The sequence below is a fragment of the Equus przewalskii genome, chromosome X (assembly GCF_037783145.1).
Source record: "Equus przewalskii isolate Varuska chromosome X, EquPr2, whole genome shotgun sequence".
Lineage (NCBI taxonomy): Eukaryota > Metazoa > Chordata > Mammalia > Perissodactyla > Equidae > Equus > Equus przewalskii.
In genome coordinates, this window is record NC_091863.1 from 32,307,384 (window position 1) to 32,378,868 (window position 71,485).

General features: G+C 49.4%; 1 long non-coding RNA gene across 3 annotated transcripts; it reads left to right on the forward strand.

Annotated features, from left to right (window-relative positions):
- The first annotated feature begins 23,234 nt into the window (after positions 1-23,234).
- LOC139080987 (uncharacterized) lies at positions 23,235-45,700 on the forward strand. Of its 3 annotated transcripts, none has more exons than XR_011535902.1 (3): positions 23,235-23,371; positions 23,700-23,868; positions 39,669-40,162. It is a non-coding gene; the product is annotated as an uncharacterized lncRNA (long non-coding RNA). The 3 variants fall into 3 exon arrangements; XR_011535903.1 differs by lacking the exon at positions 23,235-23,371 and adding an exon at positions 44,281-45,700 and having other exon boundaries at positions 23,490-23,868; positions 39,669-39,770; XR_011535901.1 differs by lacking the exon at positions 23,235-23,371 and having other exon boundaries at positions 23,490-23,868.
- Positions 45,701-71,485: the final 25,785 nt, after the last annotated feature.

Here is a 71,485-nt window from a genome sequence, read left to right on the forward strand (position 1 = left end):
GTGTAATGAAAAAGGAGAGGGCTCAGGACATGAGAAGAGTGCGGTCACGCCTTGCATCGGGTTCAAGGGTCTTCAGTCACTCAGCAAGATCACACAGGGTCAAAATCCCTCACAGAGGCAAGGTGTTGGAGAGCGGCTCCTGATCTCTCTATAAATTTGACACAGCCACCGTCCCTGCACTGTTGGAATAGATCACTCTTTCTTTCATGGGTCACCAGATAAGGCAGAAAGTCTCTCCAAGTGAAGATGCTCCATGCTATGTGAGCATGTTATATGAAAAAAAAAAGTCAATTTTCATATTAAAGTCATACTTAGTGGAAGGAGACTGTTACATTAGAAGACAGAAATGCTGGAAGCAAAGATGACCAAGGGACCCTCCCCGCCACATCCCAGGCAATCAGTGTGGAGCCACCCTCGCCGCTTAAATTGTTCTCCCCCTTTCTCACACATACGCACAGAGCCACGGTTTAATTCGCTTCAGTAAAATGTGTTTGTTGTGTGATTCCACTGCATTTACACAAAGCCCTTTTATCAGGCGTGGAAGGTTGTAGAAGACGCTAGAGAAGGCAGGCCCGGCCTTTGAGAAACTCTCAGTTTAGGTGAGATGAGCCTAAGAACTCAGGACTTGGAACAATCCCAGGGTTACCTAGTGGTGAACAGTACGTTTTGCTCTACACATACAAGCGCATTGAAGAATCTCATAGGAGGCAAAAGACTATGACCCATTTGAGAGATGGAATTAGGAGGACGTGAGTGCACATCTGGTTCGTGAAAGAAAAAGAAAATTGACAGCAACAGAAAGGAGTGAAAAGGGTGCTTCAGGCAAAGGGAACAACATGAGCAAAGACAGAGATTTAAAATGATTGCAGCGTATTAGAACACAATTAATGTATCAATTAGGATTGTGTTCAGTTGCAAGCAAGAAAATATCCAGTAGTAATAGCTTAAATAAATAGGAGTTAGTTTCATATAACAAGTAATATACAAGTTGAAAGTTGCTGGTGTTGATTCAGTCACTCAAAGATGTCAGAAGATAGTATTTTTGCACTTTCCTAGCCTTTCCCTCATGCTAGTCCCAAAATGGCTACTTAGTTCCAGCCATCACATCTGTATCTGCATTCAAGGTGGAAGAAAGAGGGAGAGTGATGCTGGCTATTTTGGTTTGGGTTGCTTCAAAAGTAGACCTGAAACAAAGACTTGGGTGTACATAGTTTATTTGGCAACTGATCCCTGGAAGCAGAAGAGGCTTAAGCAAGGAGAGTGAAAGAGGAAAGGAAAAAAAGCAAAATAAAGGTGTGCTAAAGAGGTTGCTGCCATGGGCAACAGGGGCTCAGTTCCACCTGGACCTCCAGAGAAGTGTACACAATGCCTCCCAGAATTGTACCCCTGAAGGACAGATGTCTGGAGCCTCTACCCACCAGGCTCCGTCCCCCATTGGTTGAGGGTTCACCCCAAGGTCATGAACCCCACACCTCCAGGCTTTGCCTGTGTGCCGGCCCAGTAAGCTTACATGGTGTCGGAGAAACCCTGGAGCAGAAAGCATGGAAGATGCACAGCACACACTTGAAGTTGGATGTTGTCTGTGCAAAACGAGTCCAAATAATACAAAACTGTCCACTCCAGCTGCGGCTGAAATCAGAGGTGGGCTGAGGGCATGTGACATGGGGTGTCACGGTCGTCTGCCACACCAGCAGCCATCCTGGTGTCTTATTGGCCAGGACTGCATCACTTGGCCGCTGCCAGCTGAAAGAGAGGCTGGGAAGTGAGGATCTTAGCTTTTCCAGCCACTAGAGCAGAGCAGGAGGAGAAGAAAAAGATTGGAAAGGCTATGGATGAAATGAAACATCGTAAGATTTCACATCCTCCCAGGCCAAGCTAAATAGATCAGCCACTCTGATCGCACCGTTGTATACGTGAGAAAGGAGCCACGTCCCGGGTCGGGTGAGTGCCTTGCCTGGCCCAGTCCTGTAGTTGGGGGAGCTGGGGTTTGAACCGAGCCTTCCAGCTTTGGAGACCTTTCCACTCTCTCCATAAGAACCCTCTCAGGCTGCAGAAGAATGTCTGGCCTGGAAAGCTGTTTAAATAAAAGAAAGCAAAGCAAAGCAAAAAGCTTCTGCACAACTGAGGTGGGGTCTGTTGTCACAAGACCTGGAACAATAAGCCCAGGCATTTGGACTTGCTCTGAGGGACAATGGGGAGCCACTGTAGAATCTTAAACAGGAGCGTGGCAATTTGAGTTGCTTGTAGGTAGGTATTATATAAATACAAGGGGTTATTTCTCTGTTGATTACGGCTGCTGATTCAGCCAAGGGGAAATGGAGTTCTGGACAGGCTTGCACCTCCAGCCGTGACTGCAGGTGCTGTGGCGGGGCGGGGTGGGGGGGGCGGGCAGGCTGCTGTCTGACATTCTCAAAAGGCCCCTGCTCTCCTGAGAGCGGCTTGATGCTTATTGCTAATAACAAGGCTGGCAGCCGGCTGCGGCTTTCACTCAAAATTCTCCAGCTTTCAGTAATCAAAGCCAGGCCTGGGTTGTTCCCTGGCCCTAGACTGCGAAAGGAATTTCCTTTATTTTTGAACCTGGAGAGAATAAAGAGAAGTACAAGTTGTTTTATAAGACAAGTGGGGCAGCAATTTGAAATAGGCATTTAGGCATCTCTTAGGGATTAACATCAGGACTCATTTAAGGGCTTGGAGTGTTAATAAGGATGAGATGTAGTTATTTTTCCCTGGGTTCTTTTTAGGAATCCCTGGGCAACGTTCTGGAATTGATCTACACTGGTTCAAATTTCACACATCCCCCCATTTTCCATGCTGACTCTCCCACCCCTCTTTTGACTGAGTTGTACCTCCTATTAACTTGGAGAAAATGCCCCATCCAGGGTGCACAACCGGGCGTAATTGGTACCCAGAAATACTGTTCATCGGGTTGAGGCAGTTCTGCAAACACAATGACCCTATTTACCTAGGGAATCTGGTTTGAAAATTGGACATTAAGTTACACTTCTAATTGAAATGAATTTGACAGTTTCAGAACAGTCCCCAGCGATGCCAGCCCGCATCATAAAAACCACCAGACGCAAATTGGCACCACTCAGCCTTGGCTCAAACAGGCTAGGGAGTAAAAGAAGATGTAAACTGAATTTGTGGTTGTTTTGATCTTCAGATAGACAGGCTGGGGGGAGCTTCCAGAGAATTCTTGGGTCAGATTACACCATTTTCCTGAGAGTCTCGGAGGCAGTGTGGGATGGTAGGAAAGCACTGGGCTAACAGTCTGCTCTTGTCCCTGCCAGTAATTGATGTTATGTGCTTTGGTAAGTCATTAGATCTTTCCTTGCCTCAGTTTCCTCATCTGCAAAATGGGAAGATTAGCACCACCGTGGCTCATGGGTTGGTGTTGACCTCAGGCAATGACAGCTGAATGGTTTGCCCAATGGACTGAGACAGCCCCAGAACCCAGGGTGGCTGACTGATGGACCAGTGTGCACTTTCCACTCCACCAGCTGACATCCAAAGGGCAAGCTGCTTGTCCTCCCATGAAACTTGGCTGTGAGGTTAGATGAGCTCAAAGCAAAGGAGGGTGACACGACAAGGAGGGAACTCACGGTGGACAGTGACTTCCATCACTAAGAGGCCTTGAGCCACCTCATTGTCCACACCAGCTCCTTCTGTATCTCAGGCACATCGACTTAAGTGGCAATACACATGTATTCCGTACCTACCATGAGAGATGCCAGCTCTGGAATGCATACTTTATGCCAGGCATCCTGCTAGGAGATTTATACTTACCAATTAGAATCGTCTCTCCAACCACGTCAGGGTGATTTTAATAGTCCCACTTTACAGATAAGAAGAGTGAGGCACAGCAAGGTCACACGGCTTAGCCCGGGTTGCACAGCTAGTACATTATTGAGTAGAAATGGTACATGCCAAAACCTGTCTTCCCACTCTACTGTATTTTCAATCACTATTCTAAGGAGAAAAGGTAAAAATGAATAAGACCCAGTCCCAGCTTTTAAGAAGTTCATAGTTTAGTGATTACATGCACAGAAATACATGTGTACAAGCAAAGTAAAGGTCCGAGAGGTAGCAGACACTATTACTTTTAGGAAAGGGAAATGGAGCGAGAAAGGGAGAGGAAGGGAGTGTATTTGTCAGCTCTTGCTGCCATCACAAACAACCCCAAACCTCCGTGGCTTAATTCTTACATCTCTGGGAGTTGGCTGATCTGGCCTCGACTCCACTAGGAAGCTTTGCTTCAGGCTGGGTTCAAGCTGCTGGTCAAGGGCCAGTGAGGGGGCAACTATGTCCTGGGGGAAGCTCTTCTTGTGGCAATGACAGAGACACAGAGGGAAAGCACAACCACACCAGCACATTTCAAGGTGCTGCTCGCTTCATTTCCGCTAACCTCTCATTGGCTGAAGCAGGTCACATGGCCCAGCCCGAAAGTCAAAGGGCAGAGCAAAGGGTAGGGAGGGATACAGAAGGGGTGAAGAACCAGTTCCGGCCATCTAATCTACTCCCAGAGAGCTTCAGTTTTTACAGCAAAATATCTGCATTATTAATTTTCCAATGATAAGCATGGATTATTTTTTAATATAAAATCCCAATTTAAAAAATACTACAAGGCAAAAATCCTTCCAGGAAGATTAGAATGGACATTCCCTGCGGGGACACAGCCCAAGATGACATTTCTCATCCCGTTTCCCATACCCCAATAAAAACACAATTTCAAACACACACACACACACTGCAATCTAGTGGTTGCTGTAGCCTGAGCGTGTCCCCAGTGCTCTGGGGGCCCACCGGAGAGGCATTGGTCATTCATTCGTTCCACAAAGATCTGCTTAGTATTACTGCATGCCCAGGCATCAAAGACAGAGACCCAAACCGGACGGGTTGCTGCCATCGTGTAACTCAAAAGTCTAGTAATGAAAACAGACTCTGAGCAAGTATAACCAGGATGAATTATTGAAGGAGGGGTGGCGGAAGCTATGGAAATAAATAAGAGGACAACGTGATTTAGACGGGGGTTCTGGCAAAGACTCCCAGGGGTTGTGCCCCAATATCCTTTCCTTTAAAAACAGTCAAACTCCCAAACTTTAACTGACCACATGGGTACTTGGGATAAAGAGAACGTTTCCTAGCCTTCCTTACAGCTGGCTGTGACCGCTAAGTTTTGGCCAACAGATGTAAATGGACATGGCATACACAACTTCTAGAAAATGCCCTTAAAGGGAGGAGGCATGCTCCTCTTCGCTTCCTCACCCTTCCTGCTGGCTAGACTATGAATGTGATAACTGGAACCAGAGCAGCCATCTTGGACAATAAAGTGACCTTGAGAATGGAGACCACTCAAGATGAAACAAGATACAAGGAGCCTGAGTCCCTGAGGATTTCTTGGAGGAAAATGGCCAACCCTACCCTGCACTGCCTACCTCTGGGTATTTGCGTGAGTGAGAAATACACCTCTATGTTGTTTAAATCGCTGTTATGTTGGGCTTCTGTTACTTGCAGCTGAAACTTATCCTAACAGATAAAGGGGTTCAGGGGCAGGCCTCCTTGCAAAAGTGAGATTAATCTGATAATGAGTAATGACTGGACAAAGGGTGTGGGTTAATCTGCTCCAAACAGAGAGAACAGCATATGCAAAGGCCCAGAGGTTGGAGAAGATGGGAGTTTAGGGCAAGCGTGGGAGGGAAACAGCCAAAGATTGCCATCGTGAGCTTTCAGTTACCCATACATCTGTTCCCTCCTCCCCTCCTCCCCACTTTCTCCTTCCTCCCTCTCTGCCTTCTTCCCTTGTTTGTGTTCTTTTTCCCTCCCTCCCTTTCTTCCTCCATCTTTTCCTCCCTTCCCCCTCTCCCTCTCTGCCTTCCTACCTCCCTTCTTCCTTACTTTTTTGACAAATACTTGTTGAGCACCTACTATGTGGCAGGCGTCGTACTATGCACTGGGCACACCCCCTTGTGGAACTGACAGTCTGTGGGAAGGATGGATATGAACTGGAGAGGAGGGAGCCGAGGGGAAGAGCACGTGTTGACTTTCTGCAGCAGACATGGAGAAGCGCTGTTCAGATCCCCCTTCAAGAAAGGACTCGATGCCCAACTCCAAGAATTGCAGTTAGCTGACGGCCTCCAGCTGTTGGCTTCCTCGAGGTCGGCCTCAATATAGAACTGGGGTCATGTGCTTCCCGGGGCGGCCCCCAGCCAACAGCCGAGGAAGGCGGGGACACTCGGGGCTGGCCGTTTCAGCCCTTGGAGGGGCTCCTCTGATGGGTACCCTTTTCAGCTCTGCGTGGCCACCCACCAGCTCCCCCGCCCAATCCTGCTCCCGCCCTTCTCCTCTCATGGGCGCTCCTCCCAATAAACCCTTGGCTCGCCTGACTCCATCTCAGCGCCTGCTTCCCGGACAACCTAAGCTTCAAAAGACCTAAAAGCAGGTGAGAGCTTGTCACATGCATTAGAGGAACTGAAGGAATACCTGGATGCGTGTGTCTGGAGCACAGAGAGTGAAGGGACAGTGGTTGGTGATGAACCACGGGCTAGAACACCATGCGTGACTTGTAAGGAGCTGAGACATTATCCTAAGTGCATTGGGAAGACTTCGAAAGGATTTTAAAAATTCATGCTAACTTCTGCGTGGGTCGGAGGGGCCAGAATCCCAGTTACGAGAAACTGCAGTCAATCGAGGGGAGAGATGAAGGGCTTGCACTAGTGTGGTGGCCACAGGAGTGGAGAGCAGCGGGCAGATTCTAGATGTCCTGGGCGTTTGTGGAAGGAGAATCAGCAGTTCTTAGTGATGGATTCGGTCTTGGAGGGAGGAGGGTGATGAAAAGGGAGGTATCGAGGGGGGACCACGGGGTGGAGGGATCTGTCCTTTGCTGAGATGGTGAGTATCGGTGGGAAAGTAACAGGTTGGAGGGGCCTCAAGAGCCCAGTTGCGGAAGTGGGGCCATGGAGACTGTTGGATATACAGGTCTGGAGTCAGAGAGTGGTCCGGCCGTGAGAGACACATTTGCAAGTCGTCATCGTGCTGAGGGGATTGGAAGCCCTGGCTGTTGACCAAGAGGTGTCAGGAACGGTCCCCTTCCCTCCAGGCTGGCTAGGATGTCTTCTTTCTCCTCTGCTCGCAAAAGCTTCTAAAACTTTATGTCCTTCCAGGGAGTCCTCGCAGGAGGAAAGGACAAAGTGGGCTCCGGGTCTGCCCAGCCCTGCCCCTTCTGCCTTAGGAACTTCAAGGCCTTTACACTCCCTAGCCCCAGCCCCAGCCTAGCCCTTCGAGCAAAGTACCCTTGTCTGATGAGCCTTTCCAGTCATTGCTGTGCCCCTCACCATTACAGGCAAGAGCCCCTATGCTGGGGATCAGCCGCTGGAGAGAAGGAAGGCTGCCCCGGCACAACCCGGGGACTCAGGAAGGCTTTCCTTCCCCCTGTCTGGCTCTCAGACGCTGCCCATAAAACACTCTGCCTGCTAATATCTAGACCGCACGTCGCAGATATGCAGTAAAAGTGTGTTGAATGTATGAGGTCATTTTATCATTTATTTGCCCGATCAGCGTGTCTGTCATAAAACCCATCTCTTCGATTTTACCTTTCAGAATAGATGAAAACAAGCTGGCCGTTATTTCCCAGGCAAGTACTTGTCAAGTGAAAGTTCCTCCTCGGGAAGCTGCTTGGCACGGAGGGGAAAGCGTGGGCAGAGACACGCATCTCTCTCATCCCCACACCACACGCCTCACAACTAAGTTGTTCTGGGAAATGAGCGACGCCCTCAGCCCCACAAGGCGTTTGCCTTCACAGGGAGGTGACGGGCTTATACACCATTCACCCCACCCCAGCCTGAGTCATCTTTGTTGAATGGAATAATCCCAGTTCCCTCATTTTTCCTTAGACATGACATTGTGCAGCAGAACATTCGACGCCTGGAGGCCTTGGGAACTGGCATTGGTTCACAGATAACAGCCCACTAGTGTCGCTTGTGGGGAATTTCCTTGCCCCTGTTGTGTCACGTGGGGTGGGGGTGACTGCGCATTCCCTGTGGAAGCCGATGAGGGCTCTCCTTCACTAGTCTGATCCATTAACGGGCAGTCAGTTGACCTAATCTTCTGGAAGGACCTGGAATAGTGAGCAGAAAGACACAAAGCCAGGACGGGGCTTGGGGGAGATTCATTTGCCCCAGGAGAGGTGCCCTGTGCTGACTGTAGTGCCTGTGACCCAGCTGGGCTCCTGGCCAGGGTTCCCGCCTTCCATCCTTGATCTAAGCTCCCGAGATCACCCCATACCATCCCCTTTTGCCCAAGGTAGCCAAGACTCCATTTTTGTCACTTGTGACCACCAAATTTTGAACTGATACAGGCAGTTTCTGAAAGGGGCCCTTATTTTATCATGAATATCCAGCATTGCTGAAGAGGAAGGATTAATTAGTGCAAACCCTCTTACCGCACCTATCTTTGGGGCGGTCCACAGAGGATTCATCCCTGAGCCATTAATGAATTTTGCAACTGTCACAAAACAATGCAAATAAGTAAGACCCACATCTGCTGAACACCATCATGAGGTCAAACTGTGTGTAAATAAATGCTTGCTTCAAGGAGAGGGTAAATCCTAAGGTGAGGAGTGACAGGGCTTTGTTTGCATAAACCCAGCAAGGTATTATGGGTAGGATATTAATTAAATTATGCTCCTGGGCCTCGCAGAGCCCCAGCTCAACGGCTTCAGCTTGTTGACAAACCGAACGCAGAGCCCCCGGAGAGAGCACTAACATTTTGATGAACAGGTTTGTTGGGGGTAATGTTTCCTAACTAGCATTTTAATATCGTTTTTGGCGCTTTATCTGAGCAACCAGGAAAGACGGTCAGATAAAATAGAGGCGCAAACATCAGATGTCCAGATGATGACGCTTCCATCTCATTTTGGTCCACTGGAGTTGCCTCCTGGGAAGAATCTTTCACTACCCTCACCCTGCCCCAGGCCTTCCTGCATTCCCTCCCCCCCCCACCCCCCCCCACACCCCCCCCCCCCCGTCTTACCCGCCCCTCCCCGTGCACACACAGCTGGGAGAACATCTCGGAATCGTGCTGAAGCTGCCTCAGGTTTAAATGAAGATTTAGTGATTGTGATGGTCCGCCTAAGACCCCTTCCATCTGTCCTTCTGTTCTTCCTCGCTTTGGGAAGAAATTAACCTGACGGTAGGTACTGTACTGTCCTGTCTTCACGGAAAGGGCTTTTGTTTTAAGGATGAAATAAAAGAACCCATCTCAGCTAGAGTGGAAGGTTGGTCATTGAAAGACTCTCTGCGACCACCAGATGTGACCACTCTCTGAGAGACGCTGACCAGCTACGTTCAAGCTCCTTCTAATGACTAATGACCCCCTCGCACCCATCCCAACCATTCCCATCTTCATTTGTACTACATGGCCTCTTTCAGCTCAAAATTTCATACTTTGTTTGAGGATTATAAAGCCTCTTTTATCTGAGAATATGCAAACAAATATGAACTAATCAATGTCCCCACTATCCCCCTGGGAGTGTGTGATCGTCCTATGACCCACCGACTTCCCTGGCATTCCCTGACTTAGGCTGATGTCCAGTATCAAAGGTGTCCCTGCTTGGCCCCTTCCCTCCCCTCACCACCCCCAGTCAGCCGTTGTCAACCCCGTTTCCTCCAAAATACATCAAGAATCTGTCTACTTCACACCATCTCTGCTGCTCCCAGCTGGCTTCTTACCTTGACAACAAAACCAGACCCCCACTTCTTCTCTTGCCCCCTCCAATCTATTACCCAATTCTCTACCCAGCAAGTCTAGGGAGATTTCTAAGACACAAGTCTGGAAACGTCACTTCTTGCTTAAAGCCCTGCAATGACCCCTTCACCGCAAACCCCTCCCTGCTCTCCTCATCCTCCCCAACATTGATCTTTTGGTTTCTCAAACACGCCAAGACCTCCCCTGTCTCAAAGCCTTTGCACACATTGTTCCCTCTGCCAATATTTGGACCCGGAAGTGTCCAGTATGGCTGATCTCTTCCACAAACTTAAGTCTAAAGAATTATTCTAAGTCTCTGAGTTTCAGGGTGCTTTGTTAGGAAGCATTATTGTGGCAACAGCTAACTGATACAGCAACCATTCTCCTTTCTTCTAATAAGAACACATGGAGTCTATTTTGGAGGTCGTTCCTCCCCCAGTCTCCATCCTCATGATTCTAGTGGGAATGATGCCACCCCCAGCTCCAGACATGGCCGATCAGAGCATTCTATCCCTCTTGCCAGAGGGACTGGGTCAGACTCAGTGCACGACCCAAGCTAGGTCAATGAGATATACTTCTGGAAATTTCCCCAGAAATAATTAGAAGGAAAAAAGTTTCTAGGGGCCGGCCTCATGGCCGAGTGGTTAAGTTCACGCTCTCCACTTCAGCGGCCTGGGGTTTGCCAGTTCAGATCCTAGGTGTGGACCTACACACTGCCCATCAAGCCATGTTGTGGCAGCATCCCACATGGAAGAACTAGAATGACCTACAACTAGGATAGACAACTATGTACTGGGGCTTTGGGGAGAAAAATGAAAGGAGGAAGATTGGCCACAGATGTTAGCTTGGGGCCAATCTTCCTCACCAAAAAAAAAAAAAGTTTCTAACAGAGTTTTTGAGCTCCTAAGTGAGAAGACTATAGCTGCCACCAGGAAAAAGGAGCTTGCCTGAAAATCAGAAGGAAAGAGCTGAAAGGAAAGGCACAGAAATCTGGTGACATTGAGTGCCTGGATCCAGCTATTCCTGATGATCTACCCCTGGACTTCCCAATTTCATAAGCCTATGCATTCTTCTTTCTTAAACCATTTTGATGCGGTTTTCAAATCCCTCATGAATTCAAAACTCCTGTCTTGTCCGAGTTCCTGCTTGCGTCTAGCTCAGCCCTGACACTGCACCTCGTCTTCAACCATGTCTCCCCTGACCAGCTCCTTGCCTTAACTTCCCCCTTATTTCTCTGGTCCTTCTCAGTCTGTGGCCTTATCTTTAGGGCCAGCCCTCCCCCTTCCCTCTTTCTAGAAATCAAGTAAGAGGCAACAGCTCCTTTCAGAAAATAGGAGTGGAGTGTCATCCCAGGGTCCCAACCACTCCACAGTTCTCCCGTGAGCATCAAGGCAAGGAGAAGACTGGCGGGGCTAATGACGTGATCTAGGCATGGTAGAGAAAAGTGGGACAGGTGCTCTGACCTACTGCTTTGAAACTCTTTTGGTTGCAAGATGTACAGAAAGAATTCAAGTCCCAAGCGATCCCTGGATAAACTGTGCAGTGTATGGACTGCTGAATGTCTGACCCGTTTACATCAATGTTGTTGTCTTTAGGTCAGCTCAGCACAGAGTTTCTAACAAGCGCTGTTTTCCAACATGGCCCAGGGTTCGTGTTGTGAATCAAGCACCGTTAATCTATTTTCATCAAGTAAAAGGTGTGATGAGAAAGCAATAATCCTGCAAATATTTTAAGCAGAATAAGTAAATGAATGAGCGCTTTTTTTTAGAAAGTAAGAAAGTAAATAAATAAACACAAGCATTCAAGTGACTGGTTTCCTTTCAGAGAAGTCAGCGATGGGAGCTCTGTACCCATTGTGATGATGCTGCCATCGCTCTCAACATTTCTACAAGTCCTACTTTGAAAGACAACCCTCTCTGGGTTGTATAAACTCTAGTATGGGCTTATTGAGGCGTGATATTAGTTTTGGATTTTTAAAAATTTTCCTTTTCATCCTTCCCTTTCTTAGTGTTTGAGGACGGAGGATACCTGATCTTTGGAACAGAGTAATTCATGTTGGTAGGCGTCATTTAAGCCCCCAGAGATTGCTTTTGACCTTCCAGAAGTTGAGGCTAGCCCATCTGGCGTTCTTCTGCTAGTGCCTTAGTCAGCTGGGGCTGCTATAACAGAATACCATGGACGGGGAGACTTCTAGACAACAGACGTGTCTTTCTCGGTTCTGGAGGCTGGAGATCCAAGATCAAGGCACCGGCAGTGTCTGGTGAGGACCTGCTTCCTGGTTCACAGACCTGTGTCCTCACATGGTGGAAGGGGTGAGGGCGCTCTCTGGGGCCTGCTTTATGGAGGGCATTAATCTCTTTCCTGAGCTCTCCACTCTCATGACCTAGTCACCTCCCAAAGGCCCCACCTCTAAATACCACCAAATTGGCAGGTAGGTTTCAACATGTGAATTTTGGGAGGACACATTCAGTCTATAACAGCTCAATATCACCCGCATTCTTAAATCTTACTAATGTAAAATCATTCTATGTTTTTAATGACCAGTTTCTCAAGTCACTATCTGACTTGATATAAAAAGCTCTTCCTTCTAAACCAGTAGCGATACAAGAGGTATATAGGAAAGATTTCCTCTGTGGCTCTATGCCATTCTCTCCAAATAGTTCCACACATTTAAAATCTCCCTATCAAACACTGATGCAGGCACCATTCCTTTTAGGCAGGCGGCACACTGCTAATGATCTCTATCTGCCCTGGCCAATATGGTAACCACTAGCCACCTGTGACTATTCAAATCTGAACTCAAATGAATTAAAATTAAATACAATCTAAAATTCACTTCCTCAGTCTCACTGGCCACGTTTTAAGTGCTCAATAGCCACATGTGGCTACTGGCTGCTGCATTGGACAGCACAGATAGAGAATGTTTCTATCGTCACAGAAAGTTCTGTTGGACAGGGTTGAGAGGGAAAGAGCACAGTCTGGCCCTGCCATTTAGTAAATGGCCTTGGGCAAGTTTCTTCACCTCTCTGAGCTTCCTTCTCCTTTTCTGTAAAATGGGGATAATCGTAGCTGCCTCACAGTGATTTTTTCATGTGCGAGAGCTGAGGGAGACGAAGTGTGTAGGAATGCTGAGCACACGTCAGCACTCTGGTTCTCATGTGAAGGCAATGGCTAGGCTCCCCCAAAGGGAGCTGGCTCCTCAACACTCAACGCCGAGAACTATTCCAGCTCTTCTTCCCACCAGACTCCTTCCCCTATTTCCTACCCGTCTGTTGTCCCCATAGCTGTTGGGACTGTGCTGTTCTTGCCTGTTTTTCCAGGACAGGTTCCCTAGTCCTCTCTGTCTGTGGCACTTGGCTCAGGTGTTCTGTTAGCAACATCCAGCCCCAGTCCTGGGCTTTCAACTGTTTCTATTACGTCTCCCTAACCCTCCATCCACTCCAACTCAGTATTGTTGGCCTTTCTCAGCTCCCAGGAAACTCAGCCACCCCTCCCATGGGTGACAGGCCCGATCTCAGTTCTTGATGGTGCCGCAGACACCTTGAGGTGTGGTCGTGACACCCATTCAGCCCCTGGGTCAAGTAGCAGCATCCTTCCCCGATAAAGTCCCCAGACTGACTCTCAGTTGTCCTCTGCAGTCTCATTAGGGCCTGTGGAACTTATGACCACCTTACACAGCACCAGGGAGCTGAGAATGGCTCCACATGCTAGCTCAGTTTCATTTTTCTCTCTGTCCGCCTGTGGCAGACTGTATTTTTCAAAGACAGCGGCACCAGCATATCCCATCCAACATGCCTTCTTACAATGTGAAGTTCACACTCATTCTTCAAGAAATGGGGCCTGTGTTCCCTCCCCTTGAATTCAGGCAGACCAATGATTACAGCAGAAGTGATGCTATATGACTTCTGAGGTTGTAAAAAGATAATATCACTTCTACCTGGTCTTATTGGGATGTTCAGCCTTGGAACCCAGCCATCACATGGTGAGGAAGCCCAGGTCTCACGGAAAGGCCACAGGTAGGGGTGACATCCCCACTGAGCTCCCAGCAGACAGCCAGTAGCAAGTGCCAGATGTGTGAGTGAGTGGGCCTTCGTATGATTCCAGGCCCCAGTCTTCGAGCTGTCCCAGCTACTACCTTGTGGAGCAGAGAAAAGCTGTCCCCACCAAGGCCTGCCCAGATTGCAGATTTGTAAGCAACATTGATGTCATTATTTCAAGCCACTTCACTGGTGGGTGTTTTCTGTCGCATAGCAGTAGGTAATCAGCAAGCGATCTGATCAGACTGCACTGCCATTTTGACTCTGCTGCTCCACACGTGGTTATGACCAGGTGCCCTGGGGCTGCTCTGCCTGGCAGTCTTCAGGCCTGAGTTCCAAATGGGGAACAGGAAAGTCCCACTGCTGCTGATATCCTCCTTAACTCCTAGGATCGCAGCCTAGAATGGGGAAATAAGAGTCCAACCATATGCTTTTCCTCCCTCTCTCTCTCTTCCCTTTCCCGTTCTCCATCCAGGCTGGGAGGGGCAGATGCTTCTCTTCCTGTCTGTATGGAACTTCCCTCGTAACAAAACCTCTTCCTTCCCAAGAAGGTATATGCCTATCCCCTTCCTCGGGGCCATGATGGCAGACGGGGTGCTGGAAGAGACGCTGCTGTACCCATAAAAAAGGCCCAAAAATATTTAACCTGCCACACAAGAATCTACTTAAGTTATTGACCTTGTCACAGAGTCACAATGTGATAGGCACCATCAAAGGAGGAGAACACACCATGGAGGGCAGAGGAGAAGGACCATCCCTGTGTGATTTTATGTGTGAGGGCTTCCGGATGTTACTGATACACTGTATAACAACAGAGTACCCGTATAGAAGCCGAGACGCAGAAAATGCCTTAATCTTATTGCCCGACTAAGATGTATTTCTAATAGTCTCTCCACATGCACAGGGAATACTTTCTTCCCTTTTCATTCCACTTCCATATGTCGAATTCTCTTTACCTGCAGGAAGCCCAGATATGTGGAGGCTCCTTCCTTGAATAAAATCTGCAATCATTTTAGCTTTCCTGACAACAAGTCCATCCTCACAGTGAGTTGTCCTTTCACATTTATAAGGATGTGAATTTATCCAGAAGCAACCGCATTTGCATAGCCTCATTCATGTTCTATAGCATTATAATTGCTAATAACGCTATGTTTTAGAATTGGCAGAAAGCTTTAACATCAGTGTAGTAGATGCTTATTGCTGTGTCTGCCCGGTCCTTCTTCTCTTAAATATTGTCCACGTCATGCACAAAGTTTGCTTCCAACACACTCGGCAGCCATGTTTTTTGCACATGACTCCACTTTCCTGACTACGACTGACTTGCCCAGGAGCAAACACATGATAAAAACCCATCTGAATTCTCTCTCTTCAAAATATAGAATGTATGGAGACATTAAGAAACCGGAGGTTAGTTGTTGAATTGCATTAATGACAGAGTTCTGGTGGGAAGTAATGTGAGAGAGGAGGCAGCGAGTTCTGATGTCCATGCCATTGCAGGGAAATCAATGTGTGGCCCTCAATAGCTCCCCAAAGTGTTCGTGTGGCTTCTCCTCTCCCATGATCCACACTGATGATAGATATGATGATCATTAAGTCCATGGGTTGGCAAATGGCCTGACTTAGTTTGGGTTCCCCACAAGCAGATCCTGAGGCAGGGTTCTGAACGTAAGCGGTTTATTAGGGAAAGACAAATAAGGGAATGAAGAAGTAAGTATATTAGTGAGGGTTCTTCAGAGAAATGGACCCAACAGGCTGTGTGTATGTATGTGTGTGTGTGTGTGTAGTGAGAGAGAGAGAGAGATTTATTTTAAAGAATTGGCTTACACAATTTTGGGAGCTGGCAAGTCTGAAATCTGCAGGGCAGGCTGGCAGGAGACACAGAGAATTGATGTCACACGTTGAGTCTGGAGGCAGTGGAGGCAAAATTCCTTATTGCTCTGGGGGAGGTCAGTCCTTCTTTGTCTTAAGGCCTTCAAGTGATTGCAGGCCCACTCACGCTATGGAGCGTACTCTGCTTTGCTCAAAGTCTGCAGATTTAAATATTAATCACATTTAAAAAATACCTTCCTAGCAACACCTAGACTAGTGTTTGACCAAAAACTGGGTACCGTCACCTAGCCAAGCTGACACATAAAATTATCACCGGAAGTGAGACGAAGAAGGGAAGGCAGCCAGTAAAGGGCACGTTATCAATCCAGTTATAACTACAAATAACTGGAGCATAATTCCACTAGGGAACTCTGGGAGACAATGTAGAAAATACATCTTGGGGGCCAGCCCTGTGGCCGAGTGGTTAAGTTCATGTGCTCCGCTTCGGCGGCCCAGGGTTTCACTGGTTCAGATCCTAGGTGTGGACATGGCACCACTCATCAGGCCATGTTGAGGCAGTGTCCCACGTGCCACAACTAGAAGGACCCACAACTAAAATATACAGCTATGTACTGGGGGAATGTGGGGAGAAAAAGCAAAAAAAGGAAAAAAAGAAGAAGACTGGCAACAGTTGTTAGCTCAGGTGCCAATCTTTAAAAAAAAAAAAAAGAAAATACATCTTAGAGTTATTGCAGCATGCAGCTGGGAACTAGTCTGAAATGCATGCACAGGGGATAGGTAAATGCTAAGGGGATATAGGTGGAGTACCCATGGCATCTGCTACATTATCATAATCCTGGAGAGAAATGGTCTTTGGGGCTCTAGAGGATCATTAGAGAGATCAGAATCCCTCTCCATCATTCAACTGAAGATGTGTTACTCTGCACGCAACTTCTTCCATCCTAAGATCTCACAGGCCTGTTGACAAGTACACTTCAGGAGGAGAGACAGCATGAAAGATGAATAGTTGTCCCTGGCTATGCAGAGATCCCCTTGACCCACACTCAATGACTTTTTCTGAGCTCATTCAAAATGTAAATGGAGAGAATAGAATTGTGCCCAACACTGCAAAATGCCTACCCATGATCCATTTTTTCCTTCTGATGCTCGTAGAATCCCAATTTTGTTTGGGGTGATGATGTACATAGTTAAACAGCTTACTCCCAGACTCCCTTGCAGCTATGCACAAGCAAGTAACCCAGTGTGGGCCAAAGTGATATAAGTGGAAATTACTGAGTAGGACTCAGAGGAATTTGTTGATTGTTTTTCAAGGTGAAAGACTCAGCAGGAGTGAGCCCTTTGACCTGTGTTCTTGTTCTTCTCCTGTCATCCTGACTGACGTATGGTCACAATGTTGGAAGGCAGAGCAGCCATCTTGTAGCTATGTGAGAGCAGCAGAACAAGAAGCAAGAAGCGGTCTATAACCATGATGATTTCCTGGAGCAAATGCACCAGGCCTAGGCTGCCTATTTCAAAACTTCTTATCACAGAAGAAAAATAAAGGCCTTTGTGCTTAAGCCATTGGAGTCTGGTTTCTGTTCCATGTAGCCACATGCAATCTAGACCGATGGGAAGTACCAGAAAGAACGCACAGCTAATTAGCTGCAATTATTATTCCACTTACTTGTGTATATCCCCTGCTAGAATGTAAGCTTCATGAAGGTGATAATTGTGTTTATTGGTTTGCTACTGTATCCCCGATACTGAGTACTGTAGAGACCCAACAAGTCATTGTTGAATGAAGGGATAAGTGAACAAAGAATGATCTTCACGTCCGACTGCTCCATATGCATTGTTTTATTTCCCCAACAAGATTATTCCTCAAGTGCTGATACCCAGACTTCCTTGGTGTCCCCCAAAGCACACATCACAAAGGCAAAGCGTAACTGGATAAAAGAATGATTGGTGGTTGTGGGTTTGAATCCCAGCGCAGTCAGTTACAAGCTGAGTGGCCTTCAGCAAGTCATTTACCCTTTCTGAGCCTGGTTTCCTCTCTGTAAAATGAGGAGAACACCTACCTCACAGGGTGGTTGTGGAGATTCTGAACAACGTCTATGTCTTAGATTGGGTGTGGCTAGTTTATTTGGGAGGTGAGCTCAGGGAGAAAGAGTGAGGCAGCAGAGAGAGAGAAACAGGGGAAGGAGGAAAAGTCACAGTAAAAAGGGATTACAGAGTCCTGTAATGTAGGCAACTGGGGGCTTGATTCCACCAGGACCTCTGAGAAACATAGAATGCCTCCTAGAATTGTCTGCCACAAACACAGGAGGCTGAGGTCTTTTTCTTCATTAGTTGAGTTGAGCATTCCCCCCAATAGAATTATCTCCCCCACATTTCTGGGCTTTGTTTCCAGGTTGAGCAGGTTCCCATGCCTTTACAAAGGCCATGAAGCAGAAAAACTAAAGATGCACACTGCGTGCTTGAGATAAGACACTATTTCAGCGTGAGTCTGAACTCATACGGACTGATCCATCTGCACTGGGGCAGATAGCAGATGTTAGGGGCACCCCAAGCATCAACTGCATTGTGTCAAGAGCCTGCCCCTTTATAACCATCCAAATGGCCCTCATTAGAAAGGTGAGTCCATCCAGTGTTGATGAAGATGTGGGGAGAGGGGCACTCTCATGCACGGCTGGTGGGCATGTAAACTGCAGCAGCTTTTCTGAAAAGCAATCTGATTTTGGCTTAGTGAAATTTAGCTGGCACATGTGCTGTGATCTAGTGACCCTCCTCCTGGGTGTAAAGCCCAGGGGAATTGTCCCATGCACAGGTCCAGAAGGACATCTTTATAAGGATGCTCACTATTGAGCTCTTGTTGGCAACAACTTGGAGGAGAGTTGGACACAACCTGGGTGTCTATCCTTAGGGGACTGGATAAGAAAAATAAAGTGGATGTACAGTGTGAAATACCATGAAGCCGTAAGAAGCAACACACAAAACTGATATACGGCAACATTGATAGCTCTTCCTGACATCGTGTTGAGTGAAAAAAGGTAAGAAAATGAATGAGATTTATAACACAATATCAGTCATGTAAACTGAAAACCCACTCGCAAAAAGGTGTTACCTATTTTACATGGGTCCATGCATATATAAAGGACACACACCAAGCAGACAAAGGGGATGCCTATGTGGGGGAGGGGAAGAAAAGTGAGGATTGGAGATGATGGGGGAAGGCGGAGGGAATAAGACAAGCAGGGCCTTACATGGCCTGGGTTTCCTTACGTGCTACGAACTGAGGATGATTAACCACCTCCCTCTACCTAAAGGCCTAAATAGATTTTTTTTTAAGTAAATAAAGTGCCTGGAACACAGTAGGTGTTCAATAAACGGTTGCTAAGACTGTGGCTACAGGGACAATTGAGCAATTTGCCACAAAGACAAAAGCCTGACATCTCCCCTAGAAACTAGAAGGCAGAGAGGAACGGCTTTCTCCACCCCATGTCTCATATCTGGGGGGGAGGGGCGGGGCGGTTAATATCAGGTCACTGGACCCCCAAGGCAGTCTGTCAATTTGGATGGGAAAAAATGATATATATTTTTACACTAACCTGTGACTGTCATTTAGCAAGTCCACAGTTGCATTAGTAGTATCTATGAGTTTATCACCAAGAGGAATCACAGATATTTTTATATCCTACTGTAGTCGTTGCAGATATCTTGAAATATCCTCAGCACTACTTGGAAATTATGGTAGTTATTACACCTGCCACTAGATCATATTTAATGCATTAGTAAATGTGCATTTATCACATATCTGGGTTTTTCTTAATTTTGTAACTGTATCTCAACATAATTGGTTTCCCTCTGATTTTCTATGTTTTGCTTTATGTGACTAAAGCTATTATTCTGAGAAAAGGTCTGTAGGCTTTGCTAGATGTCACAGGGGCCCATGGCATAGCAAAGGTTGAGACTCCCTCAATGGGTTTTGTCATCATCTCCTTCAGTTAGAGGATTTGTGAGAAATCCACAAATAGGACTTTCCATTGCACTGTCCTCCCTGGGCAAGAATGAGTTAAATGGTGGTCATCCAGCTGGCGTGGTGGCTGCTGCCTCTCAACCCTAGGGGGGTGGGGAGGAGAGGAGCAGAGAGGAGGAAGCACGAGGGAGGAAAAAAGGAAAAAGAAAGAAATGGGAAGATAATTTCCCTGGCTTCTTCACATCACTGAATTGAACTTTGCTTTTAATAAAAGTATTATTAAATAGAAATGGCGTGCTCATTATTTTGCATTTAGGTGATATTCAGAGACACGGTCCCAGTAATTATTTTCACTAGGCAATGCCGACACGTTCTAGTTTTTTTTTTTTTAAAAGATTGGCACCTGAGCTAACATCTGTAACCCATCTTTTTTTTCCCTCCTTCTCCCCAAAGCCCCCCAGTATATAGCTGTATATTCCGGTTGTAGGTCCTTCCAGTTGTGGCATGTGGGATGCCACCTCAACATGGCTTGATGAGCGATGCCATGTCCGCACCAAGGATCCGAACCAGCAAAACCCTGGGCTGCCGAAGCGGAGCGCGCAAACTTAACCACTCGGCCCCGGGGCCAGCCCCCGTTCTGGTTTTCCGAATGCAGTTGAACCAGCATCTCCCCTTCCAGGCATAGACTTGCCCCAGGCTATGGAGAGGCATAGACAGTCTCTACTGTCTTCGTCCCCTTGCTGCCCTGGAACCAACAGGCACCCTTAACTAGGCCCAGAGGTTTTGCACTGGTCCTGGGGTACCTCGTTCTGACATGGAGAAATATCCCACCTCCATCACTGTGACGTTTGCGTTGGAAGGCACCCCAGAGAGAGGCGCTCTGTTCTTTGTACGCCTCACAGCTCTGCAGACCCAGGTTTACTTTAGGTTCTCCTCAAGGCAGACCCTGACACAGGATTCAAGTGCAAGTGGCTTATTGAGGAAGCCCTGGTAGAGACAAGGGGCGGCAAGACAATTCCAGAAGCGAGGGCAGCCAACAATGGGTATGTTATTAATCCAGCCACCACAGTGGACAAGTGGATCTCCATATCCCGGGGAAATTCTGGGAAAGGTGCAGACCATGCACCTCAGTGCCACCCTACCCAAGGCACAAGGGAGCCAGGGCATTTATACACTAACCCCCAGAGTCATTGGTTCAGGACTGCTCCCAGGTGCTGTCACTTCTTCAGCACTTCCACCTTGCACAAGCAAAGCGGCCTTTTGCAGTTTTGAAAAAAGTCTCGGGCACAGAGCTGCTGACACTGGCTTTGGGGTTGAAGGGAGCCCGCTGAATCGGGAAGGTGGGTGGGGAAATGGTGGGCGACCAATAGTATCTGCTGCAGGCGCAGTGCTTGCAAGCAATCTGCTGGTCCTTGCGGTGACAGTCTCTCCACCTCTCCGGCTCCATTTCCCCATCTCTGCAAAAGGCAAGCGTCTCTCCAAAGGTTGCAAACTCGTGGCCTGCAACCACATGAGGTTCGCAGGTGTGTTTTGTTTGGCCCACGTGACTTTTTTAAAATTTTAGAATTGCACCAACTTAAAATGAGGAGGTTTCGGGGCTGGCCCAGTGGTCGAGTGGTTAAGTTTGCGTGCTCCACTGTAGGCGGCCCAGTGTTTCGTCGGTTCAAATCCTGGGCGCGGACATGGCACTGCTCATCAAACCATGCTGAGGCAGCGTCCCACGTGCCACAACTAGAAGGACCCACAACGAAGAATATACAACTATGTACTGGAGGGCTTTGGGGAGAAAAAAGGAAAAAATAAAATCTTTAAAAAAAAAATGAGGAGGTTTCACCTGAAAACATGACTTTTTATTTTCTCTAGAAAAATCTAGTTGGCAACACTAGAACCCCAAACTGGATGATCCAACACTATTTAGCTCTGGGAATCTGCTTTCCCCTTTTCCGCCCAAAGCCAAATGGTTTAAGGGAAAACTTTTGCAGCTTGCCAGCAAATTCTCTCCTATCGCCTTTTTGGAAATTGTTTTTTGTCTGTTTTGTTCTGGTTTTTGTAGAAGACAATGCAACTTCTCTGCCTTTTTACATAGTTAGGGGTGGGGAATCAAGTTAACATCCCAGGTAGCCTCAGCCTGCCCGGCCAGGGTTTAGAACCAGGATGTTTTAGCATCAGCTGGCAGGCCCGCTGCTCACAGGGAAGGCCCCGCCATCTGTCCCCAGAGATGGGGAGGGGGCCGTCTTTCTCCCTCCACACCTGCCCTCAAACTCGGGCCCAGGAACATTTTATATTCCAAGAACAGCTCTGGTCTGTGCCAAATATAGGACCCCAAATGCCTCTGCTCTTTCCCACATCCTCCTTCAGCTCCTTGCTCTGAGATGAGTCAGATGTCTCCAGCTCAAAGAATCTCTCCTCGGCTGTTGGGTTCCAGCCAAGCCCCAGAGGCCACCAACTGTGCCCATCAACAGAAGTGGAAGTCGAGGGCTCTCAGCCAGTCGCTTCGCTGCCCTGGGAGTCAGCAGCTGATGACACAGGCTGGCCCCTGATTGCCAATCTAGATGGTGCTTTAAAACAGCCATCCCCGGCGATCCCCTCAGACGCAGATGTGATTAGTCTAGTCTCTGAGGCCTTCGAGAAAAACCTCAGTGACTGAATAATAATGGGAAAGCCGGGCTGAAAGGGTGGAAAGTCTGAATCCAAGGGTCTTCTCAAATGAAATAAAGTTTTATTCATTCCACGTGCGTGAAATAAGGCGCACAGGAGGGTCAAGGAGCAACTCTGGCTTAATGAATGGATGACAATCATCCACTGGGTCACTTTCTTCTTTTAAGAACAGAAATGGGTACCATTAAAATGATTTTCTAGTCCTTTGAAGCAATTTGAATTCTTGACTGAGTTGGGAGTTGCCTTTCTAAACATGATTGAGAACATGGCTCTGGCAGCAGACTGCTTGGGTTTCAAATTTGGGCTCTCACTGTGTGAGCTTGGGCAAGTCTTAACTTCTCTGTGCCTCAAAATCATCACCTGTAAAATGGAGAGAATAATAAGAACTCCCTCACAGGGTTTTGAAGATTAAATGAGACATCCATGTAAAACACTGCAGACAGATTCTTGTTCAGAGTCGGAACTCAGTAAATGTTATACATTATTGTTGTATTGTCATGAATGATTTTTTTCCAAGGATAGTGCCAAGATTAACATCAGTTCTGGTTCTCCATGACAAAAAAAAATAAATCCAAATTTCTGAATAGTGGGGTCTGAATTGATGAGCTCTTCCGAGCATCTTGCTTTGCTACCAGCCCCTGTCACAGTAAATCTGATAAGCAATGTAGGGGGTGCGCACTCACCGACAATAGCCCTCAGTGGGGCTGTTGGCATAGCCCAGCCTTGGCTGCCGGCCTTGGTTGAGAGGAGGGCAGGGGCCTGGCCCCGGTGGAGCAGAGTCTCCGTGCAGTGCCCACGGGCCCAAGGAATTCGTGTATCCAGCTGGCCTCCCCCCTGCATATTCGCAGGTGGAGGGGAAACATCAGAATCCAATTTTTTGTCACCTTGTGAAATTATGAGCCTCCATTCCAGTTGTGTTGGTATCATCAGAGCACATGGGACACGTGGGGTGATGGCTGTTGCTGGGTTACTCCTTGTAAGTTCAAACAGTTCCACATGCTGAATGACAACATATTTGCCGTGACCTGGGTAAATTAAACTGATGCTTCCTGCCTAGGTAGACTTTGACGTGATTCGGTACATCTGCTTCTGATGAAGGGCATGCCTCACTCAGTAAAGCAGGAAATAAAAAGGCAGCACTACCTTGCCGGTTAGTCTCCCTCCCTCCGTTCCTTCCTTATTCCCGTCCTTCTCTTCCCCTCCCCTCCCTTCCCCTCCCCTTTCTTCTTTTGCCCTCTCTCTTTCCCTCCCCTTCTTCCTTCCTTCACTCCTCTCTTCCTTCCTTCGCTCCTCCTCTCTCCTTTCCTCCCTCCTTCCTTCCCCTTCTGCCTTCTTTCTTCCATCCTTCCTTCCCTCCCTCCCTTTTCCTTCCTTCCCTCTGTCTCTTCCTCCCCCTCCTTCCACTTTGCTTCTCTCTCTTCCGTCCTTTCTTCTTTCCAACCTTTCTTTTTCTTCTCACTGTCATTTTTTTTTCTAAGAGGAGAAACGCCAGTGCAAGCTGCTCTGTGTTCTTGGCGCCAGACCCTGTTCTCCATGTGTACACAAGTCTGAGTCCTGTGTCCAAACAGAAGACAGAAATGTGATCAGGGCCGGGTACAGGAGGGGATTTGACAGGTCTTCTGCATCCCAAGTCTCCAAGATGCAAAGGTAAAGTCGGGCTCTTTTCTTAAAGGTTAAATTTCACATTCTAATTGCCTCACGTGGAGGCTGCTCTGAGCCGGGGCTTCCACAGTCGGCTTGGCAGCACTCCCAGCTCGCTGAAGCTTAGGTCTCCCGCCGAGTGCCTCCCTGCTTGCTCCAGCTCCATGAAAACTGAGGCCACAACAACAACAAATACCAACGGGCTGGGCAATAAGTGAGTCCGCAGTGCTAGGGGAATCCCATTTTAGCCCTTCATGCTTTTACCGAGTGGATGCTTGTTCCAGCTACTGTCACTCTAAGACTTGGTGGCTTAAAACAACAATTATTATTGTCTCTTGGGTTCTGGTAGTTGACTGAACTCATCTGGATGGTTCTCGCCTGGGGTCTCTCAAGCCATCGCAGCCAGATAGTGGCTGGGGCTGGAATCTTCCAGAGGCTCAACTAGGCTGGATCGCCAAGATGGTGCAGGCACGAGGCTGGTGGTTGATGGGAGCTCAGCTGGGACTGTCCGCCTGAATGCCTACATGTGGCCTCTCCATGTGGCTTGGGCTTCTCTCAGTGTGGCGATTGAGTTCCAAGAGTGTCCTAAGAGGGAGCGCAAGAAGCTGAACCTTCCAAGAACAAGCATCCAAGAAGTAGTATTCCAAAGGAATTGGGCAGAAGCTGGGCGACCTTTGATAACCGAGCCTAGAAGTTACATAGTAGCACTTTCTCCGTAATTGATTGGTTAAAACAGTCACAGAGCCCACGCAGACTCAAGAGGAGAGGACCTGGACTCCAAGTCTCAAGGGGAGGATGTCAAAGAATTTGGGGGACATATTTTAAACGTGCTACAATGTTAAAAAACAACAACTCTGCTCATTTTCTGTGGCTTAAAGGTCCTGATTGTACTGAAGTCTAAAACACCAGTCTTTCTCTGCTACTAATGCCAGCATCTGGAGGGGAAGCTGGAGGATTTGGAGGGAGGAACAAATGGCACATTTTACTGCTTCTCTTTCAGTTGTCCTTTTAGGGCATAGATAACAAACCGGAAATGCCCAAGATGAGTGTAGCCTGAAATGAGTTTAAAAAATTCATCCAATATTTTAAAGGTTGGAGATTTCACATAAGACTCTGAATTTCCAGCATCTCTTTAAAAAGTAGATCTGAGCTGAATGGCAGCTGCCCTCTTTAGACGGGGCTGATGTGCACCAGTTAGCCACAGTCCCCACCCATTCCTGTTGCCCCCAATACTAAGATTGGATATCAATACCCATTTATCTATATGGCTACACTGTTTGGGTTGTTTTTTTTTTTTTTTTGCTTTTATTTTTGTTTTAGTTAGAAAAACATTTATCTTGGTACCATATCTTTATCAAAAGTGGGAGAATACAACACTAGACCAAGAGGGCCGCATATCCAACACAAATGGGAAAAGACATTTTTAATGGGCATAGAAAACTTCCTATGTGTTTTTAATACACTCCAAAGAGGATCTGTGTTGATTGTTCTTGGACCCTTCCCTCTCTCTCCTCTTCCCTCTCTTCCCTCCATCTTCCCCATTTCCCCCTCTCCTCTCCCTCCCTCCTTCTCTTTCTCTTGCTTTCAATAGTTAGCGGGAGGATGGGGAAAGGCGATCAATTCTTGTTAATAACGCTGAATTGATTTCATTTTTAGTCTTATGCTATTACTTGAGTTAAAACAGTTTTTTCCTCTCCTGCTGTTTGTCTTTTACACGCCAACCAACAAAATAAACATTTGGGACCTCAAAACACTATCTTTGGTATAAGAGACAGATCAAAAGCCCTCCTGGCCAAGCCTAAAGCGGTCCCCCAAATGAGGTGGGTGGTCTGCTCTCCCCCGGGAGAGGCCCCTTGCCAGCGCAGCCCTGGGCCTTTGTGGCTGTGTTTACGTTCCAGGCCAGGAGAGGCAGCTACTCCGGAACAACCACTCCAACTGGTTGTTCAAAGTGCAGCAAACTATGAGACAACTGACAAGTGGTTTCTTTGGACTGACAACTCTGTCCTGGCCACATTTGGTGTTCAACACTTGGCTACAGAGTCCAGCCCCCTTGGCCTGAGAGAGGCCTGTCACCTTCCCATGCTTGGCTCGGGATTCTTCTGTTCCATCCACCATTTCCAGCCCTCATTTGATTGATTGCAGAAATCTGTTTTCTTCTCTCTCTCTCTTCCCCGGAGCTTGGGTCCGACCCTGTTAGCCCCTCGTTCGCGGTTCTCCCTGGCAGCACTTGGCCCTGGTTCATATACTGCAAATGAGCGTGTTCGAACTCTCTACTCCTTTAACACAGACAGCAGTCTTCAGAATGTCCCTCCTGGATTTCTTTGAGGAGGAGGAGTTCCTTTGAGAGGGAGCTGGTGGTCTTTCTCTGCAGGACAACCTCCCACGCTGGCTCACAGCGTAGTCCTGGGAGTCCCTGGATGGAGGAGCGTCCATCCTCCGGGGGCCTGGTACCCTACAGCAGCACCCATCGGGCACTATGAGGTAGAAGAGCCAAGGTGGGGAGTAGGGCCTGGTTCACTTGTCTCCATGTCAAAAAAGCAAATGTTTTGGCAGAAAATTTCCCTTCAAGAATGTTCCGATTTTTGAAGGAAACATTTTTCCAAATCATTTCCTCAGGGGAAACTACTCAGCTATCTCAGGGAGGAAAATATTCCCCCTTTTGAGCTCAGGATGCTACTTCGACTCATAGAGGAGATGTACCTGTGAAGTAGTGAAATTGATTTCCCGACTCCTGCGAGAACCAGCTTGCATGTGGGTGTGTGTGCATGTGCATGGATAGGCATTTGTGTGTGGGCATGTGTGTCTGTGCACACGTGTCCACGTGCATGTGAGTGTGGGGGGGTCTGCATTTGCTTGCATGCACGTGTGTGTGTATTCGTGATTGTACATGTAGGCACAAGGAGTGTGTGAGCCTGTGTGTGCATATGTGTATGTGTGTGTACACATGTGCACTCGTGCATCACAGAAGATCACAAAGGAGCCTAAAGGGAAAGAGGGAAGGCAAAGGCTGCTCTGCCGAGAGCCTACTGAAGGGTGGGATGCTGGAAATTCCGCACAGTGCCCTTGCTCCCATGCCTCGCCCACAACTCAATGCCCTCTGGCGTCTGGCCCCATAAAACCCAGAAGTGAAGTCATTTCATGTGTCCACATGCCCGTCACTGCCTGAGGTTGGGTCATCAGGGAAGCATGTGAGACTGTCCCCCAACCTACAGCCCCCACCACAGTGGGACCCCGCAGCCAGGTGTTTGCCCATGGTGCCCACTCTCACACCTGCTCAGAGCTTCCTAGACTTCACAGTGACACCTACTTCTGGGCATTTCCTATTTTATGACATAAAGAATCCTAAAATTTTGAAGTTGACCAAGAAGGAAATGATTTGAATTTAATGATGCGGGACAAGGACCCTAAATTATTTGAGCTTCTGTGTCCTCATTTATGAAATGAGGATGCTAATATCTTCTTCCTCAAAGGACTCAGCGTGTGTGCAGCTGGCTGGTAGATGTATGTAAAACTAGCCTATTACATGGACTGACGTGGATAGGGTCATAATGGGAAACAGAATTTTCTCCAACACCTGCCTTTAACCCTGTAACCATCTGCTCCACTCTCTATCCTTGGACATCTTTACCAGCTCCCATACCTTCCAGTAACCTTTGGGGATTGAATTGCCCAATCTGATCCACTCCAGCCTGGCCTCAGGTTTGGGGACCTGCCGTGGGAACAAGGAGGACAGTCTGTGCCTGCACCGTACCACCATCTCACACGCCTCCAGCCCCTTTCTTTGGCTATTTCTAGGTCTGCCTTCTTTCCTCTCCTAACGCATTGGAGTCTGGGAGGAGAGATGGGAGAAAAGAGCACCTTTCATACCTGACTAGCCCTCCCATAATCCCATCCTTGGGCTCTCTCCAAGGAGGGACCCAAATCATGTGCTCTCGTGGGGCATATTTATGGGCGCTTGGGAGGTTCCGCAAGGCCCTCAGCACTGCACCGTCCCTGACGACCTCACCCTCTAGCTGAGCTCACATGGCACCCTCTCAATTCCTGCCCATCCTGGTTCCCCCCACGAGCCCTCCCAGCTGAGGCCCCTCCTTCAGCAGGCAGCTTACCTCCTGCAGGGCTCCCTCAGGCCCGGGCAGCCCACTCCCTCTGACCACTCCAAGTCCTGGGAGTGCGATCTGGCTGCCCCTTCCTGTGTCTCCCTCATCTGCCATCATGGCTGATTCCAGCCACCCTTCCTCCTTCCAGATTCTTCAGGCAGAAAGCAGGCGCTGGTCTCTGCTCTCTTATGTCTCCAGCCTCCCACGGCCAGGTCAGGCTCTCCCAGGAATTCCAGGGCACAGGTGCGGGCAGTCCAGAACCCTCTGCAGCTCAGGATCACATCTCTGAGGAGAGTTGCCAGGTGCCCCTTCTGGCAGGCTCTCATTGTACAGATGACAGCACTTCTCCTAAAGACCCTGACTTGTGCTGGTGGCAGGGTATGTGGCGGGAAGTGGAACATGGGAAGAGCAGGAAAAACACCAGGTGCCTCCCTCCAGATGAACTCCCCTCCATACAGACACACACGCGCACGCGCGCACGCACACACACATAATTCTCACATTTCTAGACAGTCAGCTTACAAAGGTTTACAGGCTCAGGAGGGAGATGTTCATGAGGCAATTTTTCACTCACATGAAGTTGAGTATGGTGGTTGAGAGTGCAGGCTTGGGGACAGAGTGTCCGGGTTCAAATCTGGGCTCTGCTGCTTCTCAGCTGTGTGCCTTTGGGCAAGTTACTTCACCTCTCTGTGCCTCCATTTCCATGATTGTGAATGAGGACCTTTCCTATAGGATTGTTGTGAGGGTTAAAAGGAGTTGCTATAGGAACGTGCTTCATAGTTCCTGGTACGTATTGGCTGCTCAATCTGTGATAGCTATTGTGGGATCCAGCCAGTTACCATATGAAATGCTAGGCACTTAGTATATAGTGAGCACTCAATAAGTATTAGCCTTTGGCCCCAATAAAGACATACAACATTTTGGGGCTTAAAGTGTAGATCTTGCAGTCCAACTTTAATTGACACTTTAAACTCCCAGACAAGGAGATCTGATCATGCCATTCTTCTTCTTTTAATCTTTTCGTCATTCCCCTTATTGGGGACCAAGATGTCACTTCCCTCCGGCCCACAGGCATGGTACTTAACTACTTGTCGTCTCCCTGGCTTGATATGCTCACTCTTGCCATCAGGCGTCTGCTCATGCTGTCCGCCCTGCTGGAAATGACTTTCCCCACCTTCTCCGCCACAGTAAACTCCATTTAATGTGACAGCCATGGGAGGGCACCACCCAGGCTTCCTTCCCGTGAAGAATGTTCTGGGAGGAGTGCTGTTTGTTGACAGCCCCCAGCTGCTGCCCCTTCAGGATCTGCAGCTACCAAGGCCACACTCTTCCCAGGCTGTTCCCATCCATGACTGAGCACGGTGGTGGCACCAGAGCCGGGCCATTCTGCCTGACACGGGACTTCTCTCAGGGGCAGTCTTTGCTCTGGGGCTCCGCATTGGCCTGGCTGAGATTTCCTCAGAGCTGTGCTGCTTCTGTGGCTCTTCCTATGCCATCCCCCTTCCTTCCCTCTCCTTTCTCGGGGGCCAGCCCTGCATCCCGGTCTAAAGGCTCTCCCTGCCTGTTCCCGCTCCCTCCGCCTTGGTCCTTCACAAGTGTCTAATTCCATCTTGGTGTCTGCTTCCCTGAGGACCTGAACTGACATGCTCTGCCATCAAGTCCCAGCTCAACCTTCACTTCTTGGAGGCATGAGAGATCCGCCTTCCCCCAGGCTTCTCTGGGCTCCTGGACCACCTTGTGACCACCTCAGCCAGAGCCCTTCTATTCTGCTATACTCATCCACTTCCTGTCTATCTCACCCAATAGCTGAGGGGAAGAGATCTTCCTATTACTGTCTGAATTCACAGTGCGTGATAAAATACCAGGTGAGCAGTAGGCACTTAAGGTTTGTTGAATGACTAAATGAATAGCATAGGAAGCCAAGCTAGAGAACTTATGACGATGGAGCTGGGAGGATGTAAGCATGGGAGAAATTCTTCAGAACCAAGAAAAGAAAAAAAAGATTTAAAGAGCAATTTCCACATTGTTCAGGGATTTCAAAACCCTGAACTCTATGGCCTGACCATAATTCTAATGTTTCATGAACCAAAATACACACAACTCAGTTTATTGCCAATCCTTTTCTTCTTCTAATGACGATATCTCTCTTCTTTTAGAATGGAATTTGCTGAGAAAAATAGGACCGGCTTTAGAGCAATTTGGTCCCCAATTCTTCCAGAATTTGGAGGACCACTAGTTTAACCAAAGATTGCTTGATTTCAGAAAACTGAAGCCTCCAGAGCTAGCTAAAGTAAGGGCTCTTCAGGTAAGGAAGCTGGGCTCGTTCAGAGGCCCCAGGGCACACAGCCCAGGCAGGTCTCAGGACAAAGGGCAGCCAAGAGCTGGGAGGTTAGGAGCTGGGGTCAGGACCTCCTAGCCCGCCAGGCCATGGGCCTCTGTCCACACTTCTGCCTGACAGGCCCTCCTTCTGAATAAAACCAGCTGTTCGTCACTTCTCAGAGCTGGCGTCTGACTCAGGAGATCAACTAAACCCCTTCGGGGCCTGATCCCAAAGTGCTGAGAAGGGTCTAGCTTGGGCCCTCAGTTTATGGCCAGAGGGTGTGGTCTCAGAGCCATGAGTGGGGCTCTTGGGGTGACACTGGGAGACAAAGCGTGGACCAATGTGGAATGCGTGCAGCCCTCATCCCCACCTCACAGTCACAGAGCAGGCTGGAGAGGCAAAAGGGGCCCAAACCTCTCTGTGCCTCATTTTCCTCACCTCAGAGATGCAGGGCACGGAGAGCGCGACATTTGGACTCTGTTTTCCTTCAGAGCCCGTAAACCCCATCACTATGCGCCCCCTGCCTAGACTCTTTAAAGTAATACTCAGCAGCACTTTCCCCGTCACGTTCAGCAAAGCCATGAGCTCTAAAAAATATACTACATTTAACATTTGAAGGCAAATTTTTATGTAATTCCCTCATAATAACAAAAATCATTCAAAGCCACTTTACCGACAGAAAAGAAATATCTATGCATACACTTAGATCATTTAAGCCAAATGCCTTTTTAACAACATTTCTCAATTAAATATTCAGCAGCGATAATATTAAGTCTGAAGCATTTTTTCCAGTTTAAAAAAAATCTGAGGTGAAAGAATCCAAAATGTAGAAGATCAGAAATTAGAATGAAAGTACCACAGCGTCTGACGCTTGACCGAAAGGGCAGAACGACAGGTCAAAGCCGCCTCTCTCTGGATTTGCTGGCATTTAACTAGATGCAAAATGTCAGCACAGAAAATGGCTTGTTCAATGCAAATATTAACAAGAGAGGAGTGTGTCGGCGTGTAAATGGAGCTTCCGCGACCAGGGCCTTTCTGGCTCACCCCCCGAGGTCGCTCCCAGGCCACAGGGGAACTTCCTTTTGGCTTATTTTCACCCTCTTTGCTGGAGGTAAAGCTGCAGGGCATTTGCTTCATGAGAGAAAGGGCAAGCTGATGCAGGAACCACTAAGCAAGATGGTTTTCTTCGCTTGTGGTGAGGTCTCCTTGTTCTATTCTAGCCTATTCTAGCCTAGCCTAGCCTATGCTAGGCCACTCTACTCTCCACTCTACTCTACTCTACTCTACTCTACCCTATGTTATCCTATCCTTTCTATTCTATTCTATTCTGTCCCATCCTATCCTATCCTATCCTATCCTATCTTATCCTATCCTATCCTTTCTATTCTAGTCTATCCTTTCTATTCTATTCTATTCTATTCTATTCTATCCTATCCTATCCTATCCTATCCTATGCTAGGCTACTCTACTCTCTTCTATCCTATCCTGTGTTAGGCTACGCTACTCTACCCTATTCTATTTTCTTCTATCCTATCCTACACTGGGCTACTCCACTCTATTCTGTTCTATTCCATCCTCCCCTATCCTATGCTCCTCTACTCTATTCTTTTCTAGTCTATTCTGTTCTGTTCTAATGTTTCTCCTGCATGTGTTCCCAGGAGACTGGCACTTAGTAATTGTTAATTTTATCAAGACTGGAAAGAAGGAAGAAGAGTTAGAAAATCTTTTCCCTTTTTCCCCCTCTTTCCTGCAGTGAGGTTTGAGTGGTAGCTCAAGCTGTGCATTTAGCTCTCTGTCCTTGCTCTTCTCTGCACAGAGTAGTCTCAGAAATACTTTCCTTCTGGTGCCTTCCCCAGCTCCCTGCATTTGTGGTCTTGCTCTGAAAAGGGAAGCTTGCATATGAGTCTGACTCAGTGACAGGTGGCAATCTTAGGGCTGCTCTCTCAAATATTAAGAGCCTTGATTCGAGAGACACGGAGGAGGGATGTCTGCCCACCCCTGTCTGAGATGGCAGTTTGATGAGTCCACCGCTAGTGACAGTCAGACCCTCAGCGTGGCAGCCTCAGAAACTGGATGCTTTCAGCCCCCTGAAAATGGATTGGCTCACTCCCCCAGCTCAACAGAGACAAATCTACAAACCAGTATGACTAATCAGACTAATGCAGAGTGATGCCAAACATTCCCACCAGCCTGGCGATCGTATTGTCTGCTTATGAGCAAATGATATGGGCAGCCACGTTAGCTGACAGCGGCTTGGTGTTTGGAACAAAGTCTGGCTTAATTGGAGCATTAAAGGAATTGTTGAAGGGATATTAGATGGTTCATTCACCAAGTTGCCGGTAAAGCTACTGAATTAGCCTTGGAAAGCAGGTAGGATCAGAGGGCAGCTGGGGAGCCAGACTGAAGCCAGTAAAAACATCAGCTTGTACTGCCAACAGATGACAGACACTCCACTCCTTTGATCACTGGTGTCTGCTGAAAACTGGATGTTGCCGCCACCATGGCTGCTGCGAGAAAGAATTCTTCACTTTTCCTGGCTCCAGATCTATGGCGAGTATACCTAACGGGCTGAGCCTAAGTGCATGTGGCCTACCACTAGGAATGTTTGAAGGGCCAGTATTTTGTTTGGGTTTCCCCAGGGAAAAATCCTGAGATAAGAATTTGAAGGCAGAGTTTACTTGGGAAGTAATCCCAGGAAGTACCAGGAAGGAAGCCAGATATTGAGAAAGGAGAAAGGAGAAGCCGATAAAGGATGTCTCTTGGAGCAAGTACATCACCACTGTGGGCAACTGGAGCTCATTCTTCTCCGGGACCTCTGGGAGGCAGTAAAGACCCTCTTGGAGTTGTCCTACCTGAGGGGTGAGGATACTGGAGTTTTAAGCCACCAATTCCCATCTGTCATTGGTTGAGGGTGGCCTTAACTCCCAGGGGATGTCAACTTCCCTGTCTGTCCAGCTTGCCCTATGTGGAGAGTCACACGTGCTTGCGTTGGCACATATAGGAGCCGTGAGTTCCAAGAGCTTATGCGTGGGCACCATAGTGTCTGCTACAGTAAGCGCCGTGCATTTATAGCTGCTTGAATGACAGGGGGCTCTGCCTCCTACCTAGATGCAGAGAAAGGGGATTCAGATGCCGAGCAACCAAAACTACAACATTCTCTACAAGTGGATACCTTTTGCTTTATCTGCCAAACTCTCCTTCCCCCCCTTCCTCTGTCAACTGCCCTGGCCCCCAAAGCGTGGTGGTCCTTATGGGAGTGACTACTTTTTAACATGGTCACTGGGCTCTGCTAATTGATCCAGAGTGGCATCTGACCCATGAAGGGCCAAATCGGAATTCTTCCTTGGAGTTTTCTAAACTAGAAAGGAGCAGGTCTTTCTCAAGTGGCCTAGGATTTAAGATGCAAAATTCAGAAGCTCTGAATGGGCACACGAGAGAGAGTAAGATGCACACCGAGAGTCCCAGATTGGAGGGGAAGAAAGCATCTCAGCAGCATTCAAGTCCCTGGTATGAAGACTCCAGTCTCTGACAGGAAGGCTCAGCGCTTTCCCTGTCTTTCCCACCTTTCAACTTCCCTGGGATTCTGTGATCCAACATGTTGTCCTCTTTGCCTGTTTGCAACCAAAGAATCCTGACTAATATGGCGACCACAGAACTAGAAGGAAGGAGTGGGGTGATTTCTGCAGTTTGGGCTCCCCAGGGAGCAGACCCCAAGAGGAGCTGGCACAGGACGTCCCAGAAGTTTCTGGAGGAGAGCTCTTGGAGTGAACGCTGGTGGGGAGTGAGGGAAGCCGGATCCGGCAGAGGAGGAGCTCAAGCTGCAACACCTACAACTGAGAGGCCTCAGCCAACCCAATGGGGGCTTTGGAGCCGAGAGAGCCTTGCAGAGTTGTCCCAAGTTGGGCTGAGGGCCCTGGGCCTATGTACCCCGCAATGGTCAGCCACTGGATGCAGGCTGCCCTGGGAAGGGAGCCAACCTTGGAAGAGACAGCTCTCTGCAGCTGGGGCCCTCCCTGCAGGGGCAGACAGCTGAGGCATTTCTGCCAGTGGCTGTCTCAGCTGCTGGGGGAGTCGGTCCTGTGGTCCTGAAGGGGAACCTGGGTGGCAGATCACAGCATCCACTACAGCGACCTTAGAAACATCTCTCAGATAAGCCTGAATGAGGACTGGCTCCTAGCGGAGAGGACACGGTGGCTCGCTAGTCGTAATCATTTACTGAAGGCTCTAGGCTTAGGCCTCTGCAAGCATCGTGCTGGCTTGTCCCTCCCTGAGGCTGGAAATGCCTCCCTGTGCTACAGCCGGGGAAACTGGAGCTTAGAGAGTTTAGGAGCTGGGTTAAGACAGCAGAGCTAATAAGTGGCTGAGCCGAGATTCAAAACACACCTCAGACCTCACGGACACCCTCAGCACATTGTGTTGTGATTGTCATTGGGCTGCCTCTCTGCACTCCAGGCTGCGTCTCTGCACACCCACTGGTGTATCGCCGTCACCCCACCCAAGGGTGCTCAAGACATATTTCTTGAATGAAGATTAACTGGCCCTCTTTAGAGCTTAGCTCAGGTGAATCCACTGTCCCAGTTGGCGTGAACATCATGCCAGGCCTCCATCTGTTTTAAAGGATAGAAGGGCATTCCTTCTCTTTGGGGAGAAAGTGCAAGGATTTAAGGAAATGTTTCCGCAGTTGAGGCTACGGACGATCTGTTGACGTGGTCTGAAGGGTTGTAGGCTGTTTAATGTCCCTCTGTACCATCCATTCTGCACTTTGTACCGACTCAGCAAATTGGTATGAATTTAGGCTACTGACAAGGACCTTGGAAATAATGTGGCTTCTGCAGGTTTAAGAAAGGAAAGAACTTGAAAGCAGTCCTAACACAGTCTGAGATCATGACCTCCGCAATCCAGTGCCTCCAAGGACTTGGCCCGGGATGGACTACAGTGGCACATGTGGCTTGCTTGCCTCTGGTGCCCCTGCCCGAGGGCTCCAAACCTGCCTCAAAGTGCCAGCCTGGAGACTCGGCGACCCTCACTGCTGCACCCCTGTATTTCTCCTTGCAGTCAAATGCCCGAAGCACGTTATCTCAGGGCAGCCTTCCAACCCCAGAGGCACTGTTGCTTCTCTTCTGTGGCTTGATGTAGGGGGGCAAGCAGACTCTGGAATTAGAAGACTTGAGTATGACTCTGACTTGGCCATGTACTGACTGGGACTCCACATTTCCCAAAGAAGACCCATTGAGTGCTAGCATCCTACTACATGTTAAATAGGAACAGTGTATCAGGGAGCTCTTGCCACTAACAATGATGCTGGATTACAAGCAACCCCGAAACTCAGTGGCATACAATGGTCAGCATCTATTTTTTACTCATGCATCTGCAGGTTGGCTGGGGCTGTTCTGCTCCATGTGTCTCATTCTGGGGTCCAGGCTTGAGGGGCAGCAGCCCCCCGGGCATGTTCTTCTCACAGAGACTGGCAAAGCACAAAGGCCAATGGAGAAGCCTAGGGTTAAAACTGGCATGCTGTCACCTCCACCCTCATTCCATTGGCCAAAGCGAGTCACATGGCCAAGCCTTTCATTCATGGGGAAAGGAGGTCTACTCTTTCCATGATGGTTTAGAGAAAGGAAGTGAATTGTTGTATAAAAATTTCATCTGCTACACTGCATGGGGAAAAGGTTCCATGGTCGAATAAATTGAGATGTTTTTTAAAAAAGCCAAAAAGAGTTGAAGTGTTAGAAGTTTGGGAGGGGTGTCAATTAATTTTAAAAAAACGGTCAGAGTTCTCAGAGCCTTTAACGTATAGGTCTGCTCTGAACCTCCAATTGGGAGGTAAGGAATGTAATGTTTTCTAACATTTTTTCCGCCATGCCGCAGTGTTCTACAGAAGTCGCTTTAGGAAAGGTTGCCGTAGACCACGGTCAAGTCACCTAACCTCCCTGCGCCCCGGGGAGCCAGGCTGTTTTAACAGGAGGAACGCTATCTGCCCTGGAGGATGCTCTGGTGATCCCGTGAGACATGGTGTGTGCAGTGTTGTAGCACAAGGTTGAGGGCACATGTATGCCAATTCACCAGGGAGTTCAGCCCGTCTAGAGACCCCATAGTCAGAAAGAGGGCTCCCTCGCATGGGACAGGCCAGATCCAAGCCACTGGGCATTCATGCACTGGACTGGGCAGCAGAATCAGCCATAAAAACGGATGTAAAGTTGCCCTGAACTCTGACAGTGGTGACACGCAGCAGAGGCCCCACAGATGGAGGAGTGGTAGGGGTTACAGGGTTCCGGGGTTCTGTGCGAGCAAGTTTTGAGAGACTCCAGGTCAAGCTGGTGTGGCTACAGCTGGGCAGCAACGTTTCAGGGAAGGTTCCAGTGGGACGCCGGCCTGAACTGACCCCTCCTCCTGACCCCAAGGAAAGGCCTTCAGGTCAGAGATCGGGAGCCCCAGTCAGGTTGTAGTGCCCTATGGGGCAGGAAGCCATGCACATCACAACACCCCAGGCCCCCGAGCACGGTCTGGTTTCAGTCAGAACCCTGTCTTTTCTCTGCACCCTCCAGAAGTCTGTGTCCTTTTGCTTCTGTCCCACCCCCTCCCAGCCAGTGGGAGACCTGGTCCTCTTTGCCTTTATCTTAACAAAGCAGGACCGTCCCTTCCTGTGGCCTCCACAAACAATGAAATACCAGAGTCATTAGCATAAGGACACGGAGGCAGGAACAAAGTTCACAGAAGATTTCCATTCCGCTCAGGTATGAGGAGGAAATTCTCCACGGAATGGCATGCTTCTCCTTAGTTACACATGTGGTTTGTGTTTCTGTGGAAAAAAAAAAAAGTCTCCAGGTGCTGTTCTCGAAAATCTCACCCCCATCCCCGCCTTGGCAGGCTCCCAACTGCCCAAGTCTGTAGACGTGCCAGGGCTGGGGCCGACAGCTTCGAGCATCTTCCACAGCGCCCCCAGGAAACACGAGAGACTGCTCTACACAGTGGCTTTTCTCCCATCAAAAACACTCAGATATTTGTCCTCTGCACCTCTCGGGGTTGTGTCTCCTATTGTTCATCGGAACAATATTTTCGGGTTTCTCGCTCCATTTAAGGCAGGGATCCTCACCCTAAAATCGCAGGAAATGCGTCTCGGAGGCCTCCAGGGCTGTGCCGTGAGCTCCAGTGTCTCTGAGCGACGAAGACGGCGCAACATCATTTCGCTGTTGTTCTTGTGTTTCGCTTGTAGACATTTTTAAAGGAAACAGACACGGCATCTTTTTCCTTTGGGAAAATATCTTGGGAGGGAAATGAAATCCTGGAAATATGCAGATGCGTCCTTAAAATGAAAACATCTCAGGGTGGAAAAAAGCTTGTAATAGTCAGGTCTTCCTCCAGGCGTCTATTTGAAGGGAATAGTGTTGGAAGGAAAAAGCAAGAGAGCTGGGCCCTTAGGATGGCCCGACGATGAGGGAGCGAGCAATAACCTGCGACTTTACGGTTCCATAAAGGTGCCCAGCTCTGCTACTTAACCAGCCACGTGACTTGGAACAAATTACCCAATCTCCCCGTGACTCAGTTTCCTCCTGTATCAAATGTAGACTCTAACATACCCACTTCATGGGGTTGTTATGAGAATTAAATGAATCAAGCTTCATACAGCTCTTACCACAGTACCTGGTATGTAGTAAGCACCAAGTGTTTGTGAAATAAACTCCAGGAAGAGGGCTACCCTGAGAACATAACGTGGGCCAACACCCAGGACATCCTGGGAAGACAAGCAGCATTCATCTTTCTTATCATTGCTTTGTCCTTACTGGCTTCCCCCACCACCTCCGTTTTCTCCGTGCTCTTACCTTCACACAAATGCCCTCTCATGCTGCCTTTGCGTGTTCCACTTCCTTCTTTCAAAAGGGAAAATGAGAAAAGAAAGAAAATACAATTCTAGGAATGATAGCGAGAGGACTTGTATTTTAATGGCAGAGAAAATATAAAGTCAAAGGAATGAACCTCTAATTGTAGAATTTGTGGTTGCTGGTGAGGGGACAGCTTGGTGAGGCAGAGGTGGCAGAGCTGGGCAGGATAGGAGGCGAGGAAAGAGGCTCAACCTAAAATCCCTCCATGCAGGCAGCTGCCTATTGGACCTGCCAGAAATGCCAGCCCCTCCTGTGTGCAAGGAAACATGCTTCTCTGGAGGTCAGTCCCACTCCGAATGGAAGGAAACCCACTCATGCCCTGAACTGGTTCTCCCAGTTATGGAAAAGGCCCCCAAACATCCCCTGATTGGCATACCACAAAAGCCGCATCCCCGCGGTAATGGTGATGATAATAGCATTGGTAATAGCTGCGATGCAGCTGTTACTCAGCCTTGTGCATCTTCAGAGCCTCCTGGGGATTGGCTATGTGCTAAGAATAGTCCCAGCGCCAGCACTCAAGAACAATAGGCCGACCAAAGTGAGCCCCGCAACGCGGGATCCTGCTTGCCGAACCGGCTGCCAGCCGTGAGGGGCGGGACAGAGATCTGCTGAGTGTGCTGTGTCCAGGAGGATCCTCGGCTGTGGGTTCAGGCCGGGGAAACCCTGGAAGAAGGGCCAGGAAGGGATTCTTCTAAGCCATAGCATTCAGACTAACCCCGCTGTCAAATCCCACCTGTGGCCTGGCTCCTAGGACCAGCTCCCTCACTGACTTCACCGCCCGGAGCTGAGAGAGTCAGCCGCGTGCTCCATGACTGGCGTGGAGAAGACGTAGTGCCGCCGGGATAGCGTTAGCTATGAGTGACGGAAGATGCCATTGAAGACTGGTTGAAGTTTCTTTCTCTCTCATGTAAATAAGGTTCCAAGCTAAAAGGGTGACTTCAGAAAGCCGACAGGATCCAGGCTACTATTATTATCATTATCATTGTATCACTGTAATTTGCGTGAAATACACAGATCATGAAGGTACAGAGTTTGACGAGTTTTGACAGATGTGTACAGCGTGTAATCAACAACCCAGTCAAGATATAGGACGTTTCCATCATCTTAGAAAGTTTCTTCGTGCTCCTTCTGGTTGACCTTCGCCTCTCAGGGAACCACTATTCTGACATCAATCCCCATGGAGGGCATGGTTCTGCCGTGTTGTCATATGTATCAACAGTCTGTTGAGTTTTGTTGCTCAGTAGTATTCCATTGTATGAATACACCACAATTTGTTTAATCACCTGTTGATGAGCATTTATATCGTTTCCAATTTGGGGCTATTATGAGAAAAAGCTGTTGTGAACATTTGTCTGCAAATCTTTGCGTGGGCACAGGTTTTCATTTCTCTTGCGTAAACAGGAGTGAAGTTGCTGAGTATAGTGTAGGTATATGTTTAATTGTACAAGAAATTGCCAATTTTCTAAAGTGGTTCTACCATATCAGGCTCTTTCTATCTTGCTCCTCTAGCATCCTCCAGACATGACTTCTACCTCACGGTATTCCATGGCTGCCTGAACTCCAGCCATCATATCCACATTCCAACCCACAAGAAGGAAGATGGAGGAAATGGTATGCTTCCTTCACTTTGCTAACACTTCCCGGAAGCTTCACATAATACTTCTGGTGACATCCCATTAGCTGGAACTTAGTCACATGGTCAGGCACGGATCATTTCTGTCTTGCTTGGGAAGGTTTCTCCAGAACTTATCTTGGGCCTTAGCTCATGGGATGGGCTCAACAAATGCTTGTGAAATAGTGGAAGGAGGGAGGGAAAGAGGGAGAGAAGAAAGAAGAGAAAAACAGCCATGGCAGCCAGCCCCATGACTTGAGAAAGTTCTCTGGGATCATTATGCTCATCTGACAAGAGGACTGTTTTTAAAGGGCTTTCACAATGCTTCAGTTAAGTTGTTTCAAACATCTCTTGGATGCCATTAAATGTCATTGTGGGAATTGTCAAGAAAGTCCTTCCGTGGTCTGATAAGTAAGGGACATTTTGACTTTGTTATCTGATGTGGATAGTTTGGGAATTTTGTTTTCCAATGTAGAGTAGGATGTGTGTGTGTGTGTGTGTGTGCACTCGTGTGCATGCACGTGTGCATTCACTCACACAGGAAACCTGCTTTGGACCTTTTCCTGTCAGAGTCTCACAATCCGCGTGGTGATAAACGTGTTGTCATCGAGAGCTTGTGCCTTGGATATTGAAATGAGGACGGAAACGCCGGAGGGGAGGGAAAAAAGAGCGCCAGCCAGGTTGTCTGGGAGCAGAGCTGCAGCAGGCAGCGGGAGCGGCGACTTGCGACAGGGCTCGGTGTTTCCAGCCGGGTGCCCCTTCAGCAAATGAGGGGGTCAGCGGGTTATGTTATTTTATGGTACAAAAGCAGATACGGTCCGCTGCCTCCGCTCTACCCTGATAATTTTGTTTTCCTGGCGGGTTTGCCATCAAGGATCTGACATGCCATTAGGTTTTTATCTCTGTTGCCCAAGGAGGGGCAATGGCGAGCGGGGTCTGCTTTTCATTAAAATGAGACTGGGCACACTAGCACTTCTTTGAACAAAACAAGCACGGTTCACGAGCAGGTTAGGGGGAGGCGGGGCAGAGGGAAGGTTATTAGTTATTACCTCCGCTTCCTTACGGGAGTGGGGGCTTCTCTCCTGCGGGGTTTGGCCCCCTCCCTGGGGGGCCGAGAACTAATTCTGCGCTCAGGCCACGATCCCCAGGCCCGCCTCAGAAGCGGCGCCTTCTAATCATGCCCAATCATCGGGCTGATGCTGTGACATCAACTAGTATCCATTAGGGAACGGGCTGACACCAAGGAAGGCATGTAGCTTACAATCTCGGCCGGCGCAGGAGTCGCAGCCCTAGAGGTGAGAGGCACAAATCTGCTGGAGGGAGCTCAGCTAGGGCAGCTCGCCCCATCCCACCAGAGACACGGGCCTCCTGCCTGCTCCAAAGCTTCTGCCAGGGTTTCTTGCCCCAAGGGACAACAGTGTCTGGGAGGGCCTGTGAACAAGAGGGAAGACTGGGGCCCTGGGCTGCAGTCAGCCCGAACTGGCTTTGCGCCTTGTGGAAGCCCCTGGTCCATTCTAGGTCTTTCATCTGCATTGCTTTCCCTACAGCAGAACAAAACAAGCAGAGGCATCCACTCAGTAGCAAGTCGGAGGGGAAAAATCTTTTGCAAATATCTCCGTTTTTTCTGTTGAGATGCAGGCGATCATGGCGGTGTCAGGAGGGGTCCCAGCTGTTTATGGTGCTGACAAAAACAGCCCGACTGACTTGAGTCGTTTCTGCTCGGGGCTGGTTTGGTCAACCCAAGCACACCAGGCCACCTTTTTGTGTGGTTCCCATCAGCAAAATCACACCGCACTGATGCTCAGTGTGGCGGGTCGGGCTCCCATGAAATGTTGTCATCATAGCTGGTGGCACTCGGAACCTTCCTCCCAGCCAGCGTCCCCTGCCTCCTTCGCCACCACCCTCCCTCAGCCTCCTCCGCTGCTGGGCATGATTTATAAGCTCGGAAATCCTCCTGATCCCTGGGATCTGTGGTTGACTTCACCCAAGAATTCGGAGAGCGGCACCCTCTCCCTCGCAAAGTGAATTATAACACGAGCATAGAATATTGATTCCAGGCGTGTGGAATTTTAATCCGCAAGTTCCCACGAAACGCTCCTGTCCATGGCGAATTGGCCCAGCCTTTCGAGCAGCGAGGAGCGATGACCACCACCGCCCCCCACCCCCGGCCACCACTGTTTACAGTCACTTGGGGGGCCTCTGAGTCCTCTGCATCTCCCTCTCTCGACTTGGTGTCTGCTCTCAGGTGCTGCGTGCAACTCTGGTTTGTGTTTCTGTGGAGCCTGACATCCATCGGGCATTTTGAAATGCCCCTGCTGTCAGCAAAGCTGAAGCCAGGCTGCCGTCTTCAAAATGTCACCAGCCATTAACTGCGAGCAGGGATGAATTATGCTCATCACCATCGCCAGGTGCCCTGGGAAGAGCAGCTCGTGGAGGCAGCCTGCCGCGCCCTGTGAGGGAACTCCTGCTCCGTGTGCTGCCCCAGGTGGTCCTGGACTGCCAGCCCGGGTTTCCAGAGACGCGGCAGCTCTATTTGCAATTAGGGTGGGCTTTATTGGGTATTAGCCCCTATGATATGCCAGGCCTTGTGCCCAGCACTGTGATCCCAATAACTCCCCTTATTTCTTGGTTACAGTTGAGAATTGAGAGGCTCAGAGCTGTTGGGTACGCTGCTCAAGGTCACACAGCTTGTGTGTGGCAGAAACACATCTGCCACCAGGATCTGCCTACTTCTTCTTATTCCAGCATCACACCCAAAGAAGCTTCTGCCAATCTTCTGCGTGGTTTTGACAGCCTGCCCCAATAAGATCACTAGGACGAGGCACCCACATTTTAATGATGATACAGCTGGAGCCCAGAAAGGTTAAGTGACCTGTGCAAAGACACACAGCTACGTAGTTGGAGGGAGAGCAGGCACTATAACCTAGAATGCCACAGACATTAGTTGAGTGTTCCCAGTCTGCCAAGTTTGTGCTAAGCTTTGGGGACACCCAGCTGAATAAGATCAGAAGACTGGCGCCCACATGGGGCAGACTGCAACATACGCGATTATATGCAATTCCAAGTGTGGAATATTATTTGTCTGGCGTGTGGGGAAGGAGCCCAGGGTTGGAGTGAGTCATTCACGGAGGAGGTGACATTCGAGTTGGTCCAGGAAGGATACAGAGGAAGGAACCTGCTGCAAGGAGAGCATCCTGCCCTGCCCCGCCCCGCCCCCGCAAACCTTTCCTTCTGCTGGGCGGCCATTTTGCTGTAAACGTCAGCAAGAGAATGTCAAACAGCCTGTGCCATCCGCTAACTCAGTGCTGTCCAACAGAACTTTCTACAATAATGGAAATGTTCTAGAGCGATGCCGTCCACCATGTTGGGCGCATGCCCTACTGAACACTTGAAATGTGGCTAGTGAGGCTGAGGAAACAAATTTTTAATTCTCTTTACCCTTCATTTATATTTCAGTTTAAAAAGCCACCTGTGACTAGTGGCTCCCATCTAGGACCGCCCAGCTCACAGGAGCCTGTCACACACCCAGCTGCTCCCAGCGTTCCCTTGGGAGAATGGGTCACTGCCACCAGGAGGCAAGCAGGAGGGCCGGCTGTGGTTGCTGGAGGTCCGCCCCGGGTGTGGAGCCCTCCTCTCTCTCTAGGAGAGGCAGGGGAGTTGCGGGCCCTGGCTGTGGCGGGGAACACGGCTGCGCGGCGCACCCCAGGACCAGGGTTCTGGGACAGCGCCGTCTCCATGTTCACTCCATCAAGGGCACTTGCAGCAACCCGCTGCGCCCCCGCCCCACTGGAATAACCGCCTCTAGCTTCGAGTCGTCTTTTCCCTACATGTTCACGGCGGCAATGGGGAAAAGAGGAAAACACGAATACAGAGGGCACTAGAGCCAGGACCTGACCCCTTCTCACGACCCCCACGGCGGCCACCCTGCTCCTACTGGCATGGCATCTGCTTCTACAACAGCCTCCTCATGGGGCTCCCACTGCTGCCCTTGCCTCTCTCTAGCCCGTTCTCTCGAAGCCCTAAGCCAGATCTAGGCGCTCCCGGCTTGTAACTCTGCACTACTGCCCGTCTCACACCAAAGCTGAAGTCCTCATCGTGGCCTGCACAGCCCATACAGTTGGCCCCACCCACCCTGGCCTCTCTGACCTCATCTATTCCTCCCCCTCCCCCGCCACAGGTCTGTCCCAGACGCATTGATGTCCTTGCTGTTCCCGTAACGTGCCTGGCACAGCCTTCCTCAGGCCATTTGCACTGCCCACCTCCCCTGCCTAGAGTGCTCTTCCCACAGAGAGTGGCATGGCCCACTCCAGATCTTCCATCGTGCCTTTGTTGGAGTGCCCCCTCCTCGGGGAGGCCTTCCCTGGACACCTCTTTAAATGCACGATGCCACCCCTCCCCCAATATCCCTTCCATTTGCCTGGTCTCTTTTTCTCCCTAGACTTAGCACCTTCTGCCATACTAGATTTTACTTACTTAATCGGTCTGTTATCCATTTTCCTCCCCTTGAAGGTGAGCTCCATGAAGCTGGGGTCTTCTTTCTGTTCCATACTCCACTCAACCCTCAGTGTCTAGAACGCATCTGGCACAACGTAGGCTGTCAAGAAATATTTTGGGAATAAGAGAATGAGGGACTGAATGAATGAAAATCACCCATATCTCATCACCCAGAGAGAATCATTGCTGCGGGTTGGCTGTATTTCCTTCCAGACTTTCTTCTATTGAGTCTCTTTTTGACTGAGTTAAGTAGGAGTCCTGTGGTCACCAACAGGGGGCTGAAGAGAGCAGAGAGACAGCTGCTGTAAGAACTCTTTCAGGATCTGTCTCTGCCTGCGATCACCTTGGCTGGCCAGAAATCAACGCTTTTCGTTTAGTAGGATGACCTAAACTAACCAGACTCACAAGAACCTGATGGATAAAACCAAAGACCACCTTACTAATCCCTCCCCCTTTCCACTGATCCTGCCATCGAAGAACACTGCACTGGAAACCAGAGCTTCACCTGGAGGAGCTGGGATTTGTTGATTGCCCACAGGGCTGAATTCAGATTTTAGAGACCTCCAAGCACTGAAAAGATTATGGCACCCTGCACCGTCCCATGTGTTATTCAAAGTATAAGTAATGCTCAACCATAAAACAATGAAATTGCAATGAAGACAACGTTCCAATTTTTTCCCCTATGATCACTTCAGTGCTTTTAAAAATATATATTAAAAATCAAATTGCTACTTTTTTAAATTGTTTTTTGCTGAGGAAGACTGGTCCTGAGCTAATATCTGTGTCCATCTTCCTCCACTTTATGTGGGACGCCACCACATAGCAGTGCTATGTCCATGCCTGGGATGCGAAGCTGTGAACTGCGGGTTGCCAAAGTGGAGTGCGCAAGCTTAACCACTACGCCACCAGGCCAGCCTACAACTTGCTTCTTTTAACAATCACCTTTGTTCCTTCTGCTTTGTTGGTGCCTTGGGCATGTGCTCGGGATTCCTGTGGGACAATTTAGCTCTGACTGTCACCCCAGCATGCTTTTCCCTACCCTTGCAACAAAAGGACACTGATTTTTTCCCTTGGGGGACTCCTCCCTCATTTTCAGCCAGGGTGATTTGTGGGGTGGACCTCTCCTCCACCTCCAGGGGCAAGGTCAATGACATGTGAGGAGAAATTTGGTGGGACTTCTGAGGAAGCCCCCTGGGCAGTGTGATGTGAGGATACTTACGATCTGGTGCTGGGTAGCATTCTGTTATCATAAAGGTCCTGAAGCAAGTAGGGGCTGCCACATGGGGTTGGAGCCAACATGGCATAATTCAGAGAAGAGAGATGAAGGTGCTTAGTAGCATGCTTTGTGCTTCTGGATCAAACTTTGCCTGAATCCCACCTTTCTGCTCAACTTTTTTTCAGTTATGTGAGCCAACAAATTCCGTTGTGGTGTATGTTAGTTTGAGCTTTCTGTCACTTAAAACCAAAAGATTTCTAACACATATACCTTGGAAACATGAATCATAGCCTAGAGAATTGAACAGACTTCAGCACCTTTCTAGATATACTAAGACTGTTCTTATACTAAGACATATTCTTACAACTTGTTCTTTTAGCTTCTGTGATGACTGCTTCCTTTCTATTGAGAGTCGTATCATCTTGGGTGTGTTATAATTAATTAGATCACTTTATAAACTCCATAAGGGCCCATTCTTAACTCATCAAGAAGAGGGGAAAGAGCTAAGCTTTGCTGTGCTCCAGCCCTAGGTCCGGCACAGTTTGGGTGTGTTTATAGCCAGCATCTTATGATTATACGTGAATCCCCCACCACACACACACAATACCAAGAGGGTGGTCTTCTTACTCTCATTTGACAAATGAGGAAACTGAGGCACAGAGATTTAAGCTACATTCCCAAGATCACAAAGCTACTGTGTGGCAGAAAACAGTTCAGTTTAAAGGGGTTCTGACATGGAAATCACAAGGGTGCCTGGGACGTGGTCAGCTCTTGGAAAATTCTAGAGATCAGTAGAGTCACGCATACGAGGTAGGCTTTTATTAGATTCCTTTTCAGAGACGGAATCTCTGTGACCTAGGCCCTCAAATGTGGAGGAGGCAGCCTTCCCTGCACACATTACACATGCGTGGGGGGAGGGGAACACACGGCAGCATGGCGGCTGCAGCATCAGAGTCCACGCAAGCTGTGTATCGATACGCAAGGGCATTGGCACAAGCATCACTGTACGTAAAGTGATGGAACCTTCTGGTCACATCCAACCACCCAGATGTATTCCCAGCACGGCCCCAATTTAAGCAGAGCCTGCGATGCGATACTTCTCCTGTGAACAAAAAAAATGACCGAAGAGTCCGGGCACTGGGGCCTAGGGGGACTCAACATAAACCAGGAGAGAAATGCGACCCCACCTTCCACTGCCCGCAGCGAGAATTCACACACCCTGCTCGGGCCAGTTGCATTCCCTCGCCCCCTCCGTGCTTCACGTGGCTTCATGGAGCAACACTCCCAAGGGCCATGAGGATGACCCCGAGCTCAGTTCCATGGGAAGAGCCCCGTGGGAGTCAGAAGAAGCAGGGACACGTTAATGTTGAGCACCTCCGGAAAAGCCTCTGTGCTCTCTGGGCTCGCTCAGCAGCCTCCCTGGGGAATGGAGTGAGGGATACAGAACTGGCAAGCTCCGTCCCTCCACAGCACCGCAGCAGAAACTTAGTCCTGCAGACCAGCAGCCTGTGACTGGGACTCTTCCGATGGGGGAGCCAGATCTGGTTGCAACTGTCCGCTGAAAGGCACCCATAACTCTGAGGGCACCCATCACTCATCCCAGGCCTGATTTGGAGGCTGTGGGTGGGTGTACTGGGGAGCAATCCAGCAGGAGGAAAAGGAGAAGGTGGGGAGAGAGGGATGGAAGGAATGCCCAGGTTTCACAAACTCTGACTTGCACAGGCGGCTGCCTGTTTCTCCCCTCTTGGCAGGGAAAAACAGAAAACCGTGTGTGTGTGTGTGTGTGTGTGTGTGTGTGTGTGTGTGTGTGTGCGCGCGCGCGCGTGCGCACACACGTGCGTGCACTTTTTTTTAACTCACGCAGGTCACAGGGGAAACTGAGAAAGCAAACATCTAAGAGAAAGAAAAGATTTCTCTCCTTTGTGTTTTCCCTTCTGTTGAGCCAAGCGCCCCAGAACGTGTTGGAAAAGGCGGGGCTGGGGCCTGGGGAGAGAGCAGGGTGCTGTTAACACTCCTCGCCCGCCTTTGAAGGCGCCTGGGCCTCTCTGTAAACACAAGTGACTTCTGACTTCTCACAGCTCTAAAAATAATCAGAGTGTGGGGGTTCTAAAGCAGGAACAAAGAAGAAACAAAGGGTTAATGAGAGGACACAAGTTTGATGTTTCGTTGGATAAACACAGAATCAGCTAGAGCGAAGGCGCCAGGGGCCGGCCCTTGCCAGGGGGACCTGGTGCAGCTTTTAGTCCTTGAAATACTGTGCGTGGCTATTTCTTCCTCACATTCACAAAGGGCACCTCACACCCCATTCTCTGGACCAGCCCCTTTCAAAACCTTGCCGGCGAGAAGTTGACCCTTTCATCTATCTCGGTCCCACTCCCTAGTAGCTTCACCCCTCTCCCCTCACCCTGATCAAAGCCTCGCGATAAGATCTAATTCATACTAACTTGTAAGTGACTGATACAGCCCTGGAGGCAGCAGCTCATGTTTACGGCAGGGCTAGCTTTCTGCACACTCTGTGTTCTTGTACATTCTCGCAACACCTCAGGAAGCATCACTACCACGCCCACGTTACAGAAGAGGGGATGAAGGATGACCTTGACGTCCCCACAGTCCCGGATCCAAGTCATCAGATCCTGGAGCCTCACCTCTTAGCCCTTACTCCTCTGCATTTCAAGCCAGGGGCTTCAGTAGGGAGGAGTTGCCTAGAAGCTGAGAGACGTAGGGTGACGGGACAGGGCAGCTGTTCCCGGCGCCCCTCAAAAGACCCACCCTCTCAAAAGAGGAGAGCTGTCCTTGTCCAGCATTAATAAACTTTGGGGGCTGTCCTCTGCCCACTGCCCCAACCCCACAAAGTGGGCAAGGCTCTTTCAGGGATTCACGCACACAGCCATCAAGCTGTTTACAGTCCAACAAGCAAGTTGCAGTCCCAAGCACTAGCGATCGGCTGCATGTGTGACGTGTGTTCTGGGGGAGGGGGGGCGTGGGCGGGCAGTAAGGCGGGAAACTGTGAAGGCGGGAAAAGCCCCCCTCCGGGGTTAGTCCCAGCTGCAGGTCTCTTTACTAATCCCGTTGAACTAACAGGTCACAGTTCCTGGCCTAGAGGGGGCACTCAAAGAATATTTGTTGAATGAATGCGCAAGGGAATGGAGGAATGAACAAATGAACAACTCACCGATCGCTCCCTCCCTTCTTTCCTTCTACTATGTTCTCGAAGTCAGAGGCGGAAATTCCTGGGCCCATAATGTGCACACCCATCGGATGGCGGAGCAGTTTCTGGTTCCGGGCAGCTGGCTTGACACCTGAGCTTGTGCACATCTAATCAGCTCCCAGGTGACGCCGATGCTGCTGGTCTGTGGACCACACTTTGAGTAGTGAGCATCTAGGTCCCCTGAGTCTTCCTCATGGCTGTTGTCACAGTTCAAGGTCACAAAAGAAGACAGTCGCATCTTTTCCATGGAATTATTTGGATCCACCTTCCATGGGAAGAGCCCCGTGGGAGTCAGTGTTGAGCCTCTTCGTCAGTGTTGGTTTGCTTTTACTGTCCAGTTTTGGTCTGAGGTCCCAGTGCTGTGTAAAGATCTCACCTGTGCTGGCTTTTGTCCCTGGCTGGTGCAAAAGTGGATTTCCCGGGAAGCTAATGAAGCTTAAACTTCAGGAGCCCTCACTTGCACAGATCCCTTCCCACGTCCTCAGGTATAGATACCAATATATTTTCACGATTACACGTTTTTGTAGATTTGCAAAAGTACAAGTATAATGTATTTGTACAAACCTATGGCCCCATAGAAGCCTGACTCCAACCCTTTAGTTGCCCTGTTGAGTTTCACAGAGTAGATAAATATTTCTCTGGTACCCGTGTCTCTATCAAAAAAGGAAAATAAAGGAAAAGATGGCCATGAGTTTTAAGAAAAATGTCAAAAAGCGTAATTCTTTAAGGAAGGGAAAACACACCTGTGCATATTTAAATATGCAAACCTCGAGCTCTGATTTAAGATTTGTGCTCCCCACCTGGGCCCATGTAGGTCTCTGCGTTTGCCATCACTAATCTGGCCTTCAGTAGAGAAGCATTACAAAGAGAAAAGTTCCATGTGCGTCAGCCCGTTGCCCTGTAAAACTCCATGGACCCCGGGAGCCCTGGTCTCCTGGACAAAGGGGCTGCTCAGGGAGGGGGCTATGAGTCTACGGCACAGTTGCACAGTGCACCGTGTTGACACGGAGGCGTCAGTGAATTACATCTGCTCTATTTAATGGATTGTCACAAGCGAGCCTACATGGGTGACAAACCTCCAAAAAGCTGGCTCCATGTATGAAGCCATGTGGAGACTTCGAGCAGTTCTAGTCAACCTTGGCTGCACCTTGGAATCACCTGAGGAACTTTGAAAAATATTGTCACCTGGGTCACGCCCCCAAAGAATCAGATTTAACGGGTCGGGGATGCCGTGTGGGCGATGGCATTTTTTAAGGCTCCCCAGGTGATTGAAATGTGCAGCCGAGGGTGAGAGACATGGCCTTAGAGCATCAGATCTGGCCAAGAGCCTAGACCCTGGCTACTCAGGGTGGTCCTCAGACCAGCAGCATCAGCAACACCTGCCCGGCTGTTAGGAATGCAGACCCCCAGGCTCCACCCTAGACTTACTGAATCAGAATCTGCATTACAACCAACCCCCGGGGATGCGCATGCCCACTAGAGCTTGAGAAACACTGCCTTCGAAATCAGTGCTTTCCAGATCAGCCTCCCCCAGTTTCGAACGCAGAAATCAGAACCCAATCACTCGCAATGATTTGGTCAAGGTCCCCCAGAAGCATGCTGAAACCCCCAGCCTCCATCTCCCAGCTTCGGCCACACTTCCTTTTCCCCAACTGGACTTCGAGTCATTCCAGAAGGGCACCGAGAGTCCTCAAGGATCCCCACTCCCATGTTCGGACAGCCCCGAGTCGGAGACACAGCTCTCCTCGCAGGGTCGTGGAAGCCACAGTTTACTGTAGAATTTCTGGCTTTTTCTTGCTAAGGGAGAAATATGTCTCAGTGAGATCCATTATGTATTCTGGGTATACACAATGAGTTTGTCTTGAGACATATTTATGCCCGAGAATATTACGTATTCTCTTTATATACCATGCAAGGTTAAATTTTTTGAAAATTTATATTTGCTTTTTATCACCCAGACATATAAGCAGTTTATAGCCAGGCCTGATGGATTGGAATCAGATGGCAAAACCCAGATTAACCCCATGGATCCTGGTGGCCCTTGGTCAGCCCTTGCTATTAATGATGTTTTCACCTGAGTGAATGCGGTAGACTTTGCTTTAGAGATAAATATGCAGGTGGGTATCATTTTTGCAATGCAGGCACTTCCTCTTGCTGCTTTAAGTTCGTCCAGCATTTTTTTTTTAAAGATAGACATATTGAAGCAGTCATACACTGAATAATTCATGTGGAAAAATTTGGGGGAGAGCTAAATAGAGGTGACTCGTGGTATTTTCCGACTTGCTGGTTGTTAGAAGATGGAGAGCCCCTGTATTACATAATTGCTATTCACCAGAAACGCAGTGGTGGAAGCCGCTAGGGACCCTCCACGTGGCATCTTTTGTGCCAACCCTTTAGTCCCTCAACCAACTCTTAAGAGGCATCTTTTGGAAGTAAGAGATGCTCAGAGGACACTGGACCAGCCCAGGGGAGGTCAGGGAGCACACCAATAGGAGCTTCCTACTGAACGCACAACTTTATCACACCTGCAGGTGCACGGGGCAGGCGCGCATCCCCAGCGCCAGGGCCATCTATCTCCCACAATTTTCTGCCAGACCCAAAGAGGATCTTTATGTGCAAATCCCTGGCCAAGGGTGGTCCCACAGAACTGCTCAGCATTCACCCGGGTGACAAGGCAGCCAGAGGATGAATCATTATTATTTTTTTAATCAAGTAACAGACCCAGGTGTAGCAGCAGCCCAGCTTTCTAATATCACCGTGGCTTTGATAAATATGTCCCATTCCTTGATAACTTTTCCAAATCCTTTAATATCCTGCAGCTCAGTCCCTGATGTCTGGCTGTCGCAAAAATGTCTGAAGGGAGACCAAATGTCAGTCAAATCTCCCTGCCTGCCTCAACCCAGTACGTAATCAGCCCCAAGGTAAATAAATGGGACGTTAGCCATCCGCTGCCGGGGACGGAACAGCTGCTGAGCTGGCTTTCATCTTTGCCTTCCTATGGGGCTGACCAAAAAGTCTTCTTATCCCACTGTCTTCTGGGGCAAGGTGTTGGATTTATTTTCCCCCTTTTCCTTTTTTTTTTTCCTCCCTTGGAAGGACAGCCTGTTCTGCTTTTCTGAAACGGCTGTCCGCTTTCAGCTTCGCTCTCCTCAACTCTATTAAATCACCTTTCATCACATTAAATACAGGTCTTCAGGGTGGTCAGAGAGCTTCGCTCTGAGGCATGATGTTATAATGAGGGCAATGTGTATGAAAAATCCTTTTTCAGCTCAATCCCAGGCAGGCCGCAGGGAAGCCTGAAGGGGAGGGGCAAGGCGCGAGCGTGTCTCGCTTTCCACTGGAGCCAAGTTCCTCAGGAGAGGTTTCATTCGTTCATTCATTCATTCGTCAAACACAGAGAGAGCACTACTCCATGCCAGGCTCTGGGAATACATTAATGAACGAAAGAGACAAAGGCAGCCCTTCCCTCATGGAGCTTCCACAGGTAGAGGCATTTGAAAGCTTCTCGGGGAAAACGCTTAACAACAGACTCACACAAAATCAGAAGCGCAGGCGATCTGAAGAGCTTTGAGTGCCCCTGCCGGTCAGTTGCTCCTGTGCCAGCACCAAAGAGTGGTATTCTTCCAGGAGACACTCTTTCTTTTGAGCTCCATCGTCCTTTTTTCCAAGAGCAATTGTCCTTGGAAGGGATTAGCTGTTATCACTCTCTAGCACCTTAGTGTAAATGTATTTATTGGCTCCTCTTCCTGCCTAGATAGGAGGGCCTCCAGGGCTGCCAAAGACAGGAGAATCCCAAAAAGGCAGGGACGAGAGAGGCTGAGGACAATTGGGGCCAGCCTTTCTCCTCAAAGTCCCCTGGGCCACCTGTTAGGCGGATGCCGCATCCCCATCTGGCCCTGCTGAGTAAGGGTCCCACTCCACAGCCCAAGAGCCCCTGCATGGTCCCTCCCCATTAAAGGACCCAGGGGCATTAAAGGAACTCATTAGGGATCAGGCCAAATGACATTGAGGTTCTCCAAGTTCAGATAACTTTTAGCTGCCCTTCCTAGTGGTGGTGACAGCTCCCCACTGCTACTTAGCGGCAGGTACTGCACTATGCTTGGTTGGTGTCTTTAAATCTTGCCCACACCTTGTAAACAGTCTCTTTAATAAATGCATACCCTGTTTGAGTGTGCCATCTGTTTACTGCCCAGACCCAGATCCATGCAGGGGGTCAAGGGAGAAGTGGAGAGAGCAGCTCTAGGGCTGGAATCTGGACACAAGTGGGGGAAAAATGGATGCCTACAGAGCCTGATGTAAGGCGGTGTTTTCACACGTAGTAGGCACAATAAGGTCCATAAAATGTAGATTCCTGCCTCACAGCCCCTGCTAACTCACTGGTTCTGATTGGAGGCCTGAGAATGTGCATTTTTAACAAGCATCAATTTAATACATGTTGATTTAATAGGTCCTAACTAAGCATGGTGACTCTCTTTTGCTACAATGTCATTCTCCTTTCCTTTTTATCTAGAATCTCTACTATCACAGCCACTAACAACTTAAACAGCAGATGCATGGCAATAAAATACAGGAGGATAAAGAAGAGCTAAAGAAAGAACTATTCCATTTTCCAGAAGAATTTAGACAAAATGTAAAGGAGCCAGGACTTGCTGGGTTCAAATATAAAAGTCTTTTTCATCCCTGCTCTTTTCTGGCAAAAGAGTCTCAAAGTAGTAATTGGCATCTAGGCTGCCAGTAAAACATGGCCTCAGAGTAAGATCAGATCAAGGGTATAGCTGTAAGACCCTTTGTTGAGATCTCAAAAGATTTAGTACAGTGACTTGTAGACCATCTCATGTAGACAAAATGTTTTCTGAGAATCTTAAAGATGCTGTCCCACAGCCCTGACTTGCATCCTAAAATAGAGACAGATCTGTCTCAAAGAAATTTGTGGATGTGGCTTTTGTCTAATGAGGTACATTTATAACTTGATACACAGGAAATCCACTAAGTTCTGAAAGGAATTGCATTGGCTTGGACTGAAAGGACAGAGAGAGTTCAAAATAAAAAGAGACCTCTGAGTCTTCAACTTCCTAAAGAGAGGGAACAGGCTGAAGAAGCTACTCAAATGCAAACATGAATATTTACTATGGAAAAGGAAAGGTGACTCAGAGGGCAGAATCAAGAGCTACAGGGAACCCTTCCCAGAGAGAAAGCCTGGCAGCTTCGATTTTTGTGCTCTTAGGGAAGTCAGGTGCTGTGTAAGAAATCCAACTACCCTGACAACCAGCATGCTGTGGAGAAGTTCAAGCTAACCACGTGAAGAGGCCACATGTAGAAGAAGTGAGGAACCAAGCCCATGGTGAGAACTGAGGCCCCAGACATCTGAACCAAATCAAGCCATACTTGCTGGATTCCAGCTGTTTGAGCAGCTCCTGCTGATGCCAGATGGAGCAGAAATGAGCTGTTCTGGCCAACCCTTGCTCAACTTATAGAACTGTGAGCAAATAATTAACTGATTGTTGTCTAAAATCATTAAGCTTGGGGATATTTTGTTACACAGCAATAGGCAACTAACAGATGAGCTTAGCATTATGCATTTGTAAGGAGTCTGGGGACTGGTTGTCCTGGGGCCTGGGACCAGCTAATGTAAATGTCCTCTCATAGATACACACTCACTGTCACATCCATGGCCATGCATGAGAGCATTTGGGTCATAACTGGAAGAGGGAAGGGTTTGAGAGGAGAAAGGAGGAAGACAGGACATGGTCTGATCTCTGATCTAATGTTGTCCTCTTGGACTAAGCAGAAGTGTGAGAACCAAAGCTGAATCAGTTGTACCGATAAGAGATACCGTGAGTCCGGGTGAGGGCTGAAGGCCCAGGCTGACAAAACGATCCCTGAGAAATGTTTGTAGAACCCAACCTACTCTGAGCAGAACAGAGAGGAAGCCATGGTCATCACCCCTGCATGCTCTGCTCAGGCCGTGTACCTCCCACCTCATGTGCCAGGGATCCCCAATGTCCATATCCAGCCCTGATGTACAGTGGAGTGAAAATGGCTCAGAGAGGTTAAGTAATCTGCTCAAGGTCATACAGCTATTAGTTGCTGAGACAGGCTTTGAATTCAAACAGACTAACTCCTACAGCCCGACCCAAGACAAACTATTGACTCCCTAGGAGAGATAGGTTCCCCTCAGTGTCAGTCCTCAAGCCTCTTTAATTTATTTCACAGGAATTTCATATGAATTTCATTCATATTATTTATTGCAAAATTCTAGGCAATTTTCACCCTGTCAAAGAATGAATGGAACCAAGGTTAGTGTTCTAAAATTTACACAGATTGGGGCCGGCCCGGTGGCCGAGTGGTTAAGTTCGCGCGCTCCGCTTTGGCGGCCCAGGGTTTTGCCGGTTCAGATCCTGGGTGTGAACATGGCCATGCTGAGGCAGCGTCCCACACAGCACATCCATAAGGACCTACAACTACAATATACAACTATGTACTGAGGGACTTTGGGGAGAAGAAGAAAAATAAATTCTTTTCAAAATTTACACAGACGATTTCATGAGCTATCATGGCTCACCTTCCATCACACTTACCTGCTCTAGGATTATGGGATGGTGTGGGGTAGGGGGGGAAGGAACAGGCCCCAAGCCCCCAGCTCCCTTCCCCACCACCCTTGCCCCTAGACTTCTCAGTGTGCTCTCTGCAGTGACTTTGCTCACGCTGGCGCTGTCACTGGAGTTGCCCTTTTACCTCCTGCTCTAGGCAGTATTGCTGAGTAACAAAGTACTCCAAAATTTAGTAGCTTAAAACGATGATGCTCATGGATTCTGTGGGTCAGGACTTCAGGCAGGGCACAGCGTGCTGGTTTGTCTCTGCTCCAGGGTGTTCGAAGCCTCAGCTGGGAAGGCTCAAAGACCAGGGATGACTTGCAACTGGGGGCTGCAATCAGGAATCAGCAGAAGGCTCCTTCACACCTGTGTCTGGCTCCTGGGCTGGGAGGACTCAAAGACCGCCAGCCGGACACCTACTGGAAAAAGCCCATGGGGCTTGGGCTTCCTCACAGCATGGCAGCCTCAGAGTGCTCAGACTCCTTACATGACAGTGCAGGGCTCCCAGTGCACGTGATCCAGTGGCAAGGTAGAAGCTACATCCCTTTCCATGACCCAGCCTTGCAAGTCCCCCAGCATCACTTCCACTGTATTCTACTGATGGAAGCAATCAAAGCCCCACCACCGCATATGCAAGAAGAAGGCACAGAGACCCCACCTCTCAATGGGAGGGGCGTTAGGGTCACATTGTACAAGAGCCTGTGGGTTAGCAGATATTGTTGGCAGCCATCATCGGAAAATATAATCTGTCAGTCTGCTCTCTGACCACAACAATTCCTATCCTCCCACCCATCCTTCCATGCCTGATCTAAGCCCCCTCCTCCAGGAAGCCTTCTCTGATCACTGCAGTCCACTTTAACCCCTATTTTCTCTCTATCAGTTCTACTTAATATCACAGTGGTGGAGGAGGAGGAGTATAGCTAACATTATGAGGCATTCAACATTTCTCTCTCTTTTTCTTTTGGGTGAGGAAGATTGGCCCTGAGCTAACATCTGTTGCCAATCTTCCTCTTTTTTCTTTTCTCCCCAAAGCCCCAGTACATAATTGTGTATTCTAGTTGTAGGCCCTTCTAGTTCCTCTAGGTGGGACACCACCTCAGCATGGCTTGATAAGCGGTGTGTAGGTCCACATCCAGGATCTGAACCTGTGAACCCCAGGCCACCAAAGAGGAGTGCATGAACTTAACCACCCGGCCACGGGGCTGGCCTCCAACATTTCTTTTATATTAACTCATCAAATCCTCAGAACAATTTTATAAGGTAGGTGCTATTATTCTCACCCTTTTACAGCCGAGGAAAGTGAAGCCCAGAGAAGTTAGGTTACTTGCCAAAGCCACACAGTTAACAATCAGCAGAGCCAGCATTTGGACCCCGGCAGTCAGCTGCAGAGTCTGCCGTCTTCCCCGCCTCCTAGCCTGCCTCTCAGTAGCTCTTATCACAGTTCCGTTTCCAGTAGTTGGTCTGAAACAGCTACACCCCTTGGCATGGCCACGATCCCTGGCATGGTGCTAGGCTCACCCACACTCTGGTCGAGGGATTTCTAAATGTGCGTCCACTGGTGCCAGCAACCCCCCACCCAGAACTGAACACGTTCACAAAAGCCAGGGTGCATGTTCGTGTAACTGACCTGCTGACTCCAGCCTGGACCAGGCCAGGAGGATGCTATTTGTGGAGTTTATAAAAGGGCTTCAAGAGAATCATTCCACACCCGAACCCCTTGAGCAGGGCAGGGCACCAGAGGCTGATGGCCAACGGGGATGTGTGAAGTGCCTGCATAAGCATACCAAAAAGGCAAAGGGAAATAGGCCACGAGATGGAGAAGTAAAAATTAGATTTCAAGATGGTTTTAATTCTGGGCTCCAAGAGTCCCGGGGACTTGAGTGGAGAGAGAGAGAAAAATGATTTAGAACCGCAGGGTTTTTATGGGCGGCGGGGCCTCTTTCAGCCTGAGCAGGCAGATCGAGAAATCCGTAAACAACCACGGAGCGAACCCGAGATAGAGCGCGATCTCACAGGCGAGGGATAACAGCGCTCGAGTCCAGGGAGGCCCTGAGCCACATGGAAATGATTCAGGGCAGGAAAGACTGCGCCTGGGCGCGGCGTCTCTTAACAAAAGCATTCCACGTGTGCGTAAAAGTGGCTTCAGGAAAGAGCAGGTTTGCCTCACTCGCCATTCGGGCCTATAAATTAACGCTTCAGACCTTTACCTTGAAGCTGCCTTGGGCCTGCAAGAGCTGGTCTTGGAGGTGAAGTTGGGGGGCATTCAATATTAGCCAGAATATCCGCAATTCTTGGCTGCCTAGTGCCTGAAAGTGTGTCTTCCATCAGCCCTGGCCTGTCTGTGGGACTCTGGAGAAGCAAAGGGACTCTGGAGGGCAATGACCTTGGCCTTAGGCAGTGGAAGCAGGAAGAAATGTGCAGGTGGGCAGATGACCATGTCATCCTTAATGGGCTACTTAACTCCTTGGGGAAAGGGTCAAGAAGCCACCAGCGGCATGCCCCCGGCAGCAGAGGGCAGCGTGGGCAGCCTTCCGCACTGCCTGTGGGAGGGTGGCTGAGATTGGGTTACCCCGGAAGATGACCCTGAGACAAAGAAATGGGTGCAAGTAGTTTATCTGGGAAATGTGAGAAACACTGTTAGGAGAGTGGGGAAGAGAGACGGGGAAGGGAAGGCAGCCAATAATGGGTGCATTATGGAGCCAGCTGGCACTGCGGGCAACTGCCACTTCATCCCACGGGGGAAACTAGGAAAGACAGGTATGTGGGTCAAGGACCAGGTTGTTCGGTGTCGTTATCAATCCATTGTAGATGGATACTTTTGTAAAGTACAATACCAATGGCACGGCAATGCCAAATTGCTCATAAACTTCCTAAACGCTGACTCTCTCTTTGTGTACTTATCTCAAAGTGGGTGAGTAATAAACATTTCACAGCTTGTCACTGGTTCACAGACCACACTGGTTTGAGTAACACTGATGTCGAACACGCACCTCTGAGTTATCCTCGCCCCCACAAGGAGCCAGCTATTTATACACCAACTCAGGCTAGTCATTGGTTGAGGGTGTGTGTGAGGGTGGGGTAATTCCTCCACGCACACAGGTAGAGGGATGGTGCATGGTTTCTAGAAAGCCACTGGGCAAAGAGATGCAGTTACTGGCCTGAACCCACCAAGGGAATAGGGCAGGGCCTGGAGAGCATCTGCTAAAGCCCCATCCTATCCTTTCCCCCATTTTGTCCCGGTTAGCAACCCTCTGGGGCTTGAGGTCAGAGCAAGGCAGAGGCCAGATAGGAGTGCCCAGAAACCAGGGCGTTCCGGCCTCCCAAGTCCGGGCTTCCTCTGGCTGCTTGTAAATGCAGAGGCAGTAACGGGGGCCCTATTTTAGCTGCCAAGCCCAGCGTCTGAATTTAGCTCTCATCCAAGCAGCCAAGTCACTGTTAAAAGGAAAAAAACCCAAAGCCACCTAGCACCCCGTGTCAGCTTGGCTCAGCCCAGAAATGCAGAAGGACCATCTTCCCTGACCTGAGGCTGTTTGCTTTGCTCCCACCTGGAACGTGTGCTCCACGGGCCTCGTCTGCTGCGGGCTTGTTTTCCAGGGGACCTGGCAGCTGTTTCTGGCTGCGCCATCAACTCTTGGTCTGCAAGTCGGAGGCAGGGGGTGACTGCAGTTGTGGTGAGGGAGATCAGGGGACTGAAGAGTCTACCTGGGCGGTCCAGGTGTCCTCAGACCAGCCTGGCCACTCTGCGGTCAGCACCACTCCTGGGACAGTTCAGTTCAGGGCGCACGGGAAGATGGGGATCACAGTGCTGCTCAAATGATGATGGTATCAAGGACGGATCCCTCCAGACTCCAGCGGCATTACCTTTCTGCTGGGCCATTTAGACACACTATTTCAGGGTTCCAGGAACAGTTCCAAGGCGTGTGTGACAGTGACTGAGGGCGACGGCTCAGCGGTCACACTGCCTGGGGCTGGATGCTGGATCTTCCACCTCCAAGCTGTGTGACATAGTGTGCCTCAGTTTCCTCATCTGTCAGATGGAATTCCAACTACCTCATCGAGTGGTTAGGGCATTAAATGGGCTAATATCAGTGGTGTGCTTAGACCTGGGTAAGGCCTAGAGTCAGCGCCTGCAACTCAGGAGTCCTGGACACATCCTGGTCAGGCCCCCAGCTCAGCATGCTGGCAGCTGCTGGGCCTCAGGCCAGCAGGGCCCCTGGCTCTCTGGGGAAGTGACTAGTAGCAGGTCGGCTGGGCCCCCCTGCAGCACAATTTCACCCTTGTCACACAGATGGCAGCCAAAGAAAGGAGTGTGACTAAAACTTTCCATTTTCGACTGTTAGCTCTGTGATGACATGCAGGCCCCAGACTGAGGGCTTCCGCCAACTGCGGCCGCCGCCACTGCTGCTACTCTTATTATTGCCACCTGGGAAACTTCTTAAGCTCACTGCCTCGAAGGCCAGTGGGGTTTTCACCTCAGGGGACGGACCCTGGGGTCGTGGTCGTCCCCTCAACCTCTTTGGGTAATGTTTCTCCCCACCATTCTCCCACCGTCGGCTGTAGGGGGTGCCCAAGAGGATGATGGGATGCAAACCATTCCCAGATTAGGTAGGTTAAAGGTTAAAGGTTCGCAGATCTGCCTTATCCAGCCCGGAGTCACACATACTCCAGGCCTCTGTAATCATTTCCAGTTTCCTAATTCGTTCTCCCTTATTTCCAACCTTGGTTCAGGCTGCCAGATAAAATACAGGATGCCCAGCTAAACTTGATTTTCAGATAAACAACGAATATTTTTTTAGTATAAATATACCTTCAATATTGCCTAAGACATGCTTATACTAAAAACTTATCCATTGCTTATCTGAAGTCGAAATGTAACTGGGCATCCTGTATTTATTTGCAAAACCTGGTAACCATTGTCCAGGGCCACAGAGAGGTCTCTCAGGATCATCAATAAACTTGGTCCCCTCCCATGTCAGTTTAGGGGCTGTCTTAGTTCATTCGGGCTGCTCTAACAGAATACCATGGAGTGGGCGACTTCTAAATGGTAGACTTTTATTTCTCACAGTTCTGGAGCCTGAAAGTCCAAGATCAAGGCAGATTCTGTGCCTGGTGGGGGCCCTCTTCCTGGTTCATAGACTGCTGTCTTCTTGCTGTGTCCTCACATGGTAGAAGGGGCAAGAGAGTTCTCTGGGGTCCCTTTCATAAGGCACTGATCCCATTTGCGAGGGCTCCACCCTCAGGACCTGATCACCTCCCAAAGGCCCCACCTCCTAACACCATCACCTTGGGGGTTCGGTTTCAGCACATGAGTTTGAGGGGGACACAAACATTCGGCCCATAACAGGTGCCCCAAGAAGCCAACGCTGAGAAAAGACTCCGATGCAGGTGGTGCGACTGGGAGGTGACCCAGGAAGCACAGGCAGGGAGCAGGGAAGGGAGAGAAGGCAATGAAGGGGGCGTTAATGAGGAGATTACCCCTGTGGGCAACTGGGACTCAGTCCTCCCAGAGAACCTCCCAGAAACCTGGCAGAACGTGCCTTAGAGTTGTCCCACCAGAGGACAGGAAAGCTGGGGCATTTATCCAGTGTTAGCTCCAGCTGTCATAATAAAATACCATAGACTGAGTGCTTTAAGCAGCAGACGTTTATTTCTCTGAGTTCTGGAGACCGGAAAGTCTAAGATCAAGGTTCTGGCAGATTCGGTTCCTGGTGAGGGCACTCTTTCTGGCTTGCAGAGGGCCACCTTCTTGGTGTACCTTCACACGGTGGAGAGAGAGCTCTAGTCTCTTCTCTTCTTATAAGGACGCTAATTCCATCATGGGAGTCCCACCCTCACGATTTCATCTAAACCTAAGCACCTCTCAAAGGCCCCACCCCCAAATACCGTCACGTTAGGGGTTAGGACTGCAACACACCAATTTCGGGGGGACACAAATATTTAGTTCATAACATCCACCAACTCCCATCCTCCACGGCTGCGGGTTGCCCTGGAGACATTAACTCCCCTGCACTTCCTGGTTGCGCCTGAGCTCAACTGAGCATGCCCAGGGCAGAGAAGCGGGGAGAAGCCGGTGCTAGAGGGGAAAAGCTGTCAGTGACCTGGAACCCTCTACCTCAGCTGCAGGTGAGCAGCCCTACACCTGAGCCGAGAGAAAAAGCTGTGGGACGTCTAGAGCATCTCCTTCATTTTCCTTTGCCCAAGGCTGAGCCTTCGGTGCAGGAGGATGGAGGACCCTGCTTAGCTGGCCTCAGAGGGGTGTTGTCAAGGTCGGATGAGATCACGTGTGAGAGGCTGCTGTAGACTGAATGTTTGTGTCCCCCTCAAATTCATGTGCTGAAACCGAACCCCCAATGTGATGGCATTAGGAGGTGGCGCCTTTAGGAGGAGATTAGGTCATGAGGGTGGAGCCCTCAGGAATGGAATTGTAGCTCTTATAAAAGAGACCCCAGAGCGCTCCCTCATCCCTTCTGCCACGTGAGGACACAGCGAGAACATGGCCGTCTGTGAGGAAGTCAGCACCCCACCACACGAACCTGCTGGGGCCTTGATCTTGGACTTCCAGCCTCCAGAAGTGGGAGCAATAAAGTTCTCTTGTTTATAAGCCACCTAGTTTGTGGTATTTCTGTGGTATTACAGGAGCCCGAATGGACTAAGACAGAGGGTGTTCAAAACTGTAAGGCAGTAGAGAAATTGAAGGTGTAGTAAGTGTCAGTTAAGGAAGAGAGGGAGAGAGAAAGACAGAAGGAGAGGAGGAGGGCGAGGGAGGAGGAAGAAGTCAGAGGAGGAGGAAGGGAGAGAAAAATATACTGGTTACTAACAGCATAGAATAAGACCCAAGGAAATCAATTTTACGTACTCTACACATTTTTATTGGGCACTTTTCTTCATTCCAGGCCCTGTTCTGGATATTAAGGATTCAACGGTGAACCAAACAGGTACAAATTTTGGCCTTCACAGGGCCTACGTTCCAGTGGGGGAGTAAAGTACATAGCGAGCTGGTGAAGTGCTATGGAGAAAGATAAATCAGGAAGGGGGCTAGGGAGGGTGGGGAACAATAGGGTGGTCTGGGAAGGTGTCACAGAGAAGGGGACTTCTGGGTCAAGCCTTGAGGATTGGAAGGAGTTGTTCTAAACAAAGGGAAGAGCCAGGGCAAAGGCCCTAGGTGGGCGTGCACCCAGCCTGTTGGAGGCAGGCAAGGACGCCATGGTGGCTGGGTGGAGAGAGCACTGGGGAGGATGGCAGGACGTGAAGCCAGGGTGGTGGGGGGAGGGGAGGTCATGCAGCGCTGTGTAAGCCACTGTGTTGACTTTGGCTTTACTTGGGGTGAGACTGCGGGCTGTTGGAGGCAGTGAACAGTGAAGCGGCATGGTCTGACATGTTCTGAAGAAGCACTTTAGCTGCCACATTAAGAACAGGCTCCAGGCTGCTCGGTCGCTTACGAGGCTACTGCTGTAATCCAGGTGAGAGCAGATGGCGGTGGCACCAGGACGGCAGTGGCAGGAAGGTGAGAAGTGGCCAGATTCTGGATCAGCGTTTTAGGGTATTGCCAATGACAGGGTTGACTGCAAGAATGGATGAGGAAAAAAAGAGTTAGGGAGGAATCTGAGGTTTTGGACCTGAGCAACTGGAGGACTGGAGCTGCCAAAATGGTGATAGAGAAGACGGGGCAGCAAGGTTCGTGTCGGGGCTGATGGAGAGCGTGGCAGAGTTTGACATGCTGCTTGGGGTTCCCGTGGAGATACCTGCACTGCAGACAGGAATCAGGCAGTCCTCAGAGTGGAAATTCAACGCCACAGGACTGGATGAGGTCACCTAGGAAAAGGGTGCAGACAGAGAAGAGATGCAATGCTGAGGGAGTCCTGGGGCTCTGCAAAGGTGAGAGGTCGGGGGGCCAGCTCCATGGCTGAATGGTTAAAGTTCTGCAGGCTCTGCTTCGGCAGCCTGGGGTTTGTAAGTTCAGATCCTGGGCATGAACCTACTCTACTCATCAGCCGTGCTGTGGAGGTGACCCACATACAAAATAGAGGAAGATTGGCATAGATGCTAGCTCAGGGCTAATCTTCCTCAAGCAAAAAAAAAAAGAAAAGGAGGATTGCCAGCAGATGTAAGCTCAGGACAAATCTTCCTCACCAAAAAAAGAAAAAAAAATTGGTGAGAGGTCAGGGAGGCAAGAAGGAACCCACAAAGGGGCTGAGAAAGAGTGGCCAGATGGCTGAGCAAAACCAGGAAAGGATGATGCCCTGAGCCAAGAACAGGGTGACCTTAGCATCGTGGGCTATTGCAGTAACACCACCACAAAAGTTCCCCCAATAACATCAAAAATCCTTTCAGGGAGAGCGAACTCCTGGAGGCCTTTCTGCCTGGCTCAGTGCTTTCCTGGCCTCCCCTTGTAGACAAAGCTGCACCCAGGCCCCCAGGTGCCTGTTCCCTGTTTCTTTCAACATGCTGCTAGATCACCTGCCCACATCCAGGCCTGGCTTCTGTCCTGCCCTCCGACGTCATATCTCCTGGCACCTGCCCCAGTCCTCAGCGAAGCACCCATGAGCCCCAGTCTGTGTGTGTCTGTCCCAGCTTCACTCTGGTTCCCACCTGGTTCTGGACCCACCATCCACTCCTTCAAATCAGCGCCTGCCCGCCCGCATTTGCAGCTGCACTAGCCTCAAATCACCTAGCAGCGCCTCCACGGCGCCCCCTCCTGGCACAGGCTTGTTTTTGACTGTGCGCTTGTTGGCCAACACATCCTGTCCATCTATGGCAGCCTTCATCCTCTGGAAATGCTCCAGCAAGCACACCTTCTTTTCTCTCATTTGGTCCACCTCAAAGTTACCCAGCATTCCAAAGACCTGGTAAGCAGAGCCAATTAGACTGGAGCCGACTTGCTGGTGAAGAAGCACAGAGGCGCCCATGCACACACGCCACCGCCACCACCAGCATCCTTTGCAACCAAATCCATTGCTGAACCACTCAGCTGTCAACAGCTATTGGGAATCATGACTGAAGAGGCCAAAATTGCGTGTGCACATCTCTTCTCTTCTTGCCACTCCGAGGCAGCAAGGGCCCTTAAAACCCGATTAGAACATCCTCCCCTCCGACAGAGTAAATAAATGCTGGTCTCTGAGGAGGGAACGGGGAAGGGAGGCTGGGAGGCATTGGGTGGGTTTTTCCCTTGTCACAGCAACCTCTTCACTCATCGGAGGCTGGCTCAGAGGTTTTAGAGGGAGGCAAGGCCGTAACTCACGAGATTAAAACATGCCCGCTTCTCCTCAGACATGTATTCTATATGAAAATGTGGTTTATGGGCATCAGGTCCACAAATCTAAAGCCCAAGCAATTCTACCTATGACCATCAGTCATGGAAGCTACACTCACTGAGAATGAAAATTTACACGACCACTGTTAGCCCATAACCAGCGACGGAGCGTCCCCCTCCCCAGGAGCCAGGTCTCCCTGACAACAACTATCCGCCCAGTTTTTACTGGCTGGTACCCAGACGAGTGGCAATGACTCTCCAATGTGAGTATTTATCATGAGACGCTCTCAAGGCCCATCTCTTCTACTTTGTAGAGAGGGGACTAAACTAGGAATCAGAGAAAAGAGGTTGATTTCTACCTCTGCTACTGACCGCCCAAGTGCAACTCAGCCTTTCACCCTCTCCATCTCAGTTTCCTCCTCTGCCCACCTGCCAGGAGAACCTCATTTGCAACAGTTGTTACCAGAATTGTCAAATTCCGCAGAGCAGAGTGGTAAAGCCCTTAGGCTCTGGAGTCAGACTGCTTTTCAAATTCGGACTCTGTCGCTGACTCTGCAACCTTGGCTGAGTTAGTTAACCTCTCTGTGCGTAAATTTCCTCCCCTGTAAAATGAAGGTAAGAACAATACTTGCCTCGCAGTGGTGTTATGAGAATTAAAGGAGTTCATATTGGTATAGGGCTTAGAACAGTGCCTGGCATGTGGTAAGTGCTAAATAAGTGTTAAATCAAATTCATTCCTTCAACATTTATTGAGCACTGCATTCGTTTCCTAGGAGAGCCAGAACAAAGTACCATGAACTGAGGGGCTTATTACAACAACAGAAACGTGCTTTCTCACAGTTCTGGAGGCTGGAAGTCCAAGATCATGGTGTCGGTGGGGTTGTTTCCTTCGGAGAGCTGTGAGGGAGACCCCTCTTGGCTTGCAGAAGCATCACCCCAATCTCTGCCTTCATCTTCACATAGTGTTCCCCTCTGTGTGTGTCTCTGTGTCCAGATTCCCCTTTGTTATAAGGACACCAGTCAAAGTGGACTAAGACCCACCCTCATGACCTCGTCTTAACTTGACAACACCTGTAAAGACCCAATCTCCAAATAAAATCACATTGTAGGGCACTGGGAGCCAGGACTGCAGCGTATCTTTTCTGGGGGAAACAATTCAGCCCATAACAATACCTACTAAGGACCAAATGCTCTGCAAAGTGCTGAGAATAGCAAAATTAATGAAACGTGCTTGTGCCTTAGGGAGTTCACATTTGAATGTGGGAAACAGATTTATGGGCATTAACTCAGTAAATATGGTACCAGGAAATACACAAAAGACAAGACAAAAGGAACAGGGGCAGTGGCACCAGAAAAGGGATTTCAAAAGGCTTCACGCGTGTGCTGGGCCTTCAAGGATTAGCTGGATTGACGTGCCCCAAAGGGGTAACACACGATCAGAGCCACGGGAGTCTGGAAGCACATGGTGTTTTCCAGGAGCTCAAGTCCTTGATGTGGCTGTAGTGTCAGATGGAACTCGGGAAAGATGAATCCAGAAACATTGTTAGAACCAGATTTCGAAGGGCCTTGATGTCCAGATGGAGGAGTTTTCATTTTATCCTCTAAGTACTTGTCTTAGGTCAAGATTCCCAGAAACAGACTCAGAGATAAGGATTCCTGTGAAAATAATTTATTAGGAGACGTGACCAGGAAGAGCTTGAAAGGGAGCAGGGAAAGGTCAGCAGCCAAGCTGAGGGGCCGTAGTAAGCACCATCCCTCCAAGGGCAACTTTAGCCCCATCCTGCAGAGGAACTCTGCAGACAAAGTTGTCCAGATGGGAGCAAGGGGGCTGCAGGACTTACAGCACCCACCCGTCAGTCACCGGCTCAGCGCTGTCTCCAAGCACTTCGGGCTGTCCACACTCCATGGCACAGGTGAAGTGGCTCTGGCGGCCTGAGGACAGTCCCTCAGCAAAGAGATACTGGCTGTCAGGAGTGGAGGCATGCTGGAAGCCGACGTTCACGTGAATGGCAAAGAGATGAGGGGGTGGAGCACTGATAGTGTCTGCTACACTTATGGAGAGTCGTTACACTGTGAATCAAGGAATCAGTGACCTATCTCTGTGTCAGAAATCTAACTGGTAATGGTGTAAACAAATGGAATGGCAGGGAAACAGTAGCGGCTAGGCAAGCACTTAGAAAGCCATGGCAATGGTCCAGGCAGGAGCTACCGGGGACCCAAACAAGGGTGGGGGATGGAGAGGGGGAGACTAGAGCGGAGAGGGGGAATTAGAGAAACATTTACAGCTAGGATCTGAGGACCATTTGGCTTTGAGGGGATAAGGAATATAAAGCAAGTTTACTGAAGAAGGTGGGAGGATGGTGTTGGACATGCTGAATGTGTACAGGATCGCCAGCTGGAAATGGCCAGTAGGCTCGTGAAAATATGGTCCTGGACATCAGGAGAGAGGCTGGAGCTGGAGCTATAAGTTAGGAAGGCATTGGTGTGTAAGTGGAAGATGACAGTAGGAGCCAGGCAAAAAGGGTATAGAGTCCGAAAAAAGGTCAAGAAGAGAACAGTAGAGCATGGCAATCCTTGAGAGATAAGCCAGGGATAAAGAGGAAGAAAGAGCAATAAGATAGGTTTAGAACTAGAAGAGATGTTAGCAGGAGGCAAGTGAAGAAGAAGTTGCAGGAAGGAAAAGGCGGTTAATGGCATTTATTGATGCCTAGATGTCAAAGGAGGGTAAGGATTGAATAGAATTCGTTACATTTGACTATCACACAACCATGGTGGAGGGAAAAATCACATTGTACTAGGCTGAAGGGAAAACAGGAGAAACAGGGGTAACAATGTATACCGGTGCTACCCAGAGCTTGGTCCACAGACTAGCAGCATCAGCATCATCTGGGAGCTTGTTAGAAACACAAATTCTTGGGCCTCATCCCAGACTTACTGAATCAGAAATTCTGAGGGTGGAGTCCAGAAATCTGTTTTTAATAAACCCTCCAGGTGATTCTGATGAAGGCTAAAGTTCGAGAAGCACTGATGTATACAACTTTCAAGAAGTTTGACTGTCAGCAGGCAGTGCCAAGTTAGGATCGAAAATTGGACAGTACTTCACAAATAGAAGGAGGTCCTGAGAGAACATAGAGAGAGTCCATTGGTTTTGTAACTAACGAAGAATAGACAGCCTGCACATTATCAGTTGGCGTGGGTGAGACTGACATCCGGGAGCAAACTGCTAAGACAAGCACCCAGTGGAAACGGGGCGTCTGTTTCTTCTAGAGCACAAAATCGTCATCTGGATGATAATTTTCACGTAGATCCCTTCCAGCATCTTAACCCGAGCAGTGACTGGTTATGACTATGTGTACCCAGTGCAAAACCAACCATCAACCAGGTCATGAGAAACAATTAAACGTCTGTGTTTTTAGAGGCAGCTAAGTTGAGATACTAAAGTGAGATGGTTGTGGCAAATCTTGCCGCAGAACCTAGACTTCTATTTTCTGATGTTGACTTTCATTCCAGTTTTCTATTGCTGTGAAACAGGCCACCCCAAACCTACTGGCATAAAACCACAAGAATCAGTTATTGTTATCATGGCCGTTGGTCCTAGCGATTGCCTGGGCTCAGCTAGGCGATTGGAGCTGTGGTTTCAGCCATGCGGTGGCTGATGCTGGAGTCATCTCAAAAGCTTGCTCATTGCATGTCTGGCTGTTGACGCCGGCTGTTAGCTCAGACCTCAGTGGGAGCTGTTGTCAGGAACATCTCCATGTGGCCTCTCCATGTAGTCTGGGCTTTCTCACAGCATGCTGGCTGGGCTCCAAGGATTGTGTCCCAAAAGAGAACCTGGCGGAAGCTGTACTGCCTTTTTTTGACCCAGCCTTGCAAGTCACATAACCTCACTTCTGCTGTACTCTACTCGTAGAGGCAGCCATACAGCCTGCCCAGATTCAGGGGGGCGGGGGGTGGTGCACAGACTCATCCTTTGCATGGGAGCGAGACAAGGTTCCAGAAGAGCATGTAGGGCAGAAACTATTGTTTTAGCCATTTGTGCAAAATACAATCTGCCACAGAAAATAAATTCTCAATGGTCAACCCCATTATGACCTTGCTCCTTGTAGCAGGTAAGCTCCAGCCCGTCTCTAATTACCCATGACCAGGCTGATTTGTCATTCCGGTGACCTTCCTTCAGAGGAGGAGCATGGACAGTTGGAAGGCAAATCCTCAGAAGGCCTCCACGGCCAGCAATACTGCGTGGGTCCAGGCTGGAGGCTCTGGAAACCCCCCGCTGAGAGTCCCTTCCTCCTTTAGGAGTTAAGCACGGGAAGGGTGTGGTGGCTGGAGGGACAAAAGGAATTGATCAACAGCCGGAATGACATCACCCCCTCTCTTTGTTCATTTTTCATTATTGTTGTGGTTCTTTTTCCTGTGTTTAATTTCTCTCCTTCCTCATTCTCCCCTAGGACCTCCCCCTGAGAGATGGGGTTGGGGGGTTTGATTGATTGGTGCTGAAAGCAGGGAGGTTGCAAGTAGAGAGAGATCACCTTACCCCAGATAGTTTCCATGGCAACAGGGACAGGTTGGTGGGAGGGGCGGGCGATAAGGGCCCCACTTTGGGGTTCGGTGTGCGGTGGAGGTGAAGGCTGGAGTGTTTACAGTGGAGAGAGAAAAAAACAGCCTGTTCAGCTGGGTCAGGGAGTGGAAACATTATTCGAGACAGCTTGGAGGCTGGCCTTCGCTGACCTCTCGCCCTTCCCTCTCCCGTTGTTCATTACCCGACAACCTTAGCAGCAGCATTTGCGTGCCTGCCACCCCTCGTCCTGACTTGCAGCCCTTCTGGTCATTATTTCCTCCAGGAAAAGCTCTCTCCTCCTCCTTCCTCTCTCTGCCCTCACTTCTCTTGCTCTGTGTTGGCTTCTAACCTAGGAGAAGCAACAAGCCCAGTTCCCATCCCACCAGGTCCTGGGTGAGGGAGACAGCCCAGCTTCCTGCCGCAGCCTGGGTGGGGGGTGTCCCCTGGCCCTCCCTCCCGCCTCCCACAACAGCCTTCACCTGGCCTTGTTCCTCGGGGCCGGAGGTCACTGGGAAAGAATCTGAGGAATCGCCGAAGGCCATTAATTAGCCCAGAATACACAGGAAGGCCCGAATGGTGACCACCCAGGCACTGGACACCGGTGTGTGCTCTCCCATGCCTAGCACTCCAACACTGCCAGACCTGGCCCGCTAAGGCGAGGTGTGGCCTAGCAGTTCCCCTTGAAAGCAAAGAGAGATTTTCACCCTTTTGCTTTGAGGTCACTCCTCCCTCCCCAAGGACGGATCCAGAAATTGACTTTCTCTGCCCTCCCCCCACTGCCTTCCCTCCTCCATCTCTTAACTCACTGGTGCCGATGGGCCCACACTCAAGGACTACAGCACACTTAGGTGCTCTCCGCTCAGTTTCTTTAGCCCCCGTTGGTTTCCTTCAGTGTTACTGAGCAACAGAAATCTCTGGGGTTGCCTCATCCTAGCGTAAATGTTCCTCCAGTTCCCCGAAGGAAGGTGCAGAGTGGGGGAAGCAAAATGGAGGCCCTCCAGCCTGGACTGGCAACCACGAGGACTGGGGGGTGCCCCGGGTATCAACAGGCAGGTCCACTGACTCTCCCCTAGATTGGGGCCTGCAAGGCCAGGGGCCAGGTGATGTTTCTCTCTGGATCTTAAGGGTCTTTTCAGTGCCCGACACATAGGGGGACTTCAAAATGCATGCTGTTTCTCAACAAGTTAAACAAGTACAACTACCATACGACCCAGCAATTCCACTCCTAGGTATAGACCCCAAGGAATTGAAAGCAGGGCCTCGAACAGATACTTGTACAGGAGTGTTCACAGCAGCATCATTCACAATAGCCAAAGGTGGAAACAGCCCAAATGTCTATTAATGAACAAATGAGTAAACAAAACGTGGTCTATCCGTACAATGCACTATTACTCGGCCATAAGAAGGAATGAAATTCTGACACATGCTACAAGGTGTATGAGCCTCAAAAATGTTGTCTTAAGTGAAAGAAGCCAGACACAAAAGAGTGCCTATTGTCTCCTTCTATTTACGTGAATTGTCCAGAGTAGATAAATCTATAGAGGCAGAAAGTAGATTAGTGGTTGCCAAGCGCTGGGGGGAGAAGGGATGGGGAGTGACTGCTAATGCGTGTGGGGTCTCACTCAGGGGCGTGGAAAAGTTCTGGAATTAGAAAGTGGTGATGGTTGCAGAACATTATGAATGCACTTCATGCCACGGAACTGTACACTTTAAATGGGAAATTTTCTGACATTTGTATTTAACCACAAGGAAAACAAAATGCGTGCTGTAAGGATGCTGCGCCCGTTAGGAGCCAGGGCTCCAGAGACTTGGAGCTGTCTGCACTTATGGCGACCGGCAGAAACCGCGCTGTCTTTCCTGGGGCCACCTTGGTTTTAGCCTGGAAGGGTCTCCATTCCGGGCACAGCGGGCTGATTGCTGACTCCCTTCGCCCTGGAGTCCTGCCTCCGCCTGTCTGCGGGAGCTGGGGCAGCAGCCTTCCCTTATCTGAGTCTCGGTTTCCTGCCCTGGGGGTGTGCTGTGGGGTTAGATGGAACAATAAATAATTACACAAATCTCAGCCTGAATCTGAGCCTGAATCTCAGTACTGAGTACCCCAGGCGCTGTTCTCAACCAGGGCTCCTAGGGTGCACTGGAACTCTCTGGGGGCTTGTAAACAGGAGGACTTGGCTTCAGCAGCTCTGGGGCAGGGCCTGAGAGCCTGCATTTCTGACGAGCTCCCGGGGGATGCGGAAGCGGCTGGTCCACAGATCACACTTGGAGTACCAGGGTTCTCAACTCTCTACCCATGTTAATCTGTTTAATCCCACAACATCCAAATGAGGACAGAACGATTCTATCCCCGTTCTACAGACAGAGCCAGAGGAGAAAGGAAGCTCCGGGACTCGCCCAAGGT